This window comes from Equus caballus, chromosome 21 (genome assembly GCF_041296265.1).
Source record: "Equus caballus isolate H_3958 breed thoroughbred chromosome 21, TB-T2T, whole genome shotgun sequence".
NCBI lineage: Eukaryota > Metazoa > Chordata > Mammalia > Perissodactyla > Equidae > Equus > Equus caballus.
Window position 1 is genome coordinate 65,564,174 of NC_091704.1, and position 72,089 is coordinate 65,636,262.

The window sequence follows — 72,089 nt, forward strand, 5'->3', positions numbered from 1 at the left end:
CTGAGTCTAATGTGACTCAGAGGGCTGATTGTGATCAAGTTATTAACTCAGATGAGGAAATCCACTGTCAGAGGAGTTTTCCTGACCTCATAATATTCAGAAAATATTGAGTCCAACCCTCTTTCCACCAACTGTGGAAGTCTGAATACATCCCCCAGATCTCTCCAAATTTTCAGCAGGGTCTCCATTTCCCCGTCTTTGTTGTCAATCTACTACCTCTATGAATTTAATAGTCTTTTGTCTGTTTTAAGATGGTCCTTATATCATTGCCCTGGTGTCATTCCAGAGCAGAGAAGTAATTCCTTATGCTTTATTCCCCCCAGCCACTCTTCATCTAAGGCAATTGCTAAATTTAGATAGAGGATTCTTTAATGGAGAGCTGGGAGGGCTCACCAGGCACATTGCATGAGATGGAACTTGTAATGACCTGTTTCTCCTTTCAGCCAGCCTGGCACTCACAGTCTCTCACTAACTCCTCTTTACCAATTTGAATCCCGGTTATTTATTTTATCTGCTCTTTTTTCTTCTTCCTACTCCTGTATTAACTCCTCACTCTCCTGGATGTTTCTCGGCTCTCACAATTCTTGTTTATGTCAAACATTTAACTCACTCCAGCTTTCACTGACAAACTAAGCTCTACGTCCACCTCAAAGTGTTTTATAGATCAATAAGAACTCTTCTGTTATAAGACTTTCTCTATAGAAAGGAGTAGTGGTTTTAAATAATTGATAAACTTATTAACAAAGTCCTCTTGGTTCCATAAGAGATATAGAAGAAGCAGAGTGTGTTTAGATATATATAATTAGATCAGGTTTTAGAAGTTTAAATTTCAATTACCTTAAGATATTTTCATGAAACTGTTCTATATGCAGTTTGGAAATGTGGATCCAAACTCAGAAAAAGGTCAAAGTGTTTAACTATATTTAAAAGTTGTCCACGGTAGCTAGTGACATGGAAATGGATAGTATCGACTGCAAATGACATGGAGACTGAGAAGAAATTAGACTTCATGTCAGACTTCTGAGTAACACCAGATAATGGGAGGGGGTGGAGGAGGACGGGCACATACAGATGACTGAGAGGCAAGCCGTGAGGAAGCGCTGTCAGTAGAAGATGTCAGGGAGAAGGTGATGATTGTGAAAGGCCGAAGAGCCCCCAAAACATATTCTAGCAGCCTACTTAGAAAATGTCTCTTGAATGAAAAAAAGTTTCATTGGATGTGGCAAATTATAGGCCACTGTTGACACTGGCAAATGCAATTTCCAGAAAATAGCAAAGAAACCAATTTGATTTCAAGGAAGTAACAGAGTCTGCAGCTTGGCCAGTGAACGGGAGGTAAGGAAGTCGATTCAGTGGCTCTGGATGGCTCTTTGTAGGAGTTTGGAAGTATGGGGAAGAGTAAGGATAAGTCAACTGCATGAGAGGGAGAAATGGTGAGATTCCTTAGGAAAGATTGTTTTAGAGTTGATGGTGATTGAACCTGCTTTATGCTGAGGGATGGAGGCAACCAGAGAGGAGAAAGGAGACACAAGATATAAAAGTCGTACTTAGTGTGCATGACAGGATGGGGTCACAGGCACTAGGAGAGGGATTGGCCTCCATTAGGAGGCAATAATATTCTCTTTGTCTACATGAACCACATGGAGAAATGAATGGAATGCAAGTTGTTTAAAACCTCTGCTAGTTGACTGCCTCCCAATCATGCAAAGATCTGAAGGAGACCAGCAGGGAAGATTAAACAAATATTTAATTTATTGCTTTTTTCTTTGATCCAGGAACATGGGAGCCTTGTACCTGGTGGAGCAGACTGAACTGGATGTTAGTTGTGCAGACTTGGTTCTGAACTGGACAGGAGGGCAAAGCACCCTGAATGAAAACCGCTTGTCCTTAGGCACTTTCACACACCTAGGCATGCCCCTCCTTTTGGTTCTAAATAGTTTTCTCACTTCAGTGGGGAAAAGAATGAGGTAATGGTCCTTATGGGAATGCCATGCTTACTGTCTCAAGTCTTAAACAGCTGGTCAAAGCCTTACATTTTTTCCCTCTGGATTCTGCCCTGTCCCTTCTAGAGTTCCAGATGTTGGTTTTGTGCAGATGTAGACAGTTTTGGCTGAGAATTGAATATATAAAAGACAAAAGAATGTTGAAGTTGGCCAGGTCAAAAGGAGAGGGATGAGTGTGACATGCGGAAGGAAGGAGAACAAAAACAGAATCCAAAAGAAGAGAAATCAGAGAGGAAGAAACCCCAAGAGAAAAGATTCTCAAAGGAACTTACCAAGTGGATTCTACCAGTTTTAATTTTTACCCGAAGAACTCTACTGATTGTACCATTGTGTCATAACAGTGATCTTGACTTTATATCTTATACTGGCCATTCCAGATAAGGAAATAAGTGTGCCACTAATAAAAGTTGAGGTTGTGGAATGTAAAGGATTATGTGGAATGTAATAGCTGATCCATGGGATGAGAAAGACAGTTATTGGACAACGGAATATTGACTACGAACAGAGCAGAGTCACTGAAGTAAAGTCATATGCTATCGTCCCATTCATTCATTCATTTATTCATTCCTGAGTCAGTTGGAGAAACATTTATTCATGACACAATATATGCCTACCCTTGAGTCTGGCAGTGAGAATACTCATACAATAATTTGCTATATGTTCTGGAGGAGTGTCCAGTATAGTGGGAAGGGAAGCTAAAAATTAAGTTATAACATAGTGTGAAATATGAGATTCTGGCTTGAATATAAGTGGTTATTCCAGACTTGGGAGGTCAAGGAAGGCTTTCCTGAGAAAGTCATGTATAATCTGAGGACTGATGCTACCCCCTTAGGTGAAAAACCTGTGAAAGCCTACCAGGTCAGAAGAGGAGGGAAGGGTGTTGGTGAGAGAATGCGAAGGTCCAGAGAGTGGGTGCACTGGGGAAACGGACCCAGCCTAAAGGCAAAGATGGTTGCAGCCCAGGATACTAGGAGGTCACTGTGTTTGACGAAGTTGCAGAGTGAAGCAGAGACTAGATTTTGTCTTGAGGTAAAGGGAAGTCCTTGAATTGATTTGCGTTTTTAGAAGAATCTCTCTCAACTAGCTGGGGTAGAAATTGAAGGAAGCAGATCAGTGACCAGAAGCCTATTTAGGAGAACAGATGAGAGGTGCCTGCACCAAGGCTATATCTGGAGAAGTGGAGAAAAGTAAACTAATTAGAGCTGTATTCAGAAGGTAAATTGGCAGAGGGATTTTCGTTTTAAGAAAATCTGGTGTCTTAGTCCATTCAGGCTGCAATAACAAAAATACCATGTCCGGGGTGGCTTATAAATAACAGAAATTTATTTGTAACAGTTTGAAGCCCAGGAAGTCCAAGATCAAGACACTAGCAGATTCTGTGTCTGGTAAGGCTGCTTCCTGGTGCAGAGATGGTCTTCTCACTGTGTCCTCACATGGTGGAAAGGGGGAGGGAGTTCTCTGGGGTCTCTTTTATAAGGGCACTAATCTCATTCAAGAGTACTCCACTCCCATGACCTGATGCCTCCCAAAGGCCTCCCCTCTCAATATCATCACATTGGGGATTTCAACATATGAATTTGGGGAGATAGAAACACTCAGTCTATAGCATATGGCTATAACTTAGTCTCACTTGCACACATTTGATTGAAAATATACCATTATCCTTGTCCAGGGTGTTTTGATTTCTATTAGAATAAAAAGAGACAGATGAAAAGGAGTTGTGCTTGAGCGGGAACTCTGGAAAGAATGAGCGGAAGGGCCCAGCTCCACTCTGTCTCCTGTCCTCTTGGGAGGCACCTGCCTGCTCAAGCATGACTCCCTGCAGATGAGGCATCTGCTCATTTAGTCCTCTGACACAGAGCCCCACGTGGGGAAATGGGTGGATGGTACTGGGGCCCCTCTGAGACCCAACACCTTGGTCTCCCCATCACCTACTACCTTTCCCAGTGAGACTGAACAATCTGTGCCATGACCACATGCAGGTTTGTCTGTCCTCATCCCTGGGAGCGAAGCTGGAGTGAAAGACCCACCCCAACCCTGCCCTGGGTGATGTCACTCGCTGTGGCTGCAGCTCACTGACATCATACACTTGGGTGACCACAGAGGAGGACCCGCAGCCTAGCAGAGACGCAAGTCCGAGGCCGTACTGCCAATTCTGGTACCAGAGCCAAGGGCTATAGCTTCCACTGGTGGATGTCCCTCTCCGCTCTACCTGAATCTATTGAATTCCTTTCAAAATATTAAAGGCAATTTGTAGAACATTTTTACAAATGATATTGGAAATGCTGTAAAATCAAGACATCAACGTATGGTATTTGCTCAGGGCAGGTTTGCACACATTTAATATTTCCTCTCTGTCATTTTCTTTTCATGGTTCCTTTTCATGTAAACTTGAATGCTGTAATTTTCTTTTTGCAAAAATCTTTGCCTTTGCTAAGCAATACATTGGAAGAAATTGAATTCAATTTATTTTGCTCTGAATTTATCTTACACTAGAAAATTTCCATGGCAAATGAGTAAAAATCAGTATTTTATTTTGAACAGAAATTGCTCGTTGTTGTTTAAGAAAGAATTTACTTTTTAAAAAAGAAGAAAAGAACATAATTAGTAATTTATTGGTAATGTGGTGACCTGAATTTCACTACCTTGTTTAGAGACTAAGACTGACATGAGCAAAGTTTTCTCGCCTCTGATGTCAAATGTGACAAATTATTAGAGCAATGAAAATCACTCAGGCTTTTCAGTGTTTTTGTATATTTTCTCTGTGGCCTGAGAAAAGCCACAGGCTCCCTGTGAGGTGCAGGTGTGTAGGCTGCTCTCTCTCTTTCAGTCACTGATTTGGGAGGAAGATTTCTGAAGCCTCGGGGATTGGTGTCTGACTCTGGTTCTGCAACCATCTATCCTCTGTGGGACCATATTGCAATAAGTTTCTTAGAAATCAACTCAGTTTACGATTTAAAATTTAAATAATTGATCCTAGTAAATATGAACACAAAAGGCTTATGCCCTTAAAAATAATGTGGATCACTACAAAGATAAATAAAATGCAAACTGTGATCATTTTAGTTTTCTCCTATTAATTTAAATTCCCCCTATTACAGGTGAAAATAAGTAGAAGAGAGACAGATTTGATCATATTTATCAAACAGTTATTTTTCCCCACAGTGAAACTGCCTTTAAAAGTTTTAGTAATGACTTTGATAATAAATGATAATCATTAAAACAAAGAAAACGAGGGCAACAAAACAACAAACAGTAAAAAGAGCAGTAAAAAGAAGAAAGCAGTGAATCACCACAAGTGAAATAATTAGTTCAGATATGGGACATTCAGTGACCATTATTTCATACCTTTAATGTGCATACATTGGTCTACACATATGCTATATATATATATAGTATTTGTGTATAATACAAACACAGAAATTATGTGCATTTTTAGAGTAAGGGCCATTAGTAAATAGAGCCAATATGAGAGATATATCTGTACCAAAGTATGTAAACAATATAATTCAGCATTAACTAACTCCAAATAATTTAAACTCAAAACTCTTATATTTTATTCCAAAATGGCAGATACTTATATTCGGACAATTGTTAAACCTTCTGTGCTATTTGAAAACAGTACCTGAGTTAAGAAGAAAGCCCCACAAGGATGTCCATGCCCTAGTCTCTGAAACCTGTGAATTTGGTCCCTTACATCTTGCTCAGATGGCTCAGGATTGCAGTTTTTGCTTACCTTGTGCTCTTAGGTTCTATACTTTTATAATTATGTAACAAGAATAGTGTTGCACAACAATCTATCAGATAGAGCTATACGCATGGAAAATTTTGATCAGTTTTTGAAGAAATGTGTCCTATTTGTAAAGGCACAATAAAGTTGTCTTAGAGACTATAGGCAATAAAGCTAAAAATAAACCTTATATAATACAAATAATATTCCATTTTTTTGTTCATTTGATTTTTGAAAAAGTGTAGCATATCTAATAGTGCCAAGGATTTCAATTTCACTTAAAAAAATTCTGATGTATTTAATTAATAAACTTAAGACTGATATAACAGTTTTGGGAAACTGTAAGAAATGCTTTGTTAATGTGTCTATTCCTATGTAGACCACATAGCTTCTCCTGTATGTATTTTTAAAAATTAAAGGTAAATTTTTTTAAAAAAAGGGATTTACCGGATGTAATTGAATGTTTGGACCTTGAGATGGGGTGATTATCCTGGATTATTCCCATGGGCCCAATCAGATCGCAGGAGCCCTTAAAAGCAGAGAACTTTCTCCAGCTGAGGCCGACCAGAATGTCAGAGGGAATAGAAGCCTGAGAGGGGTTTGACCTTAGCTTTGAAGGGGGGGGGCAGTCAGGAGCCAGGGAATTCAGGTGACCTCTAGAAGCTAAGAATGACCTTGGGCCAAAAGCTCGTGAGAAAACGGGGACCTCAATGCTTCATCCACCTGGAACCGAATCCTGCCAACAGCCAGCATGAATCTTGACGTGGATGCTCCATAGCCGTCATTCAGCCAGGAACGAGGCACTGCTGACATCTTGATTCAGACTTGTGAGACCAGGAACAGAGAAATGAGCCAAGACACCTGGATCTCTGACCTACAGAATTGTAAGATAATAAATGTGTTGTTTTAAGCCTCTAAATTTGTGGTAATTTGTCATGGCGGCAAGAGTAAAGTGAATACAGCACCTATATTTATTTTATTCTTCATTTCTTCCAAAGCAATTGGAATATCTAAGCAGTGTGGTTCACCTTCCACTAAGCAATCTCACATTCATCACCAAAAGAGGCAGCTGCAAGAAAGTGTGTGCAGGAGTAGCAAATTTGCCTGGGTGGCAATGGTTTTTCTGAGTGTAGGCAAGGATGCACTGTGCTCCCACAAGCTTCAGATTCAGTTACTTGTTTCAGAATATTAGAGCCAATATCAAGTTGTCCAAAAGAATATGAAGGCAGTGACTACAAAGCTAAAATGGTTGTGGTACATTTAGAGCAATACAAGAAGTATTCTTATTTTATTTTTTATTTTAGTTCTATTATTTTATTTTATTTTATTAGTACTTATTTTTAGTTCTACTTAAAAAAAAGTATCTCTGTTTAGATGGGGTTTGATTTATAATTCATTGATTGGTAATTAGATTGCTTTGTTTTCCCTCAGTGTGTCTCCACTCTTAAAGACTAAATTAGTAAATCTCAGTGTAATCTTTCCTCTTTTCTTCACTTTTCTAGGCCTTCTATTGGCAGGGTAACACAATAGTGTGCTTATATTTTTCCATACATTCCAAAAACGAAATCTTTTCAACTATGTCAAGATGTGCATTTTTAAATTTGGCCCTGGCATTCTTCACTTTCTCTAAATTCCAAGGCTCCTGAATATACTGTTGTGGACATCTGACATTTTAAAAATCTAAATCTCACATTGATTGATTAGTTCCAACATTTTCTCAAAACCAACAACCTGGTTTCTCTTCAGTGAGTAATAAATCAAAGGAGCTTAGAGGGAAAGGCTCTTTGTCAGCTTCCCCTGGGGAGAGGCATTTCTCACCGGATACGAAGCGTGGGCATCATAGAGCAATATAGGAATTTTCATCATCTGAATGTATCAGCCTCATAATGAAAAATACTCCAGTGCTCAGTGTGGAATCTTGGTTTTATCTTCCTTGTTTCTCTCTCAATTCTCTCTTGCACATGCCTAACAGTGGAGAACATTGGGTGCCTTTCCCAGGCTGGAGGAAACCAGCACACGTCCCTGGGTGTTGGTGCAGAAAGATTCGGGCATCTCTCTACAGGTGACCCAGATAATTTTCCGGAGGTGTTATTACTATGTGGAACTGCTCTCTTCCCCGACATTCTCCAATCAAGAGGTTTTAAAAATCCTTCCGGGTCTCTATTTTTAAGTCAGTAAGAAAAACTCAAGGCAGGAGTCCCTGCTGCCGGTGCTGTTCTCGGAAATGAAATTATCTTGACTTCCGAAAATGTTAGAAATGACAGTAAATGCCTCTCACAGTATTACCAGGTCTTTTCTTTTTGCCTCTGGGTTTAATCTTAGAACCATGGAGGTGACAAAAATGAAAATCCATAAAGAAATAAATCACGGGGACTATTCTTCCAGCAGTCTCAACATATACCGACGTGAATAGATAAAGGACAGGCATTGTTTGCATTTTACAGAAAAGAGAAAGCAGCCAATACCGAGTCATAGAGGGTAGGGTCACAATCTCCGGGAGCAATGAGACCCTGACTCAGCTCTGTCTCTTCCACTGTAGGTCGTCTCCCAACACCATGGCAGTAGTGGCCACTGTATGGAGTTGCAGAATGGACCGAAGACAGTGGCCAGGGGCAAAGGTTGAAATGATCTCCACCTCTGTTTGCTGGGGCGTATAGCTCAGCATCATTGTCACAGGAACTCCCCACCAAGAAGTGCTACCACTGAGGGCTCTTAGTGTTGGTCTCAAAAGTTCATATAAACAAACTTTCTAATGTGAGCTCTGATGCCTGCAAGACAAGGCAAATTTTCTCAAGATAATTATTAAATGTGTCTATATGGGATGTCGCTATTGTAAACTTGGAATCCCATTTCAAGATGAAAACCTGGAGAGACAGACTTGACCTTGACCCCTTGCCCAGGTCCTCATGCGTGGAATGTTGCAGCAGTCTGCCTTCTTTCCTTCTACGGCACTTTTGCTTCTCTCCAGGCAAATGCATTTCCCTGTTTTGTGAGAAGTCTTGGATTGAAAGAAGCTGTTTTGGGGGACGTGAGCTGACATCACTTGTTTTGTCAGAGAGATTCGGTGGAAGAGGTGGCTGTGATGACTGTCTCCCTCTGCTCCACGACAGCTCTTCAAAGTCCCCCATGAAAGGATGACCTTCCCCAGTGGAGGAGAAATGTTCTCCCTGGAATGGAAAATCACGCAGCCATGCTCCCTGGTTAGGACTTTCAAACAAGCTCTCAGTGCCTAATTATGGGGATTCCTTTAGGGCAAAACAGAAAGGGCAAATTCAGAAATCCTTCTGTACTTTTCTGCTGATTTTGTTACTTCAGTTGCTTTAACAGGTGAAAGGAAGCAGAATCTAAAATTAGCAAATCGCTTTCCAAATCATTTCTCTTTGAAAGTTATTGACTTGAAGTGATCAGCATCACGTGGCCTGAAGTATAAAGAGACTGAAAGGACAGGCAGTAAACAGAAGGCAGAAGGAGAATAGATGTGACTTTCTTTCCACTGATAAGGCAAACCCAGGCAATGGATTGCGCACCACTGCCAAGATAAAGGCCCTGGAGGGCAAGGATAAGAATAAACAATGGGAGTGCTGTATTTACAAGGGACCTTATTTTTCATTTTGAAGTGTGGCCTCATCCTTTTTCCAGGCTCTTGGGGCACTGTGAAGTTTCAGCAAGACACGCATGCACAGATTAGGGGAGATGCCAGTGTTCATACGTTCCTCGGAAACTGCCTAAGACTCTCTCCATATCTCTTCTTACCACATTTCCCCAATCCTATAGAACACACAAACACACACACCCTTTACACACTCTCACATCCGCACACTCACACTCACTCTCAGACACACAAATACATTCTCACCCTCTCATACACACTTACACCAACCCCTCTAATCACAATTATACTCTCACATTTTCATAAAGTCACTCACATCCACACACCCACTCACAAAACACACTCATACACTCTTGCACTCATACACACCCACCCACACTCATCATTAACTGATCAACACCCACACTCACAATCACATTTTCACTTTCATACACATCCACTCACACATGCACACTCACAAACACTTTTTCAAACACACACTATAAACACACACACTCTTGCAGGCATTCTTACACTCTCTCTCTCCCACACATGTGCGCTCACACACTTGCCCTACTCTGCTGATTCACCAGCCTCAGGGCTTAGCCCCAGCCAGTGCGGGACCTGTCCTGTTATATGCTCTTGAACGCAGAGGGAAGCTGAGACCCCGCTGTTTGCTCCCTCACGGTAGTTAGTGCATTCGGCATCCTTCATTAGGACAGGGGCAGTAATGGTTGGAGAGAATGTGCATCACTATCGGTGCCAGCTTCTCACATCAAGCACTTGAGTTGTGGGTTCATCGGGACACTTGGGAATGACATGACTTGTGCAGTTTAGTCTCTTGTCAGTTTCAGCTTTAAGTTTCAAGGGATCTTGCCCTTGCAAGAAATATGCAATGCAACTTGGAGAAAGGCTTTTCTTCAAGGACTTTTGAAAAGCCACACAAGTACCATTTTTGGATAAATATTGTCATTCCAACCAATAGAGGGAAAAGCCAGGCACAGGGTCCCAGCAAGGTCACTGGGTTCTCAGCTGGGAATTAGGAGCCATGGCCTCAGGACAAAGCACTGCCCCCACCAGCTGGGTGGTCGTGGCTCATCCCCAGCCTTTCGCATAGCCTAGCTTCTCCCCTCATGTGGAGTTGAGAGTGAAGCAGAGAAAACCATGTACTCCTCCCTGTTTATTTCGAGTCTGTGATTCTCAAGCATGACCTGCCAGGAGCACTTGTGATTGCCCTTGACATTTGAGTCCTCTCCCTGATGATCTGATAACAGCTTCGAATGCTGATCTCTGTGAAGTGGAGTCTCTCCCTAGACCTTTGCCCATGGAAGTGAATGACAGTCACCCTGAGTTCACTCTCTGCAAGGAGCTGATGGCAGAATTAGTGGGAAAAAAACCACCTGGCATAGAACAGCTTAATATCTAGAGGTCAAGCAAAGGTAACACAAGGTAAAAGCTATGAGGATTAAGACACCGTGAATATAAATGCGAACGTGGCCGCCTTGAGGGAGCAGGCTAAAGTTTATCCCAAGAAGCTGTTCTGTTGTGCCTCACCATCAGTGGGGCTTATGATACATCCCTCGATATAGTGTGCAGCTGTGTAAAATCATTAACTGATTAAAGGCCATGTTGGGGTTGGCATCCTTTGTTTCCAAAACAGATCAGGCTTTTAGCCTGAAAGACCAGAGTATGAAATTCTTGGACATCATTTACCAGCTGAGAAAATTTGTGAAGATTAAACTCTCAGAACCTCAATTTCTCTCATTTGTGTACCTCACACATTTATGAGATGATCAAATGCAATATTGCAGATGACAGTGATTGGGGGTATGTTACGTGTCATGTAGTGTATTTGTCATGCTTTTATTAAATTCTCAGGTTTGGGGATATAATTTAGACCTCTTAATTTCTGAGTTGGATCCAATGATTGTCTCAGGGTTTAATAACTTGTCAAAAGTGTGACGGAGAAGGTAGTAGGACATTAAGCTAGCCTGCTGAGCTGACACACTATTTCATTGAACCCCCGGGAACTGGATTAAGAGATGCCTGGTCATATTCCTTCCACCATCACAAGTACTTCATGGGTGTGGGTTCTTTTACAGCCATGGAATGAAATAATGCCAAATTGTAAAGGGTCAGGTCAGAAGCCATTCTTTTTCCTAAAAAAAGTCAAACCTTAATTACCTTTAATATATCATTTAACATAAACAAAGGTAATTGGGCATTTGTTTCTTCATTTTGGTGGGGGCTGCTTGAGGAACAAGGCTCCAGCATATCATCTCTGACATCCCAGCTTTCTGGCATATATCAGGCTTTAATGACATACATGGAATAAGTGAGTGATGAATGAATGAAATCAACAATATTATGATTATGCTTTATGATCAATCACAACACAGAAGGTTAGAGAGCTTCTAATCAAAACCTGTGTTTTGTTTTGAGGAGGATGAAATCCAAATGGATGGAGTTAATAGCCAAGGCTTTAAAATTATCAAGTGTCGGGAAACCAAGTGGTGAATCCCCCATGCAATGCTCTGTATTCCACCTCACCCCACACTTTATTCTTCTGTTAATCCTGGGAATCTTGGAAAATTTACCTGAAGTGAAATAACAAGAAAAAGGACCTGGATTCTAAAACAATCAGAAATAGTGATAACTGTGTTCACTAGTAGCCTTGCATGGGTGCTGCGAATAATCCTGTGTGTACATAGTGAATTTGGAGTCAAACTTAGATTTGTTCCCTGAGACTGCAATATCCTGTGAGGTTTGATTTTGCCTAAATGTGTTGTCTCACTAACATTCTTGTTGCCCCTGGTTGAGGAATGAGGTTGACCGGGCCCTGAAGGCATGTCAGGACCCCAGCACATCATTCCGTGGGAGGTGACACAAAGTGTCCCTTTCACTCAACACAAAGAAGACTTTTGTGAAAAATGATATGAGCCCAACTCTCCGCCCTACCTTTGGCACCTCACCTTGTCTTTCAGGTGGAGATGTGTTGACTTGCCTCAAACATCCATTCTTATTTGTTAAACTACTCCAAGATACTTAGAGTCGGTTGGAAACAATTTACAAATATGACTTACTTCCATCTTCCAGAACTAGCCAAAAAAAAAATCTTAAATAAGTGGCATGTGGGTGATATATTGATTTTATTTATTTCTTCTGTATTTACAAATCTGCATTGAGTCTTACCTCTGAAAACACATCTATAAATTAGTGCATACTCAGCTGATTTTACCTTCTGTGCATATTTGTAACATTCCTCTTGTCCTTGTGCTTATCAGTGCACATTCCTAGCTCTTTAGTGGCCCAGCGAGTGGCAAAGTACATCCCCTCCACAGCCACAGACCCCCCACTGGCCAGGGCCTGGGTGCAGGGTGGGCCTTGCCATGACCGAGATCCCACACTGAGCGTCTGCTTTTCCTCATTGAAACTTCTCCAGAGTTTACAATTGTTTCTGTTGCCCACAGAGGTTCTCCTTCCTGTGATGCCAGCTGGATGGGACACTTTTCTAGCTTAAACTCTCACATAAGGGTGCTTTGTATTAGTCACAGCTGCCACTCTTCCCTGAAAAGGTAGCTTCAGTTCTACTGGAGACTAACCAATTTGTCTGGCAGCCAAGTTAATCAAGGAGGTATCTTTAGGCCATTTTTGGAATGGTTCTTTTCCTCTTGACATTCAGCTTTGTAATCATGAGAATTTAGTTACCCTTGGGTTTAACACAAGGCCATGGGGCTTTTGAGGATTCTGGAGCAATTCCTGTGTCCAATTACAACCAACGAATGAGGTCAAAGGGGAGAAACAAATCTGTTCATTGTGGATAGTTTACACCAGCTGGCACACTTTACAGTATCTCAAATAGACACCTTCCTTATCTGTGAAAGAGGCAAAATGACATTTCTGGTTTCCAAATAAATCAGTCAATAGTTTCCTTGATTGCAAGGACAATTCAAGTCTGATAGATTCTAAGCACTGGTCTGCCCCCTCATCTCCTGGAAATAAATAACATTTCCTGAAATTTCTATGTAGTAAATTTAACCTGATGACTCCAAGAGACATTTCAGTTATTTAATCCTTTTCTGGGAGCAAGAAATAACAATGCTCAGTGCCCATCTTAGTCCCTGCTTCCTCCCCCAATATTAACAAATATTCAATAATAAAAAATGAATTTCCTTTTTAATTAAGGTAGTTTCCTGTGCAGTGTCTGCTCAATGAAATATCACAGCACTACTGTGTTATATACATCCCTCTTATTCACAGGAATTGGACTTAAAGCCCTATGCTCCCTTAATTGTCACACCTTCTCTTCTCTACCACCCTCCAGTACATGGATGTAACCTCCTGGTAACTAGTCTACCAAATGGTCCCAATGAAACATGCCTCCTGGTATTCATACTGTTGGGTAGTCCTGTCCCACACTGACTCGGGCTGACTCTGTGTAGACAGGAGAATGTGGTGGTAGTGATGCTGTGTGACTTGTGAGACCAAGTAATAAGAAGCCTAAATGACAACATGGAACTTCTGCCTCGATTTCTCAGGCCACTTGCTCTGGGGAAATCCAGGTGCCAGGTAAGAAGTCTGGCTACTGTGAGACTGCTTTGCTGCAAGGATTCCAAGATCCTTTGCCATATGGACAGAGGTGCTTGGTCCACCCTCAGTTTTTTCGGCTCATCTTAGGTCCAGGTCTCAAGCTAGGCATGTACATGAAGAGGGCTTCAGGTGTCTCCAACCTCAGCCTTGACCTACTTCTACTGAAGGGGACCCTGAGAAGGAGATGCTCAGAAGAACCATCAGCTGCCAGAACTGTGAGAGATAAAAATAGTTTGTTTTAATCCACTTAGTTTTGAGATGCTTTGTTACACAAGAATAGATAACCAGAACACCACTTGATAATTGATCGAATGGAGGAAACATGCATCAGAGGATTAACAAAGTTGCTTTGAGTTTGGTCCAATGAAAGTGCTAACTTTGTTCATCCACACAACACCCATCCTTTCAGTAAATGACCTTTATTTAAATTCTCAGTTTTGGCAAATGACCTATATATATATAGGTCACAGAGTTCCTGGGTCATAGAGTTCCTAAAGTGACTTACAACACAATATGATTTTTGCAATTGTCACATAGATTCTTTTGAAAGCTCACCATCCTGAAAAGCATTAAAATAGAATACAGGTGCCCTGTTGGATGCAGAATCCAACTGTGACTTTGTTGTTAGTCTCTTAGAATTTCTGATGTCTTACAAATTCAGAGCTGTTCTTTGCATTTTTGTAAAACTTAATATCAGTTCTTGAAGGATTTTCACAGAATGTAACTTTTGGTCAACTTCATTTGACTCATATACCAGGAAAAAGGCTGTTTTGAGACTCTTGTCTTAGATTCATGACATTTAATGCCAAAGAGAAACATGGAAATAGTTCAATACAACAACACATGAGTTCTTTATCCTCTAATCCATTTTCTCCACTCTATGGGGAGTGGAATTTTAGATTTAGAAGCACACTTAATCAAGTCTTTCCCCTAATATTAACTTCCAATGATTTTTTTCACTGTGTGGGGGACTGGAATTGGCCACCCCAAGATACATCTCTTTGGCATGAGGATTATTTGGGGCTGGTTACTTTTAATAAACTGTTGACAGGAAAGCAACTGAAAAGTAGAATTTACTTACCCTTTGTTAAGAAACATTTGCAATGTAAAGGAAATCTCCATCTGTAAAGGTGTCTCCCTCTCTGTACCAGGAAGAAGTGGTGAGATGATCTTATCTCTAGAAACTCTTATCAATGCAGAAGGCAAGGACTTAAATCTGCATAAAAACCTTAGTCCTGTTTATTGTGCTTGTCTGGTAACCTCCTGTAACTGACTCCCCCCACTGCCAACATCCTCCTTTGTCTTTAACTGAGGAGGATACTTAAGGTGGGGGGCTTCAGCCATTTTGGCGAGTTGCTCACTTTGCCTGAGCCTCTCCCATGTATACATGTTATAAAGCTTTGTTTAATTTTCTCCTGTTATTCTGTCTCATGTTAATTTAATTCCTTCTCCAGCCAAAAAAACCCACATTGGCTAGAGGAAATGTCTTCCTCTCCTACAACTGTTTGTTGGATAAAAAGAACAAAGTCCTTAATACATGTACAAAATCTCTGCATGGCCTCATAATATATCTGTTATTCAGTAAACATATTGGGCCAATTCCATATTCCAATAGAAAAAATATATACCTAACAGCATATAAAAATAATTACGCATGAATTCAAAATCCAAATATTATGAGATTCTCTCACCTCTCTCTTTTTCTCTCTCATGTTTACTTCTTGTTTTTATGTAGTAATTGCAGAGTGAAAATATGCACATTTGTTGATGGACTCTATCTTCTCGAGAGCCCTTGCCTTCTTTGTTATATCCTAAACGTGTTTAATTGGAGGCCTTTTATGTGATGTTCTATGATTTTACACAAGACTGAGAAATAAATGTATAACTCAATAGCCTTCCCATCAGCTATCCATGAGGCAGTAGCTCGCAGCCATGGAAAGCTGGTCACTGGTCTAAACTGAATCTTTGCTCACAAGGGCTTGGATGCAGGGGGGTCCATGGAGATCATCGTTGTAGAACAGGAAATTTTTATGATTCAAATCACCCATAAACAAATGAAAGTGAGACCGTGATATCTCAGAACATACTGCAACCATGAGTTACTTGATTTCTCTCCTGTGAGTCTCATTAAGCCTTAAGATGTAGACATGCGTTGCTCAGAGACTTTAGTGAGAGAGCAGGAGTGTAACCATACAGGTAAATCTGTGCCCTGGTTGTCATATTTGACATGTTTAATCATCCTTCACACCTTATCAATCTCCATTTTCATGCAAACCTCTGTTTCCAACACCCCAGAGGCTCCCAGCAGAGATGTCTCTCAGGTGGACTCTCTGGACTGAGACAGCTCACTCTTTCTCACCATCACTGGATGGTACTCAGTGCAGAGATATGCCTGCACTCAAGTGCAATGTTGGGCCTGGACTAGAGCTCTAAGCTCTATGGCCCCTGCCCACAGTCTCACAGAAGGTAACGAGCAAATGCACCATGATAGAGTTGAGCATAAAATACTTGGGTTTTGCAAGACTGAACTCCTATGGGAGATGCCGTCAGCATGACCTCCATGAAAAAGTAGGTGTTTAAAAAGTCTATTACAACACGTAGCATCTTGTTTTTAAAAACATCATCTCTCTTTGCCAGATTCTGCATCTTCCTTTTTCTGAGGGGGGCCAGTGTCTCCTTTGCACACACCTGAATGACAGGAGACAAATTTGCACAGGGTGGATCCCTCCACACATGTGTTTATTAGCTCCACTTAGCAACACACATAAAAATTTTCATAAAGACCTAACATTCCTTTTCAGCTTAAATTTCGTCTTGTAAAATGTCTCTTGATGTTAATTCCTCAAATGATTTTACTCAGCTTCTATTGTAGTTCTGGGAACTAGGACTGCAGTCTGGGTTTATAGTAGGAGTAAACAGTCACTTTTTTTTAATCTTGGGCAGGAAAACAGGGTCGACTGGGCTCCCAAACAAACTTTGCATGTTTAGTGGGAGCTGTAAGTCCTTCTTAAATTTACTGTACCTTACCGCTGTATGTTTAGTACTTAGCATCCCTGGGTGGGGAGGGGAGTCTGTATACATGTGCTATAGGCAGATGCTCTTGCATTACTGTTAAGCATTTAACTTGGGTTTCTTGAGAGTTGCTTCTCTCACCCCTTCTAGCTACTTCTATGTTCAACCTGGGTAATGTCGGGAAGCATCTGGTGTCAATGATACAGGTATAGATGTTATAATTCACGTGAGCCAAGGTTATTTTTGTGTCTTCATATGTTTGGGGGACATATCTATTCCATAGAACTTTCTCCTGATCCATGAGCACTGGTTAGTCAACTCCACATTGGTAAAACACCTATAAATTGTAGTATGACATAAGGTGTTTTACAAGCCGTTTGTTACTGCTTAGAATGGCTCAATAATATCCCTTTGTTTATTATGCATCACAGTAGGTTGAGTGTTATCCTTAGATCATGAGGCTCCCTCACTAGCATTCTAATATTCTTTCATGAATGGACAACAAAGGGTTGATGTGGAAGCCAACACATGCCCTGATGGTGTCAGAGAGCAGAAAGGGCTGACGTTTAATTACTTGATTAAAGGCTTCTCCAAACATGCATTGAAGATGCATCATGCCTGAGGAGCTGTGTTGTGTGCCACGGAGACAGAGTTGGAAGACTCAGACAATGTGCTCTAGGAGGTCACTGCTGAGACGGACAGACAGACATGACAACGAAAACACAGCGTGATAATCACCATGATGGTGGAGCGAGCAGGGTGTCCTCTCCAGTGAGGATCAGCAGAAGTGTCTTGGAGGAAACAAAACCTGAACTCAATGTTGGGAAACAAATAAGAATGAGCCAAGCAAATCGAACAAAAATGAATGAGCCAAATTGAACAGGGGAGAGAGGAACAGACCCATGAGACAGTGTGTGCATATACACAAATGACACCTTATCAATGGCCTGGGAAGCAAAAAGTTACTGTACTCTGGGAATGGTGACATTTAAAACATTTGGAATTTGCGGGCCAGCCCCATGGCTGAGTGGTTAAGTTTATGTGCTCTGCTTCGGTGGCCCAGGTTTTTGCAGTTCAGATCCTGGGTGTGGACATGGCACCGCTCATCAGGCCATGCTGAGGTGACATCCCACATAGCACAACCAGAAGGACGTACAACTAGAATATACAACTATGTACTGGGGGGCTTTGGGGAGAAGAGGAAGGAAAAAAAAATAAAAGATTGGCAACAGATGTTAGCTCAGGTGCCAATCTTTAAAAAAGAAAATTTGTGTTTTGTGTATCTATGATAAGAGATACATTTTCATTCAACCCCAAGCTTATCTCAGTAATACAAACTCGGGGAGGCCAGCCCTACACATATTCATTCCTTCCACCAGTCCTCTGCTTCTAGGGACCTGTGCAATGACATTTTACTTCCTTAGAGACAAAAAGGACTCTCTGACTTTTAAAGGGCAATTCTGATGCATCTTTCAATCCTCATCATATAAATACTTGCCCATTTTATTTAGAGCACTCTTGGTAAGTAACCAGAATGAGAACTAGACCATGTAATACCAACTGTTTCCTTGGCGTAATTTTCTTTGTGTGTGTCCTGGAGTTTGAGAGATTTTTAAAAAGACTTTTTTATCTGACGAGTTCAAGGACCTGTTGAACCCATAAGACAATAACAGAATCTCTGTCTTGTGACATTTATAGACTTGTCATAACTTGGTGTGCTGCAGAGGATACCGACTTTGATGATAAATAACTTAAATCGTCTTTCTTTAGGCTGAGATTTAGAAGATGCTTATAGACAATTTAGTGTCTCTTTACAATGTGGAGCAGTTGATAATAAGTAATTCTTCCTGCTTTCCACCGTAGGCAGAAAACTAGAAATAAAAAATGAGTTATAGGAGAGAAAAATAAGAAGAAATATCCCGTCAGAATGTACACACTGTCAGCCCGGTTTATTCTCCTGACTTTCCTTGGTGGTTTTCGAATAAATTCTCCACTGGGGTTCTGTAGGAAGTTCTACAGAGAGAGGTCACAGGGCTATAGAAAGCACATTTCTAGGACTCGATTTCATTTTCGATTCCAGCCAGGTCCCGCTCCTAACTCACTGAGGGCATTTAGTACAAAACAAATACTATCCTTCCTTGTTTCCGAAAATAAGGAGTTTGGATCAGACAGTGTGTAGGGTTCTTTCTGTCCTAAAATTGTGTGCATCTAAGTCAATGCGTTTGGATTGACAACTTATGTTTTTTCTCCAAATTTTCCCCCTTTTGGATAAATGTCAAGAGCTGTAATTACCATGGGAAAAAAATAATAATAGCAACAATGGTTTGTTGGTCCTAACTATATGACCACTATTGTCCTAAATGATTAAACATATTAACTAATTTAGTTCTCATGGTAAAGAGAGAAGGTAGATACCACTTATTATGCCCCTCTTAGAGATGACAAAGCTAAGGTCACATCCAGAGGCAATGAACAGAGATTTCAACCACAGTGTAGCTCCAAAGCCCGCGTGGAATCCTCTGCATTTCCAGCTTCTGGAGCATGGGTACGGGGCAGGGGGTGGGGGGATAGGCAGGATCATAGAGAGGAAAGTGGCCAGGCTGACTTATCAGGTTAGGAGGATTGCTAGTTACATTGCCTCCTCCTGGCAGCTTTGGACTTCTGACAATGCTCCCATACTTGCCGGGATCCTAAGGGGCCACGAGGTCATTGATAACAGACGGGCTCTTGACTATTTAGTAGTGAGGGAAGGAGGGGTTTGTGCATTCAAGATGCCTCCTACTGTGTGGACATTCATAACTCTGAGCAGGTTCAGGCCAAGCTACCAGGAACAGGCCAAGAGATAAAGGTCTTTCACAATGTAACTAAATCTTCAAACAGATTCCTTAATCCAGAAGAGCCTGACCTGTTCTTTTGGCTTCCTCCCACAGAGTGCAAAGTGGCTTCCTAACCCTCATCCTGTGCCTAACGGGACCCTTCCTAGTTGTCACCTTTACCAAAGTTTGCCTTCAGAGTTTAAGTCAAGCCGTCCCAGTCACCGCAACCCCTCCACAGTCCAGGGACCAGCATTATCCATTCCAAATAGTATTGTCGATGTTGAGGCACTGCAAGGGCGATTGCATTGTAAATTTGAAAACTTCACATTTTCCTGTTGCCTCAACAAGTAGGCTGTGAGCATCCCTCCCAGGTGAACAGTGCACCAGTGTGGTAAGGTTGGTCCCTGCCACAAGTTCCCTTCCTGCCCTTCCCTGACCGTGACCTAGTGACATTCACAGGCTCCAATGAAACCCCCTAGTGCCTTTTGTTTGTGTACTTCACCCTGGCCCCAATAAAGGCACTCGTTCAGGGGTCCTCACTCTCTCTCAGCTCCAGCTCCCCACCTGCTGGGTTGAGCCAGTTCCTTGGTGTTCCCTCCAGGTGGCCCCTCGTGGCGGTCAGTGAGTCTGTCTCTCTAGGACCTGTGAGTCCAGTAAACGTCATTTCCTGAGGCTCTCCTGTGGCCGTATCTGACTGACCACCTCGTGAAATAATACAAACACCCTTCCTCCATCTTCAAAGCCAGCAGCATTGTATCTCTCTGACCGGTCTTCTGTGGTCACATACTCCTCTGAGGACAGCCTGGAAAGGGTCTCTGCTTTCAGGGACTCGTGGGATTAGATTGGGCCCACTCAGGAAATCCAGGATCATCTCCCCATCTCAGGGTCCTTAACGTAATCTGCAAGGTGCCTGGTTTGCCATGCGAGGTGACATTCTCAGGATCCAGGGATTAGGATGTGGGCATCTTTGAGGGGCATTATTCTTCCTACAACACAGATTCACAGTAGAAATAAAACCACTCTCCCCAGTGGTGGGGGTAAGTATATATTACACCTAAAATTTGAGGATGAGGTTGTCATAACGGCAAAACTGAGGACTCTGGGATTCCCCTGTGACCAGAAGCGCTGGTGGCCAATCCTCAGTTAACAATGATGCAGATCCATCAGCACGGTACTATCCCTGGAATGGCCACAGGCCATGTGCTGATTTGTTTTCTGGCACTGGAAGGGGCAGTGCTCTTTGTGACTGCCTCTTTTCACAGCTCAGCGTGTTGGACCCCTGTGTCATTGACTTAGGGGGAGGTTGGGGTGAAGTCTTTGTTAGCACATGGTACGTCTCCTGTATTAGATGAGTGCACGCATGGGGTTGTCTGGACATCGAATTTGAAAGAATTTAAAAAGTAGAATGGGTCTTGGGTCGAATTATTCCAGAATAGAGAGAAATGGCAGGTTAGAGCATGAATGGAGGTGAGGAGAAGTGCATTGTAAAAGAGAAAGCAGAGAAAAGGGAAGGGAAACAGGCTGTTAATATTTACTCACTCCTGCTGCGCTATATTCCAGGCTGAACAGCCACAGTGAGAAAACAGACCAGAGGCTGTGAGCCCCGAATCATAGAGTCCGATGCCACTTTTAATTCCTAAACCCTTCCTCTCTCACCTCTGGATTCCTTCTCTGTTGGGGGCTTCCCAGTTCAGCCCAGAGCCCAGCCTCTAAGGGACTTGTGAGGCTCACTCTGCACGACAGTCCACGCTTCTCATATTCTCCTTCTCGGAGCTACATATGGCCATTACAACACACAGCACGGTTTCTAAGTATTTCCCTGTTTAGTTATTTACTTACTTACTTAGACAGTCTACTGCGGTGGACCTAGAGTTTCATGACATCTAGATCAGGTTAGGCCCTGTTGGATTTTGTGTCTCTGGGATCTAGCAAATTTCTAGCTCATCCTGAGCACCTGGTGAATAATCGGTTGACTGGTGGTCTGAGTGAATGAAGGAATAGAATAGAACTCAGGGAAAGCATAGAGGTCTAATGAGTTTTCACTCATCCTATCAATTTGGGGAAAGAGAAGGGTGACACACTGGTTTGTTAAGATGGACAATTTTTATCTTTTGAAAATTTTCATTTTGCCTCTCTTTTTTAAAAATTTTTTTTTTTTTTTTGAGGAGGATTAGCTCTGAACTCACATCTGCTACCAATTCTCCTCTTTTTGCTGAGGAAGACTGGCCCTGAGCTAATATCCATGCCCATCTTCCTCTACTTTATATGTGGGACACCTACCACAACATGGCTTGATAAGCAGTGTGTGGGTCCGCACCCGGGATCCAAATGGGTGAACCCTGGGCTGCTGAAGCAGAACATGTAAACTTAACTGCTGTGCCACTGGGCTGGCCCCCATTTTGCCTCACTTTCGAGAAGTGGAATAAAACTACACATTTATGGAGAAAATAAGTTTTCAAAAGTAATGGAAACTTTTATAAAAATAAATTTTGAATATAGTTTTATTGATTATAATTTTAGATGCTACCAAGTAGAGCAGATCAAGAGGTTATGTGTAGCCATAAATTGCCTTTTGGTTAGGCCCTTGTGAGTCACTTCTGTGAGGGAGTGAATGTAGCGGTGGCCTGGCCTGAGGCTGTGGGCTTTCTCCTTCACTGCTGATGGTGCTTATGGCCAGTTATCTTCGATGGCCGTCGAGTGCTGGTCCCATGGTAGAGTGTTTAAGCTTTTCAGTCAGCATTTTCCAAGCTCCCACAATAGTACTATCACAAATGCCATTTCTTTTTCTTTATTTTTTTTTTAAAGATTTTATTTTTCCTTTTTCTCTCGAAAGCTCCCCAGTACACAGCTGTATATTTTTAGTTGTGGGTCCTTCTAGTTGTGGCATGTGGGACACCACCTCAGCATGGACTGATGAGTGGTGCCATGTCTGTGCTGAGGATCTGACCCAGAGAAAGCCTGGGCCCCCGAAGCCAAGCACGGGAATTTAACCACTTGGCAACCGGGCCGGCCCCTACACATGCCATTTCTTATTTCTTCTGTGTGTACATAGATTGGGAAGACATCATCTCCACTTTAAAAAGCAAAGTAAAAGAGGAATCACATAAGAATGGTCAGGGGGTCTCATGTCATATAAAATATATCTGCCAGACACAAAATTGCCCAAATTGCAGACCCAGGAAAACAAACTCTAGAACATTCGGCACCGTGTGGGTAGATAAGATTAGATTCCTTTTGATGGGTTCATTGTTTTCCTCAAAGAATTAGGGTGTTGGACTAACACTATGTGACATATTGAGAAACACATGACAGGGACACAGAAGTGAAAGAGTAGCCCTCTCTCCAGATCCAGTTGAGTTGCACTCATATTTCATCTTACTTCATTGTGTGTGTTGATGTGAACTTTCTTAAAACCTTTCTGGACGTAGACGTTGTATGAATCAATCAATGGATCCATCATTCAATAAGTAAACTACAAATAATAGTTGGTAAATATAAAAATAGTAAACTAGAAGCAATAAACACTGAGCTGCTCTGTGTGTCCTGTCTGATTCTGAATTTTTTGTCATGCAAACTATTTAAATTAATGACTAAAGTGTAAATATTGTTAAGCTACCCTCAGGAAAAAAAAATAAGTTGGCTATATTCCAATCACATCGGCATTTAGCTCTGTAATTAATCAGCGGGGGAAAAAAATCATCAGGAGGAACTTTCTGGAATTGTTCCCCTGTTATAAATGATAACTTATGAGGAAGTCATACCATGAGCCTAAAGAAATATTTGGTATGATATATCATTTTCTGCAAAAACTTATATTCTAACAACTGTTACTTTATGGTGTACTTTTTTAAAGTGGTGTTGTTACTAAGACTTTACAGCTTAAAAAATAATTAAATGCAAATAATGATCTGAGATAAAAATGTTGATATATGTGAGTGAGCTTATCTATTTTTTGTTTGTATATTAAATTGTATTAATATATTTTGTAGTCTATTCATCATAGAGCAGCATAAACATAACGATGATCTTTTATATGTTTATTGAAACAATATTTTTGTGGTATAAAATTTTGCAATTTTAATAATAAAGGAATTTCAGCCTGAACTTTCTATGTTTTGCCTGTAGGATGATAAAATAACTAATTTTTACTCCCAGTCTTAATTCTAGATGAAATTTCAACTCAGTTTATTTTTGGATTTCTCAACATTTTTGTATTTAAAAAATGAATCTTTGCTTTTTTGGATAATGAAGCATAAACATTCTAAAAGTATGATTTCATATTTATTCACCATATGAAAGACCAAATTGAGAACTTTGAGTAGAAATCAATGCATTGCATTTATTTTATATAGCTGATTACATAGTAACACAATATAACTAAATCATTATTAAATAAATTTAATTTAATTTAACACAACATAAGGAACACATAACACAATGCTAGAAAATAATTTGCATTTTTATCCAAATAACTCAGTGATCACCATATAAACCTTCTATAACACTTATGAACAATTAATATAAAAATAAATTTTTACTATTGAATTTAGAATTTCTGGTTGGTGTGTGTATACATGTGTGTGACAGAGAGAGAGGAAATCAAGAAAAGAGAGAGCAGTGGGGGGTGGTCGAAGGTTGAGGACATATATTTGCATCGTGTCTTTTAAGTGCAGATGTTTTGGGGTAAGTCAATAATGATGGGCCCACATTTGACCATTACTTTGAAAAGACTCTAAGTAAATCATTAGGTCCATTTCTTTATGTATTATATCAAAAGTTAAAAAAATTTTTTTTAACATTTTCTTCTTCAATACATTACTTCAAGTTAGGCTGTGGTTAAATATGACAGGAACTTTTAAGGAGGTGGTACGATTGGGAACCACCTTTTCAGGGAAGTTCCTTTGACCTGCATTAAATCCACAGTGAAGAGTGGCTTAGGGGGTGAAATTCTCCTTTTTTCCTGAACACTGGGCTCTACAGCATGAAGATAGAATGTGTCCCTAATATAAGTGTCTCCCTTCCTAAAGGTCATCTTAAAATTAAAACAGCACTATCCATTAATATATCTGATTATTAGTTTGATGCCTGATTTGAAGGAAAAAACACCTCCTAAAGGAATCAAATTTCACCAGGATTCCAGATTTTATACCCTCCATTTCTGCAAAAGGGGGATGCTAAGTGTGTAAAGACTCCAAAACTATAAAATCCATATTTCACAGATATTTAATAATATGATGCTGGATATAGTCCTATAAGTTACTCTTCAATGTTGGCTATAAGCCTGATATAGTGTTCAATGGAGTATATATTCAATACTAGGACTAATAAACACTAAATTGAACAGCTGTTTGTTTGTTTTTTCTTTAAAACCATATACATTACACCAGAAAGATAAAATAAAATGAAATTAATCAAGAAACCCATACATCCATCTCATGGCTCTTTAATGACAATATTTAAAAGCATAGTGAGTCCATATTTTAAATTTCATTCCTTTACTTACTTGTATAAAGGTTAATCTATGAAGTAGCACAAAAATCAAAACCGAGTCAGAGTCCCCTGGTTTCTGGTCTGGCATGTAAGGAGTTTAGAAGTAGCCACTACTTCCTAACAACACATGGAAAGCTGAACAATTTTTGTAGAAAAATCAACTCTTCTTAGATCCTTCAGAGAAGTGAAGTGAAAGGGCACACTGTTGCCCCCAGAGTTGAAGAGACAGACAGACAGATACAGAGAATCACAACTTACTGAAACACAAACCTCCGAGGGAATCAGCACCAGAGTTGGGAAACATTAACAGTACTTGACAGATTTGGGGGCAGTCAATGGACAAGGGGCGGAGTCTATGTTTCTATGAGCTGTATTGCCTGGATCTCTACCAGTTTCTCACAGTGAAGATCTGAGAAAGATCCTCTTGGCCTTCCAGCAAGGGGAGAGGAAAAGTAAATGTCTTGAAATACATCAGAGCATACTTTTCTCCTTAGCAAGGTCTGCCCTCGGGAGAAATTCTTCTACCAGAGCCTAACTTACTGGGGTTTTATTAGAGCCTAACAGAATTGTGGGAAGGGAAATGCCCCACCCTATCTCCCACTAGCCTTTAACAAAGGAAAAGGAAAATATCCAAATCCAGCCCCCTGTAGCCATCCTGTCCCACCTAAGAGGGGGATAGTAACTGAGAAGCACAGGTGAAGTTCATGGCCCGGAGCCCAGGCTCACCAAGAGACCGAGAAGTACTCATAGGATTATAGAGTGTTTCCCCTCTCCTACACCTCACCACCACATCACTAAAGACCTGTTTACTGCAATTCCTTTCACCAAGTACATCATATCCACCTTTACAAGACAAATGGAAAGTCAAAAAACACAATTTGATGAGTCAGAGCAAGCATCAGACCCAGACCCAAATATGGCAGGGATGTCAGGATTGTCAGACCGTGAATTTAAAACATCTGTGATTTCTATGGTAAAGACTCTAATGGAAAGAGCATAAAACATACAAGAACAGATGAATAATGTAAGCAGAGAGATGGGAAATCTAAGAAAAAATCAAATAAAATTCTAGAGAACAAAAACAAAGTAACAGAAGTGAGAATGCCTCCGATGGACTCATTAATGGACTGGATGCGGCTGAGGAAAGAACTCTGAGGTTGAGGATATGTCACTAAAAACTTCCAAAATGGAAATGCAAAGAGAAAAAAAGACAAAAATAATGGAACAGAATGTCCAAGAACTATGAGACAACTGCAAAAGGTATAACATATGAAAAATTAAAATACCAGATGAAGAAGAAAGAGATAAAAGAATGGAAGAAATAGTTGAAACAATAATGACTGAGAATTTTTCCAACTTAATGTCAGACCATAAACCATATATCCAGGAAGCTCAGAGAACACAAGCAGGATAAATACTAAAAAGCTACACCCATGAATGTAATATTCAAACTTCAGAAAATCAAAGATACGGAAATCTTGAATAGAGCCAGAGGAAAAAATACCTTACTTATACAGGAGGAAAGGTATGAATTATGTATGACAGCTCCTCAGAATCCATGCAAGCAAGGCGAGAATGGAGAGAAATATTTAAAGCATTGAGAGAAAAAAAAAACCCACCAATCTATAACTCTATACCCTGCAAAATTGTCCTTTAGAAGTGAAGGAGACAAAGATTCCCTCAGACAAAAAGTGAAAGAATTCATTGCCAGTTGACCTTCCTTGCGAGAAATATTAAAAGAAGTTCTTCAGGGAGAAGGAAAATGATACAGGTGAGAAAGTAGGATCTACACAGAGGGAGAAACAGCATGGAAGAAGGAATAAGGGAAAGTAAAATAAAAACTTTCATTTTTCTTATTTATTTATTTATTTACTGTGAGGAATATTGGCCCTGAGCTAACATCTGTTGCCAATGTTTCTCTATTTCATGTGAGATGATGCTACTGCATGGCTTGACTAGTGGTGCTAGGTCCACGCCTAGGATCCGAACCTACAAACAGCAGGCTGCCAAAGTGGAGAGTGCAAATTAACCACTATGCTACTTGGCCAGCCCTCATTTTTCTTATTTTTAATTAATCTAACAGATAGTTTATTTAAAATAATAACAGCAAAAATGGATCTGATTATGTATGCAAATATATATAAAAATGTATATCCTTATGTATAAGTGAAACGAATGACAACAATGATATAAGGGATGGGAGGGATGAATTAGGAATATTTTGCTTTTATAAAGTAGTTGCACTACCTATGAAGTGCCACAGTGTTATCTGAAAGTGGACTTGGATTAGTTGTAAATGGATATTGCAAACTCGAGAGCAACCACTAAAATGGTAAAAACAAAAAAAAGAAATTTGACTGCTATGCTAAGAAAAGAGAGAAAATGAAGTCATATAGCATGCTCAGTTAAAACCACAAAAGGGAGAAAAAGCGTGGAAGACAAAAATAGATACAAAGCACAAGGGCAACAAATAGAAAACAGTAAGCTTTGTGGAAGGCAGCAAAAGGTACAGACTTCCAGTTAGAAGATAAATAAGTCTAGGGAATGTCCTATACAGCATGTACAGCATGGTGACTCTAGTCAACAACGTTGTATCATATATTTGAAAGTTGCTAAACAGTGGATCTTAAAAGTTCTTATCACAAGAAAAAAATTTGTAACTGTGAAGTGATGGATGTTAACTAAACTTATTGCGATAATCATTTTGCCATATGTACAAATATCAAATAATTATGTTGTACACCCAGAACTAATACAATGTTATACATCAATTATATCTCAACAAAAAATAGGGGAAAAATGGAAACAGTAACAAATACGGCAGATATTAATCCAACTACATCAATAATCACTTCAAACATCAGTGTTCTGAACATACCAATTAAAAGACAGAGATTGTCAGTGTGACCATAAAACAAGACCTAACTATGCTTCCTCCATGAAATCAATTTTAAATATAAAGACATGTATAATTTAAAAGTAAAAGAATGAAGAAATATATACAAAGCTAATACTATCAAAAGAAAGCAGGAGTAGCAATCCAAATTTCAGACAGAGCTGATTTCAGAATAAGGAAAAGTTATCAGGGATAAAGAGGAGCATTATACAGCGACAAAAGGCCAACTTTCCAAGAGGATATAACAATCGTTAACATGCATGCATCTAAAAACAAGGCATCAAAATACCTGAGGCAAAAACGGATAGAACTGCAAGGAGAAATAAATGAATCTACTATTATAGGTGGATAAACACCCTTCTGTCAGAGATGGACGCATCCAGCCAGCAGGCAGAAAATCTGTAAGGACATAGGTGAACTCAATGGCACTGGATATAATCGACATCTATTGTCTACTTGATCCAATAACAGCAGAAGATCAAGCTGGCAAGAGTCCGCAGGACAGAGTATCAGACAGGCAAGGGAACTGTACAGAGAAAGAAATCTGGAGATCTTCAGAAGCTGTAGAGATATCCACAGGGCCTATTCCACAGAGTACTGAGGAGCACATATGGGTAAGTAAACTACTCAAAACTGAGGAAGAAAATATCCAAAGAATTACACAGAAGAGTGCCTAGGGTCAGGAAGAGCACCTGCTCCCATGACCCAGACTGGAATATCTCATAATTCACAGAGATTGAATAAAATGCTCAAAGCGTCTTGCCTTCATAATGAGGAATACTTAGGCCTAGACTAAATGCTGCCCTGGTCCCGCCTACCGTATCCTAAAAGCCAGATTTACAATGGTCACTAGTTCTTCCCATGTCCAGAGAAGCTGGACTGATAGAGTTGACCCTGGGTAAGAATATGTAGAAGAAGCATGTTTGCATAAAAATCAGACATTTAGTATTGGATGTGCTCAATTTTCAATAGCTGGACATCCATGTGGAGCTGTCAAGAAGGCAATCTGATACCTCGTGGAAGGGGTTCAATGGAGAGGTGTGAACTTTGGTTTTTATCTCAAGTGTTAACTTTGCAGAAGGCCTTCTCAGTCATCTCAGGCAAAGCTCGCCTTCATCCCCATGAAACCTTGGCACAATTTCCATTTCATTTCCATTATGCTCACTGGTTCATCTGTCAGTTACACTTTGTATTTGTCTGTTGGTGTTCTTTCTTTCCCAACTGGGATGTGAGCCCCCTGAGGTAGGATCAGTGCTTGACGATCTTACACTCATGGCCTGGAATAGTGACAGTCACAGAGTAGATGCATGATCAATACTGTGGAATAAATGACTGAAAAGACAATTGTAAAACTGAGCAGAGGCATGTGAGCTAGAGTTAATGATTTTGGAATGATCAACATACAGATGATAATTTAAGATTTTGAAAGGATGAGATCCTTCTGGAATTGAGATGAGAATAGGGTCCATGCAGCATCCTGAGAATACCATCCTCTAACTAATGGGCAGAGGAAGAAGAGATTCCTTAGGAAGTGGACAGAGAGTAACAAGGAACCTAAGAGGAAAACCGGGAGGTGCTCCATCATCATCTCGGTTTGAGTTCCCCCAACAGATGACTCTGAATAAGGAATTTGGTGCATGTAATTTATCTGAAGGTGATCCCAGGAACACAAAGAGTGAAGAGGGAAAGGAGACAGGGAAGGGGGAAAAGCCATAGGGGTGAATTAATGAGTGGGTGACAACTTGGGCTACAGGGCAGAGGGGTCTTACTGGGCGATCTCTGAAAATGTGTATAAAACACAACTCAGAATTATCCCATTGAGGAACAAGGAAGCAGAGGTTCCTCAAGTCTCATTACTGCGTGGCAGAGGATTGCTTTCTAGAACATTAACTCTCTGTCACATCCCGCTTGGCTCTTGTGCACGTCTAGACACTCCTGCACCCAGGAGTTAGGCAGAAGAATGTGGGTTTACGAGCCATGGCATCATGGGTGTACTTGGAAACTCCCCTTGAAGCTGCAGGTAAATTCTCAGTGGGCTGAAGGGATATGGGCAGGGACCTGGACCATCTGTCACATTCATGTAGGCCAATAGTAGAAAGTGTTTTAAGGGGCTATTGGTGAATTGTGTGGAAATGGTAAATAAAAAATGTGAGGGGTCATGACTCCAGAGGCACTGTCCTTGGAAAAAAGAATAAAACCTTTCTTCTTGGTTACCTCAAGAGAGTAATAGAAAATAACTCAGGAGTGATGAGGCTCAGAGAAGGGAGACATCTTGGGATGGGCTGTTTCAGGAAGAATTATTTTTCACTAGAAATTACTGTTATAAAAGCAGAAAACTACAGGTATATGTGTCCAGGCAGGGACCCCAAAGCCAGACTGTCTGGGTTCATTCTCAGCTCCTGCATGTCCTGTGGCCTTGGGTGAGTTACTTGGCTATTGGTGCCTCAGTTTCCTCATCTGTAAAATGGCAGCGTTGATGTGACTGACTTCATCTTGCTGTTGGAAGGATTCAAAGAGATGTTATCTATTCTCTTGTATGTTTGTATCTTCAGGCATTATAGTTTTAGTCTATTATTCCTATTAAGTCTTGAATTTTGAATGTTATTTTATTATGTATTCCATCAAACAAACAAGTTTCAACTACAAATTTGTCCAGGATGAGTTGAAATTAAATTTCTGATTGATATTGCTGTATGTTATATGAAGATTATCAGAAAAACAACTTAATAATCAAGATGTAATAAGCATCTTTATTTGATGAACTTTGTCAGTAATTATCAAACTTGTCTGTATATTATCACCAGGGAAAAATTTTAAAAATACTGACTTCTGGGGGCCTGGCCCATGGTGTAATCGTTAAGTTCACACACCCCACTTTGGCAGCCCAGAGTTCATAAGTTCAGATCCCAGGCATGGACCTAGCACCACTTGTCAAGCCACACTGTGGCAGCATCCCACATAAAATAGAGGAAGGTTGGCACAGATGTTAGCTCAGTGACAATCTTCCTCAAGCAAAAAGAGGAAGATTGGCAACAGATGTTAGCTCAGGGCCAATCCTCTACACACAGACAAAAAATATATTGAGGTCTGATTTTCAGAAGATCTTATTTAATTGTGACCCTGGGGGAACTGGCAGGTTGAGAAGCATTGATTTACCTAAGAATCAAGATTTTGCAGGGCCTTCAAAACCTCACTGTGAATACCGCATGTCATGATCTATCCCCTGATTTTTTGTTAAAGAAACAGAATTTTAAAGAAATAGAAATTTACTACAATATGTCATATATTATTATTTCTCTGAGATAAAATGTATCCATTAACTATGTTGTTATATTTTTGAAAGGCAAAAAATTTGTCATCCTCCTAAAAGAAATGGTAATTTTTCTGCCCTCTAATCTAAGATATTTCCAAGCATTAATTGAATGGGGGGAATTTGGGAAGTTTCTATACTTAAACTCTATTGACTAAATTTAAAACTTATGTCACAGGAGAGAAGAAGAATTATTATTATACCAGGGTGGATACACTTCGACAATGTGCAAGCGTATTTCTAAGAACTGCTGAAGGAAGATTAGGAATAGTCTATGTAATTTCTGAATAGTTCAAAAATAAGAAACCCCTTTTATCTTATGCATGGTAATAATAGTTATAACCATGAGTCTTATTGTCATAAAGTGCTTTAGGAATCAGTGATGAACAAAATATTTAGGTACATTTCAAGCTTTTAATCATGTATTAAGTTAATTTTCTAAGTGACTTTATGCAAAATGAGAAATTCTAATGAGCAGGAATAAAGAAAATGGTTTCCTTTAATTCTTTATTCAATCTATACTTAACCTTCATTCCTAATAGGATGGCCAAAATCCAGAACACTGACCACGCCAAATGCTAGTCAGGATGTGGAGCAAGAAGAACTCTCCTTCCTTGCTAGCGGGAATGCAAAATGGTACAGCCACTTGGGAAACAGCAGATGGTTTCTTGCCAAACTAAACATCCTTTTACCATACAATCCAACAATTGCACTCCGTGGTATTTACCCAAAGAGTTGGAAACTTATGTCCACACAAAAATCTGCACGCAGATATTTATAGCAGATTTCTTCATGATTGCTCAAAATTGGGAGCAACCAAGCTGTCCTTCAGTAAGTGAATGGATAAATAAATGGTGGTACATCCAGACGGTGGAATATTATTCATCACTAATAAAAAAATGAGCTATCAAGCCAGGAAAAGACATGGTGGAAACTCAAAGCATTTAGTAGTAGAAGAAACCAACCTGAAATTGCTGTGTAGTTCATGATTTCATCCATATGAAATTCTGGAAAAATCAAGACTATGGAGACAGTAAGAAGATCAATGGTTGCTAAGGGTTGAGGGCTTGCTAAAGGTTGAGGATGAATAGACAGAGCATCGAGGACTTTTAGGGCAGTGAAAGTACTCTGTATGATACCATAATGATGGATACATGTCATTATGCATTTGTTCAAAGCCATAGAAGGCAACACACTAAGAGTAAATTGTAATGTAAAAGATGGACTCTGGGCGATGATGATATATCAACATATTGCCTTCTGTTGTAACAAATGTACCACTCTGGTGGGGGATGTTGCTAATGGGGGAGGCTATGTGTATGTGTCAGGGCAGGGTGTACCTGGGAAATCTCTGTACTGTCTCCTCAATTTTTCCTTGAGTGTTATGCTGCTTTAAAAAAAAATAAAGTCAATTAAAAAAGTATGTCATAATAGAATTGGGTCCAAACAAAGAAAATTTATGAATAATTTGAGAAATAGTGAAAATAAATTGGTAAGAAAGTTAAAAAACAAAGGAAATGGTAACTACGTGAGATGATGGTTGTGTTAATTAGCTTGATTGTGTTGATCATTTCACAGTATGTACATATATCAAAGCATCAAGTTGTATATATTAAATATATACAATTACTATGTGTGAATTACACCTCAGTAAAGCTGAAGAAAATACAACAAATATATCCTTTAAAGTTCTTTAATAAAGATTGACAGAGGGTGAATTTTTTCAGTTTTTGATAATCTGAAATATATTTCACCTTCATTAATGAAATGTAGTGTTTTGCTGCATAAACAGTGCCAGGATGAGCTTTATTTTCTCTCAGTACTTTGGTGACACAGTTCCCTGAATTTTGGGTTCTATTTTTGTGCCTGAGTACTCATTCTTTGTAGTATTCCATTAGGTGATCCATCTACCCTCTATTTATCCCAAGAATTTTATCCATCTTTTCTTTTATTTATGTCATTCATTACCATTTGCAAAAGGTATATTTTCTTTTTTTAAATCCTTATTGGCATAGATTGATTCCTATATTGGTAGATTCCTATATTCCATCTTTGTGAAAAATGCTCAGTTTCTCTTGAAATTGCTTCTCTGTCATTGTCTTCTCCCTTTCTGGGATTCTGATTATTCAGATGTTAGACTTTTTCAATCTCCGCCATAGATTTTAACCTCTTGTGACAGAGTGTTTTCTAAACATGGAGTAACATGCTCTTCTATAGTGTAAGCTTGACATTCATCCCGTCTAGCGGTGTATGCTCCCTGCCTTTGAAATTGGATGGATATTGGAGACTCGATTAATAGAGTATAGCAGATTCGATGCTAGCTGACTTCCAAGGATAGGTCATAACAATGACACACACTCTGGAAACACTTGCTCTTGGGTCCCAGCCTCCACAACATGAGGAACCCCAAATGTGTTCTCTCATGGGGTGCGCAGGTAAAATCCCATGTATGGAGGTCATATGCAGTTGTTCTAGTTGACAGCCTAATCTGGGTACAAGATGAGAACCAGTGTTACCCATCAGCCACGTGAGTGAAGGTGCCACAGATGATTTCTGCCATCGGTAAAGTCACCCCCAATTTTGAGTCTTCCCAGCTGAGGCCCCCAATATCATTGATCAGAGGCAAACCATCTATGCTCTGCCCTGTCAAACTACTGACTTTCAGAATCCATAAGTTTAAGAAAATAATCGTTTCGAACTGCGAAGGTTTTGGGTGGGCTGTTAATGCTGCAATAGAATTTGGAATATGTCTGTTACATCTGTCACTACTCTTTGCCTCACTATATTCTGCACAATTTCTTCAATTCTGTCCCCAAAGACACCAATTACGTCTTCACCCTATGCCTAATCAACATTAAACACAGCAATTGAGGTTTTATTACTAGTGATTACATTTTTCATCTCCATATGCCTTATTTAGTTATTTTCCAAATCTGCCTTGCCATTGCTGATAGTATATTGCTGCTTAACATTTGATTCCATATTTAATTTGTTTGATATTTTATACATAGCACTTTGCATTCCGTTTATAATTTTGATATCTGAAATCTTTAAAGAGAGTTTATTCACTTGATTGTTTCTGCTGACTACCACTCATTGGTGACTTGCTTCTGTTTGCGATTGGTGATATAAAGGTTTCCCTCTACTGATTTAACTTAATCACAGAACCGCTGACTGCCTACAATGTATCAATGTATCTTAAAGAAATGGTCTCATGTTTAGGCCTTGATCTTTCACAGGTACAAGGGCTGGTTTCCTAATACCAGATCTTGGGTTGGCATTCTTCCCAGGGCAAGCTCAGGTTTAATATTATAAGATACGTTTTCCCTGCAATTTTTAACTTTTGCTTTGTTCTTTGGATATTTGCCTTATACATAGGAGCCCCAGAATACATTTAAAGTGTATTTGTTTCAATTCATCCAAAGACTAATTGTGTTGTGTTAAATCTACCTTATTGCTGGAAATAGATGTCCAAAGAAATCATTAAATACAGTTGTAGCTGTGGACATCAATATAAGTATAGCTACGTGGAGATATATTACTACAAAACTTTTAAAAGTGAGTGTTGCTTAGTGTGGCTTACATCTTGACATCAACAAAGAACATGTAAAAGGATTTTCAAATGTGTTTAGCAATGATAAATTAGAGTTCAATAGTTTGCTCATGTGACTTAGTAAAGAATAAGAGTTTTAATCAATAAAAAGAGCAGAAGGCTAAAAGTTTGAAATTTGATATTAGCTTTACTCTTTAATGATTTCTTATTTCTTCCTCATAAATTTCTAATTTTACTTTTAGGAGAAGTTGAATTGGGTAATAAAAAATGGATTATAAAACTCCAAATGTTCCCTTCGTTCATGGTTTAAAACAAATACCTTAGACCCGGGAAGTTATCAATAATTATTCTTTTCACACAGAGGCATTAGATAATTCTCTTTTAACTTATTTGTATATTTTATGGGTTTGCTTTTAACTGCATCTGAATATAAAGAGATTAAATTTAATTTAACATTTCAATAACACAGAAATTTACAGGCATTAGTACTGTTGATTTGGGATATGTTCAGTTTGTTATTATATAATTGTTCTGCCCATTAAATGTAGTTCTGGAGAGTTCAGGTTGTTTTCTGCCTAAAATAATCAGGAATAAATTGTGGCAGTCCTGGTTAGATTTTCTTTGCCCATTTCAGCCTTCCAAAACCACTTACAAAGGAGAATTAGTTTACACTCATGCTAAAGATTATACACATATAAGTTGGAAGATGGAATTCAAGATACAAGAATTAAGTCCGCTCCCTCCAGCAATCACCACCAGAACCAGTTTTAAAAAGACACAAAACACAAGAGAGGCAACAACAGCAATGGGGTTTTGGAAGCTGGAAAAAGGTGCCAATAATGGACTGGGACGCCTGAGGCTTCCAGATTGCACTGTGATTTGAGGGAGAACGTATACGCCCTAAGATGATGGTGAGAGAAGCTGGAAGTCTCAGTATACTCAGTTCACATGGCAGATTCTTCAAATGTCTTCGAAACTGGCACCACCAAGTATCTCAGAACATGGGATCAAGGGGTCTGAAATAAGGAAGGTTAAAGGAAAGCTTTTAATAAATAGTTAGTATCCTATAAAAATAGACTCATGCTGGGGAACATCATTTGAAGAGGAAAAATAAATACTACTGGAGTCAAAGAATAGGTATGAGAAAGAGCAAGACAACATAACGTAAAAATATAAGAACTGCCATGTTGATCTGCTGGTGTAATTAAAAACAAACAAACTAATGTGTTTACATGAGGAAAGACTTATACTACGGTCTGGATCCATGAAGAGACGTTCCTCTGCTTGGTTCCCCACGGAAACTGACGTTTACGCAGAGCGGCCACAAAGGCAACAGTGCTTCAGTTGGTGCCACGCACTTCTCAAGTACAGGAAGGTACAAATAGAGAAAGCTTCTTTCTTCTTTTTTAATTCAGATTGCAACCATGCCAACTTGGGGGCAATTCAATGGAAAACTTTTCACGTTACTCATAAAAAAAAAGTCTTTAAATGTTATTTTTTTCTCTTAGTGCATTAAGAATCACATTGGATTAAATATTAATAACTGAAAGGAGCTAAGGTTTTTTTTGCCCTTAACCTTTTCAAGTAAAATTCACTGTTGGCTTAAAAACAGCTAGAGAAACTTCAGGCCAAAGGCTATTTTTTTAAAAGCAGTTTATAAGTGGCTAAGAACAAGAGGTTAGCATGAAAGTAACTTCTTAAACATAACTAATTGTATCTATGGACCTTTCACGCACTTTAGCAGCGTAATGCAGACAGAAGAGAAAATGGGCCATTTTTATTATAAGACGAAACTTTTCTCATTCTAATCTAAGAGTTAAGATTTGTTTGCTGATACATCTAAACTCATATCTACCTCTATGTTCCAGAAATGACATATGCATTTTTCTGATCATAAATAATAAAATCCCAGTCAACACAGAGAAAGTGAGAGTCTCTCGTAAGCAACGTTTGCAGGTTCCCAGGCTCCTGGCTTCTTCGTGCTCTTTAATACCCCGATTTTTCTCTTAGCACTGTTACCTATGGATCTAGCAGGGGCCTAGTGTTATACTTCATTGCATAAATGGACAAGACATTTTTTAATCAGTCTCTTAGGGAAAGACGTTCACGTTGTTCCCAATTTTTGCTGTGATGGAACATGTGGCAGGTAATCATTTTGGAGCACCTTTGAGGACTTTCCTATTAGGGGACTAGAAGTGTAATTTTTGAGTCAAGGGGAAAGTGCATTTTTATTTTGGATTAATATTCATCTTGGAGTTTCCTTCCCACCGGCTATCTCAACCTAACCAAAACCCCCTGGACACCCGCCATTGTAGTGTTCTCAGTGGGGGTCAGATGACAGGATGAAAAGGGAATCTAGTGAGAAGCCCAAAAGTCTGTCTCTAAAGAAAGTGTAATATATTTAGATAACTAAGGTGATTTCAGTATGGGAGAAGCCCGGGGGAGCAGAAGAGAGAGCAAGGGAAGCTGGGGTAGGGGGTAAGGCTGGAAAAGATAACAGGGATGATCAAATTACAGATTCTTTCATGCTGCATCAGAATATTGGACTCTACTCTGAAGTCTAAGGGAAGACTTTGAAGGATTCTGTAATGGGAGGGATGTGATCAAATGTGAGCTTTGGAAATATTACCATGGCAACAGTGTGGAACAGGATTTGGGTGGGGTAAGATGACAGGCAGCAAGATGGAGGAGTCTGTGACCACGAGAATTTGTGAGGGATGGAAGTCGCCTAGAAGAGATGGGGACTGAGGGGGGCAGTCCTGAGAAATTTCAGGTGGAACACCTACCAGCACCAGATTACATCAGTGAGAGAAGAGCTATCTGTGAACCCACAGAACATATGACTGAATATAAGTTGAGGTAGTTTTAAGGCTCTAAGCTTTGGTGTTTTACTGCACAGAAGTGACATTTGACCTAGGCGCTATGGCATTCCTGGGTGATGGGCTACACTGGCTCACTTTTCCCCTCCTCTTGTCACGGAGAGCAGAGCATTCATGTTAACAGTCCCACCAGCAACCATGGAAGGGGAAGAAATAAGTTCCCCAAGGGGAGGTAATCAAAGATGGAGGAAAGAGATGCTGGGTGCACAGAACAAACGTTATCCATCACCAAGTAGAGAGTGGAAATCAAGGAGGCCTGAGGATCAAGTGTCACACCACACCAGTGTTTAGGTGTCAGAGACAGAGAAAACACTAGAAGAAAATACAGAACGTACAATGGATGAGTTCAGAGAACACAAATCCTGAAAAAGAAGAGAGCATCAGTTCCTTAAATTGTGTATAGCAGTACATCCTCATCAGGACAGAGTCTGTGACTCATGTCATTGTTTATCTCTTACTCCATCCTGAGAACATACTAAAGTGAGAAGTGAGAAGGAGATGGTGCATACATGAAGACTGCAACCATTCTGCACGTACTTTCAGGAGCTTGGTAGACTGAGTTGAATCCAAACGTGCTCTCTAAAGACAGGTGTGACCATAAAGTCTGGAGACATAGATTAATATACCAACCATCATCTCATCTTTGACATGAAAAAAATTGCCTATATTTCTAGACTTTATGGACACTCTGACATGCGCTAAATAAACTAACAAAAATAACCTTAATAAATGCTTAGCTCAAAAGCAAGGAAACAGTGTGGTCAAGAAGAGCTGGGGAACTCAAACCGAATCCCCAGTAGTGCAAAGTGGTATAAGATCTGGATACAGGCACAACGGGGATAAGATTCTAAATCCCATGGAAAGGCAGATTTTGTGGCCTTGAGTTGACCCAAGAATGGGAAAATAAAGCTGATTCCCTGGCATAGAACCTGGATCCTTTCAACGCTGCGAGTCTAAGCTGCCACCGCCCAGATGTGGCCAAAGAGCTTTCTTGCTCTCTTCCTGTGCCCCAGAATAAGAGACTCACTGCCCTCTGAAAATGCAGGCTTCGTGAAGACAGGGTTTCTGACTCTTTGGTTCACTGCTGTACCTAGCATTAGAGCAGTGCCTCACACAGTACGTCACAGGGCTCAGTAGATATTTGTTGAATTACAGAAAACTATATATTGAGTCCTGTGACACAGGGGTGGGAGTCTGAGTTTGCATTACCTGCATGAATCAGGAATCCCAAATTGAGACAATACCATAAAAAGTCAACCTGGATTGGCAAAATCAGCAACTCTAACAGTATCAAAGATAAAATCCCTTTGACTTGCTAACTTCCATGGAGCACACCTTGGTAAAAATTACCACCATTAAAACCACATAAAGAAATGATGATAATGAAGGAGGTATGATTTGGGAGAGAAGGCCTAAACCATAGGGTTTTCCTTTGGGGAAAATTGCTGGATTTTGTATCGTACAAACTGTTTGAAAGGCCAATAAGTAGGAATCAATGGACAGTGGAAGGTAAAGATACAGTAGAGTTGGGGTTCGATGAGGAAATGTAGTCCTTAAAAGTAAGGTGGGCAGGAAATTTATGTTATATGGGGGTAGGGATGGTCTGCAGCAGAAGAGAAGGGAGAGAAAATGACAGTTACTTACTGGTGGTGCAGGAAATTGAGGAAGCCCTGCTTCACAGCTCCTATTTTTTCTGTTACTGAGAAGGAAGGTCATCTTCTTCAAGAATTGGTGGAAAAGGGGGCTCTGGTAATACGTATTATGCTTATTACTATTTATATATCTATTATATATACTATTTATATATTACTATTTATATATCACCCTGAGTATAACTGGCACTTTCCATTTATTGTTTCTAATGCTTGTGACAATACTTCAGGATATATGCTATCGTCTCCGTTTAACAAATGAGAAATCTCAAGCTCTTAGAAGCTTTAGCATTCGCCCAGGCCAAATAAATAGTGGAGACAGGATTCAAATGCTTGCTCTTGTCAATGAACTCTTCTGTCTTCTTAGCATTCACTTTGGAGAGGAGCAATGGGTAGAAATAGTCATCGTAGGGGGAGAAGAGTTACATTATGTGTGAGGAACTCTGTGCTGGGTTGTTAGTGCCATTGCAATCTGGGCTATTCTCTGCAGTCGGAAGACATAGGGGCATTAACTTCCTATCATGACCTCTTTGAAAGGATTTGGCATGTCCCTGGCTGGTTTCTTTGGGAGAAGTCCCAACACTGGAGCATGCAGCATCTGCCTCTTCGTTCCTGTTGGGGACAAGGCTGGCCTGATGACGCCCTCTGCCCCATCAGCTTGATGAGATTAAGCCCAGTGCAACGCTCACGCCCTCTATACACAGGTTGCGTTTCTAAGAATTCTGATTCCAATCAGGATGCGAAAGTTGTCCTTCTTTTTAAATGTGGAATTTTAAAAGCTCTCAAAGGATTCCTTTTTTTGATTGTTATCTTTTGATGACTTTCAGTGACCGGAAGTGGTAGTTTGTAGTCTGATTATTTGGATGTTTTTAATAGGTTTTCATCACATGTAATTTATTTTTCATGCTGGTGTGAAACCTCTGCTTATTAAACCTCTGCAAATTAGCCTAGATCAGTCCCATAAAAGAAAAATCATGGACTTCAGTATTAGTCACAACTACTGCTTAACTCCCCATCAATGCTCTCAACAGAAGTTGTGAAATTACGAGTCTTCAGAGACTCAGACGGCGGTTAGGGTTTGTGGCATTATCGCTTCGTATTTTTTCTCTCTCTTTCCTAGTTGCCGGGCTAATGGTAGCTCCAGCAGCACCTGCTAAGAAGGGAAAACACGCAGGGCTTCATCTGGGCCGGTCTAGATGCGGGCCTGCCGCTTTCCCGCTGGGGGAGCTCTGGGGGGCATGTTGGGACCCACAGGCTCCGGAACAGATGTTCAGTGTCAGAGGATGATCGAAGTGAAAATCAGTGATGAATTAGGGAGGAACTCATGCTTCACAGCCTCTGATTTTAGCATCCTGTACAGAACCACTGCAGCATGCAGCATTTCCAAATTAAACAGAAGAAACCCACCCGCCTCAACCCCCCGTATACACAAACAAATGGGACACATTTGCTGGAGTGGCATCTGTTCTCCAGTTTCTGAGCATGGTCCACAAGCCATGCAAACATAACTTTCCAGATGCAGGAAAATATCTGACTGCCATGGTCACAGGCTTTCCCTTCCAACTAAACTTTGATTTTAATAAACTGAATAGACTGGGAGACTTTATTATTCTTTGTTCTCAAGTGAGCATGCCTCCTTCTTGTTGCTTACCAAACCAGACCATTACAGCAGGAAGAAAAGTCAGCAATGGGAAATAACGAAGCTTTGTATTTAATATTTCCCAAGCACTAGTAACATAGACAAAAATTTTATACGGAAAATAGAATATGATTGTGGGAAAGGGATCTATAGAAAATCCAGGAAAAGGACTTTTGGGACCTCCCTAAAGCAATAGCATGAAAATGATTTAGTGGCAAGACAGACTAAATTCCCAAGGTCAATACTTTCCTTACCCGTCATTGTGCAGGATCACTACCTGGAAAGCTCACAGGCAAGGAAAGAGTTCCTTCCTCCATTGAATCACTAAACAACGGGACTTCTTTGCTTATAGATCAGGAAAATCATGAAGTTCACAACCCATTCACAGCAGCCTTTTCCAGAAATAATTTACTCAAATCTGTTCAAGATAACTTAATATGACGGATACAGACGAAAAGTAACTTCTGATTTAATTTAATGTGCAGAAGCAAAACTGAGGCTGAACCCTGTGGCAGCCTAATGTGTCACCTCCTGCTGCCCCCAATCCTCATATTGCCCCTCCAGGAAAAGCAATGGGCAGCCACCAAGTGGATGACGGCATCAGGAACGTGTGAACTTCAGGGAACTGAGCATGAGAACTGGAATTCTTCATGGTCTTCCTGCTGCTCAAATTCCTCCTGATCCCAGATCTACAGCCTGGTGATATCCACAAGCACGTCTCCCTTTAGGAGAATCACAGAAAGATGAGACCTCATATGGTAGACGCATCAGCTGAGAACATTCACAATCCCAAATAGTGCTTTGTTTTCTTATTTCAAATGGGAAACTACAATGGTAAATTTTAATTTTCATTTAAGTGATAGAAAGTGGTATTTCTGTACCCCATTGATAGGAGTTTGTGTTTAACAGAGGGGTAAATTCTTATTGCTTTCCGACAGGGTTATGAAGTTTATGTGCTCCCGAGTGAGCTTCAGAATCAATTTAAGCAGAGCTCAGAGAAGCTGAGATGCGTGAGCCACTGCGTTGTCGAGAACGTGAGCTCCTGAGATGCCCACACTTGGGTTTAAATCTCAGTCCTGCTTATTAATCAGTTAAACAATCATGCACAGAATAAATTAATTGGATTCTTCTGTAAAGAGATGAAAATAACATACAGCACTGAGCTCTCAAGTTTGTTGTAAGATTAAGTGTAACAATCCACGTGAGATATTTTGCACAGTGCCTGGTAAATACCAAGACTTGTTCATGCCAATATCTTTATAATTCCTTCTATAGTGATTCTTGGAAGTAAAGAACAATACTAGGTGTGTTACTCTGGACCAAATGAATGCATTGCAGTTCTACAAACTCTCAGGGAAGGTATTTCAATTCAGTAAGTGACCCCATTCCATAGAAAGCCAATTTCATGACTACTGGGAATTTGAAACTCTTTTCAGTCAGCCCAAGGTGAATTCGGTATAGACCTCTCTCCATATGAATAAGATCTCCTGAGTAAGTCAAGATCCTACAAAGGCAAGCCATCAAAGACACTCCTGTTAAAATGTTAGAAAGAATCTCTGGGGAGTGAAAACCTTCCTTTAAATAAAGACTGTTAGAACTGGAAGAAATTTAGAAGTCAGCTTTAAAAAATACTATGTTTTAATTAATATATAGTAAAATTTACTCTTTTTTGGGGGGGGTGAGGAAGATTGGCCCTGAGCCAACATCTGTTGCCAATCTTCCTCTTTTGACTTGCGGAAGATTGTCCCTGAGCTAACATCAGTGCCTGTCTTCCTCTATTTTGTATGTGGGATGTCATCACAGCATGGCTTGATGAGCAGTGTGTAGGTCTGTGCCTGGTATCTGAACCCGTGAACCCCAGGTCACCAAAGTGGAGTGTGCAAACTTAACTGCTACGCCACTGGGCCAGCCCCTGAAATTTATTCTTTTTTGGTACATTTGTGAGTTTTGACAAATGCAAAGAGTTGTGTAACCACCACCAAAATTTGTACTGGATAATCTTGAAAGGTGGATCCAGATAAATGGCATATAACACTTCTCAATATAAACACATTTTCTATTCTTTATCCAGAAGAAAAGGAAACAGAGATGCTCAGTGATGATTTTGTGAAAGGTGATATGATAGGAAAATAGGCACATTACTAGCATCCTGGGAACCACAAATCCTTGTAATACTTTCACTAGCTGCAAGTGCTTTCATATGGAATTTGCAGAGCACATGGGTCTTGACTGCCCAATCTCTAGTCCCCAAATTCCCAATAGCCTGGGCCTCCGGCCACAGAGAAAAGGACTATATCAAGACCATGTGGAGCTCATTTAGCCACAGATCCCATCCCTTCACATAGGCGTGCCCCTGCTTGAAGAGCTGGAGACACACTTCCTTGAGAAGTAGTCAATTCAATGCCAGTCAACTCAAAATTTCCAAAAGCTGTGACCTTCCTACATTCCGTCCTGTTGTTCCCAGGTCTATCTTTGGAATCACAGCACACAGACGTATTAACATTTGACTGACTTAGTTCCACAGGCATATATCCCTGTTGAATATTGCAGTTCCTTTTCTTTTCATGTTAAATGAGCTCAAACATATGTTTTTCACTTGAAACAGGAAAATGCGAGGACAGCTAGATGATGTCTACATACATAGTGGATTGCATTAAAGGACAGGAATCCTGAACTTAGGGAACCTGAGTCTTTTAAAACAGGCAGTAAGCTTGCCTCCTCTTTGCTTGGAGGAAGACACTGTCTTTATTTTCCTAGGCAGTGAGTAAGGCTCCCATCTATCACTATCTTCCAAAGCTGTTTGCTAGATAAACCTCCCTGGAAAGATATTCCAGAATAAAGTCAACTGTTGTCTCTGTTCACAAGACTTGCAGAAACTCAGGAAATGTAGGGAGAATTGTCTCCCAACACTTTGGTTGAATTCTAAATGGATTCCCAGCTGATCAACAGACATGCGTTTCTTCACTCACCCTCCAAATAGCTTTATTCTGCTTCAGTCATATTCTTTTTCTCCATTCACGCCTATGAATACTGAGAGTGAAAATCTGAAATGTTATTGTTCTTTGCATTAAGGCATAAAGGTTGGTACTTTCTCAATACAAGTTAAATGTCATTGTTCAATTTTGGAATTAGTATTTTATTGTTCAATTTTAGTGTTAACAAGTATGATTCTAGTATTCAGGGGAATGGGCAAAACAGACAGTTATGTTGGACTCCCAGAAATGGGCAAGTTGCTTAGTATTCTTGAGTCAAGCCAAAGTTCTGGGAACAAGGAACAACACAGAGGTATGTAGAGCAGAATTTCCCAAACAGGAGTAATGTTTCCTTTAAAGTTAAAATAAAATAGCAAGGACATGCAATCTCACTTTGCAAGAGACTGACTGAAGCATTGAAGGGCTTATTCTGTGGAAAGATCCTTCAACACAGATTATCAACTTAAAAAGAAAGGCTTTCCTTAATATGCGGAAAAAAATTAAGACTCTCAATGAGATAAAAATAAAACATGATAAAGATTTTATAGAATTCTTGTACCTGAGAAGATGCCTTGCCTCCACAGAAATATAGAAGCCACTGTGATATTGTGATTTATAATAAGAAATATATTTGGTCTTCATCTCTCTTCCTGGCACAGAGCTCCTAAAACCCTTGGAATTTATATTCATAACAAACCCTTTTCAACCACACTTGAGTTTACATCAAAGAGGTGACTTTTGGAAAGCACTTAAGGATGGGGACTGGTTACCAGGGGAACCAACCACGCGACTGGAGGGTTGGAACTTTCAGTCCCATCTCCCTGACCTCTGGGGAGGCAAGAGGAGCTGGAGGTAGATTCAATCCCCAATAGCCAATGATTTAATCAATCATGCCTATGTCATTAAGCCTCCATGAAACTCAAAAGGATGTGGTTCGCAGAGGTTCCAGGTTGGTGAACACGTGGAGATTCAGGGAGAATGGCGCATTCAGAGAGCATGGAAGCTCCCATGCCCTTTCCCCATACCTTGCCGGATGCATCTCTTCCACCTGGCTGTTCCTGAGTTATGTTCTCTTATAATAAACCAGTGATCTGGTAAGTAAAATGTTTCCCTGAGTCCTGTGAGCTGCTCTAGCAAATTAATCAAACCCAAGGACAGGGTCATGGACGCCTCCAAACTAAAGCTGGTCAGTCAGAAGTCCAGGTGACAATCTGGAATTGCGATTGGTGACTGAAATGGGGGAGGGGGGCAGTCATATGGGACTGAGCCCTTAACCTTGGGATTTGACGCTATCTGCAGGTAGAGATTATCAGAATTAAGCACACCCAGCTCGTGTCAGACAATTGCCTCTGTGGGGGAAAAATCGCACATCAGAACTGAGTGCCGAATTGTAGCTACGGCTTGATAAGGTCTAGAGAAAAGAAGTTCAAAAGGTTTTGTTTTTCGGGATGGACTGTGAAGTAATCCTAACTATACCTAAAACAAGTTTATGTAACCTTTAACAGATTGCCAGTTTAGTGCAGAGAATACTGTGATAGAAGGAAGATTGCAAATAGCAGGGTAAATTTTCAAATCTCCAGGTCTTACGTGGTGCATTCTGGTTCCGGCCCACGTGTGTTTACATAAGTCCAAATCTGAGACTTTTTTTTATTTTTTAAAAATAAAAGCCGCTTAAAAATAAGAACCAAAAAAGTAGTGAAAGTGAAACTCTCAGTCTCCTGCCACACAGTTCCCATTGTTTCTGAAATCACAGGATGTGTGAGTGATTAAAACTTTTAGAATTTCAAAAAATACCATTCCATAATAGCAAATAGCTCACCTTCTATGCAAAATATGAGTTATATGAAGTTATTTTACTTGAAAATATCTCCACTCATTCCTTTAATGTTTGATCCCCTGTGGCAGTTGGCTAAGATTCTGGTCAGTGCTGTTTAACACATGGTGAAGACGTACTGTGGCCAAGTTTCCCACAGCAAGGGCAGGAGCACACACTGCTTGAATTAGGTCTCCAAGAGGCCCACCCATGACTGTGGACCTGCCTGATGGTCTCCAGAAGTCTGGACATTCTCAGGAGTGTTGCGCGTGGAGGTAGTGAAATGACATCCATTTACACCTCTTAGACTCCGTATTCTGAGTTCCCAAGGGGAACACGTTGTGCTCCATTTACCCCGGGAAAGGACTGTGACTCCCACTTGGAGATTGGTTGTCATGGTACCCACAGCTCATGGAAGCATCCAGATTTGCAATATTCTGCTCTGTTGTCCCCAACTCCTTTACTTGGGACAAAGTAATAGCTTATTTCCTGACTGACACCTGAAAACCTATTTGTGATTTATTCTCCCACAACTCATCTTCCGAAAGAGCTCGCCATTATTGACAGGGTGGTATTTGCCTTGCATTCTTCAAATAACTCATTCCAGCCGCATTCTCCTCTGGGGCCCATGGGGCCCAGGTTATTACATGCCATTTTTCTTTGAGGGCCTTTTAACCCACACTATATTGGAAATGTAAATAACCCTCCCGAGGACACTGACATCTCCTTTGAGAGCTTGCTCATACCTCAGGAATCATAGTGTGGAGGAATCATCCACCAAGAGGAAAATATTACCTGGGGAATCTGATTTCCAGTCCAGTGTCTCAGTCTACAAGTTCTGCCAATTATTCAGCATTTATTGAGCTTCCACCATATGAATAAAAATAATAGGACGGTCTGTATTCCTTCAGAATCTTTCCTGCATCATTAAGTGCTGGATATCTTACATTTGTATGAGGTTTACTGGCATGTTACTCAAGCTGAAGATATAAAGAAATATTTATTTTGGATCATTCTGGGAAGAGAATATTATAACATATTTTACCTATTTTAAACAAAAAACTTATTTTACTTGATTCGTTTTATCTTTAAGAGTCATATCTAAAAGGAAATTCAACTATTGCAATAAAGATTTTTCCATAAATAACTGGTAGCACAAATTAACCCCTGAATGGCTGAATGAGTGGCTGCGTTGGTCCCAAGACCAGTGAGGCCGACGCCCTCCCCCCACGTGCCAGACCACTTCTCTACATCTTCCCTCACTTACACTTCGGCCATTATTTAGTCCACAGTGAAACAGTACAAGATCCTAAAAAACCTCCTTGAGTACAAATTAGGAGGCAGCCTTTCTCAGGGGAGTGTAAAAGTCCAATTCACTCCATAGATTATGGCAACTCTTAACTCTTAACATCCTAAAGGGCATTTAGAGGATTCCAACCCAGGCTCTTGTTTGGATAAAAAATTGCTGGGCTTACATGGTGAGCTATTCTCCACAACTGTGGCACTGATTCTGCCACCTGCAGTTCAAGCCATCCCTCGTCCTGTCCTCCGTAGGCAGGAGACAATAACTTTGTAAAGACAATGGCCTGGCATTATCAATGACCCGGGTTCAGTCACAATCACAAATGGACAGAGAGGTGATTTTCAGAATATTTGACACAGCCAGCTTCAAGATCATTGAGTTTTATGAAGGAGAGTGTTACAATTTTGAATTTGTGGAAGTAATCTCTGACATTATTCATATTATGAAAAACTTTCTGAGAGAGAGAGGATAGAGACAGAAGACTTACCTTAAAATAATGAGCCCCGGCGCAATTCAAACACACTCATTGTGGTTACAACCAACTCCGTATGTGTATATATGTTGATTTTACATGTTTCTATTTCTTGTTCTTAAAAGTCTGTTCTTCAGGGGCCGGCCCATGCCCGAGTGGTTAAGTTCATGCGTTATGATTTGGAGGCCCAGGGTTTCGCTGGTTTGGATCCTTAGTGCTGACATGGCACCGCTCATCAGGCCATGCTGAGGTGGCGTCCTACACAGCACAACCAGAAGGACCTACAACTAGAATATACAACTATGTACTGGGGGAGATTTGGGGAGGAGGAGAAGAAGAAGAAAAAAAGTCTGTTCTTTAATATACGACTCCTTTTTTACAAACGAAGATCCTCACTTTTCAGCTGATAGCCGGACACCTAAACACTCAAGTGTTGGTGAGCAAGTGAATTGTTATGGCTGATTTCTTCTCATTTACAGGAGCATCCTGCATCCTGCTTTCTTTACTAATTTATCAATCCACTTGTCGTGTGGTAAGTGCCTTTTGGGTGGACCAGTCCTTGGTCTTCTAGCTCTGAGGTGCACCACCACTGGTCAGATTTAAGGACTTTGAAAGACAGAACACAGAATGAAAATATGTGAGTCAATAAAATATACCAAAGACAATGACAAGATGTCAGCTGTGCCAGCTCTCAATTTATTACTGGTCCTCTCCAAAAATGCCCTCATTGTCTTGGTCTGTGATAAGAGAACTGGCCTCCCTCGGTGAGTGTTTCTCCTTTTCCAGCTGAAGGGATGTTCAATTGTGTCAGGAGAGGGTGCTGGAGGGACACTGCCTGAAAAAAGCCTTTTTTTTTTTTTTTGTACCAGTGCTTTCCTATCTGCTTGCTCAATGGCTGCCGAAGATATGCCTGCAAGACAAACAATGGTGCTCACCGTCCAGCAAGTTTGTTGCCAGTGCTGGTCTGCAGAATCCTGACCGCCAGTGTTGGCCACTCAACTGAGGACCAGCTCTGACCAGGGGCTACTCAACCCCTTTTATGGCATCTAGTGGGCCGAGGCCACACTTGCTGCAACTGCTCCAACAGAGTTCCAAACACACAGCCCAGGGCAGAGGGAGGGAGAGAGAGAGACAGCGCAAGAGAGAGAGAGGGAGAACCTGGGAGGTGTTTAGGTAGAAATTGATAGTCAACAGGAGGTTGGTCTGGGGACTCATTTGGTCGGGAACTTGTGAGTTGGATTTGTTGAGTTAATGTGACGTAAGAGCTCCCAGAGTTTTGGCTGTTGTGAATAATGCTGCATTAAACATGTGAGTGCAGGTATCTCTTTGGGATGCTGATTTCAGTTCTTTTAGATATTTACCTAGAAGTGGGATTGCTGGATCAGACGGTGGTTCTATTGTAGTTTATTGAGGAACCTTCATACTGTTTTCCAAAGCAGCTGCACCATTTTACTTTCTCACTAACAGTGTTCAGAAGATTTCAGTTTCTACACGTCTTAGTTAATACATGCTATCTTTTAAAAAAAATATAATAGCCTTTCTAACAGGTGTGGGGTGATATCTCATTGTGGCTTAGATTCGCATTTCTGTGGTGAATACTTATGTTAAGGATCTTTTCATGTACCTGTTGACCATCTGTATGCCTTCTCTGGAGAAATGTCAATTTAATTCCTTTGCCTATTTTTTAATTGGTTTTATTTTTTTTTGCTATTGCGTTATATGAATCCCTTATATATTTTGAATATTAACCTAGTATCATATATGTGGTTTGCAGATATTTACTCTCATTCCATAGGTTACGTTTTCATTTTGTTGATAGTTTCTTTTGCTGTGCAGGAACTTTTTAGTTTGATGCAGTCCCACTTGTCTACTTTTGCTTTTGTTGCCTATGCCTTTGGTGTCATATCAAAGAAATCAATCTAAATGTCTATCAACAGATGAATGAATAAAGAAACTGTATATGATTCAATTGAATATTATTCAAACTTTTAAAAAAAAAGAAATCCTGTCATATGTGACAACAGGGATGAATGTGGAGGGCATTATGCTAAGTGAAATAAACCAGTCACAGAAAGACAAATACTGTATGATTCTAATTATATGAGGTATCTAAAATAGTCAAACTCACAGAAGCAGCGTGGAATGGTGGTTGCCAAGGGCTGAGCGAAGGGGAAAAGAGGAAGTTGCTATTCACAGGTATAAAGTTTCTGTTACACAGAAGGAATAAGTTCTAGTGATCTGATATACAATGCTGCGCTTATAATACTGTCTCATGCACTTAAAATTTTGTTAAAAGGTTAGATCTCATGTTAAGGGTTCTTATTACAATTAAAAATAACTTGAAAATAAGACAGAAAGAAATACAAAAGAGCAGGACGAAAGTTTTGGAGGTGACGGGTATGTTTATTGTCTTGACTGTGGTTGGTTTTTCAGGTGAATATGTGTGTCAGGGCTAGTAGGGTTGTATACTCTCAATATGTGCAGTTTCTTGTGTATCAATCATACCTCAATAATGCTATTTATGGAAAAGAGACCTCCCACAGTCAATTCCTCAGTTCCAGTTCAAAACACAAAATATGGAAATCTTTTAACTTTCTCAGGTCACATACAAGGTATAAACTAAAGTGTCTATTTCCTTCACTTTACAACGCTGAGAACTTCCACCACCATCAACTGAGAAATATAGTTCTCTGACATGAATCTCACTTTTTCAGGACCACAGGACCTCAAGTATGGGTAGAGGTATGGTACTAGTTGGGTAAAAAAAAATCTAAATTGCATACTTTCTTAAAAATTTAGGAGAAGAATCATGTAAAACACGAGCCCTCAGATCCACAGCCATGCTGGGACACTTCCTGCAGCCTCTGATGACCCCAAGTGTCCCCACTGCCTGCAGTAGGGGGTTTCCTTTCCATCTTTCTTTAGAACAAAGAGTTTACTCCAAACTCTGATGCCACCACCTGCTAGACCTGGGGTGCCACCTACCACCGGAAGAAATGGGCAATCACATATGCACAGCACACTTCTTCCACAAAAGATTGACCTCTGATTTATGGTTTAACATCACTGAATTTAAGTTCAAAATTCCATGGAACATTTTAAATAGGTATACTTACAATAAAGAGTCATATTTTAACAAATAAAATTTAATTCTATTAGCCTGGAAATCTTTTAATCCAAAGCAGCGTTTTGAAATATACAGTCAAGATCTAACCTGAGCAATCTCTAATAATAAATAGCTTATGGCATTTTCTAAGTGATTTTTTATACATTTTCTCAAGTATTTCTATACGATATCTAGGAAGATGGACAAATTATCATGTTAGCAGTTCAGATCGGTAGTTTAGTAAGTGTGATTTCTCTTTTATTTCCACAAATTGTTGAATATGTTAAACAAATTATCAGAGTGACTCAGTTAATCCAGTCTTCCGTCAGGACTCAGGAAACCCTAGGTCACCAACTGAGGATGGAGTGGAGCCGAAACTGAAGGGGGGCTGATAATTAGACAAAATCAATTAGACATTAGCTGATAATTAGTCTCGCTCTCTTTTTCACACATGCACGCACACGTACACACACACGCACAGACACATTCTGGGAATCTGCATCGTCTGAGGTTTGGAAGGTAGCTCCATGGCTGGTCTGTCAGTGGGCACAAGGCAAGTTGCCCTTGAGGGGCCCACCAGAGGGCACACACATTCCCATGGCACCAGACCTCCTTGGAAAGGGGGACCTTAATGTTATACTTCCTGTCCACTTCTGCCAGGTCACCAACATCAGCTAGAGGAAATCATCTTAGTGTTTTGACACAGTTAATGAATGAATCATTCACAGCTCTGTAGTCTGGAGATGGCTGTCAATCTTTGTCATACATTTCCAGAACTTTGATCAAGGTCACACATTAATATATACAAAGAAATAGACCGAAACACATCTGGTTTGCAACTGGTAGGAACCAACAACAAAAAAATGAAAAAAAAAACACAAATGCAAGCACCCCAGCATCTACTCTCTTCTGAAAACATCTCCACAAATGTAAATTTCCCATCTTTTGAAGTTCTGTTTTCATTTCTGTTATCCTGTCTCTCTCCCTAACCCCCTGACTTGCTGTCTTTTCAGTCATTTGGAGACTAATTGCTTCCCACATAAGCAATTAGCAACTTCATAGAGTTTTGTGAATTAAACCTGAATATCCACCGTAGGATTTTGCTTTCTTTCTGGTGTCTTTCAGAGAGCTCAAGAGGGAGCCTCCTTTTGAAGTCATTTAGGCAGCCAGCCCCACTAATTTCCTTTTCACCATCTGCAGTCAAGACCCTCATTTCAATTTAATCCAGCAACACAAGTAATACCCATTTATGAAACAGCTTCTCTCTTCGGCATATGGTGAGTTTCTCTTTGTTATCCAGGGATGCTCCCTAGTTCTTCTTAGCACAAACTTCTCTTCATGTTTTCTGTACAGATAAACTAAATAGCACTATAGTTCTCCCCGTAAGTAAACCCTGTGTCACCACAGTAATATTTCCAAATAGCATTAGGTGTTTTTCCCGATGTTTCTCATTTGCAATTAGTGTCTATAGATTCGACAACATCATTAAATATTCTCATCTCATATTGTGGTCTTGTCAGCAGTATGTTTTCCTAATCACTTCTCAGAGTTTTATCCTGGGACCCGATACACATGTGCCCATGTATACCCACACCTACCACATACTCATCATCACAAGTGCCCCACAGGTGAGAGGCCTCCTACAGGGCTCCCAACTCTTCTGGGTACAAATCCCTGTGACTCTGGCCCTTCTTTACAGGTACTCTGGTAGAAACCCTGGGCGAAACAGAGGAAGCAGCAACAGCTAGAAAATACACGTGCATGCTCACATCCTGTATGGTTATGTTAGATAGAACATTATTTCACAGAGTGAATACTTAACAACTTAATGAGAAAATACCAATGAGAGGTCAAGACAAGCACAGGTTACGTCAATCTGGTCAGTTATTCCAATATTAAAGTCAACTATGTAGCGGGCATAGTGGCTTTAGAAGAGCAGTTCTCCGTAGAAGCACTGAGTCAGATGCAAGACTTGCCCTGGCTTTGCCTGGACTTTAATTTTTCAGTGATAGAAGCCTCCCAGCTGCACCATCGACTCCTCTGTGCTCTCGTAGGCAGACATCACCAGTTTCATGCCCCTCTCGCCCACCCCTGCTCCGTGCTTGTTATATTCTAGACTCTTCAGACTCTCTCAGGACTAGTTATGAACTGTCACCGAGTCTGTTTTCTCATTTTTAAAATGAGAACAATACCAACTTAAAGGGGATCCTGTGAGAATTTAATAAGACAATATATTGAAAATATGTACGTCATGTCAATCATAAACCCAGTAATTTTTAGTTCCCATTTCCTTTTCTTTGACTTCTTCCTCTGTCCTCTTATTCTCTTCTCACTCATTGAAACTGAGCTTTCACTCCTTCAAGCCCCATTCTGGCCCCCTCCCAGCCTGAAACCTTCTCTCCCTCCATGCTTCTCTCCATCCTTATGACTCTGCACTACCAGCCATGTCAAACTTGCATATGGCTAAGAGTAATTTGCTGCTAAATTTGAATTTCTTGACTGCAAATCCCGAGATCATCATTCTAACATCTGGAGTAGAAACCAGGAAGCTGCATGTTTAACAAGCATCTCTAGAGATACTGGTATAATTGGTCAGCTCAGCATTTGAAGGGAGGAAACCCTGCCAACAGCTGCAATATAAAACACTTCAGAAGGGCTTCCCAATGTTGGCTGTGCAACACTGAGGAGTGTTTAAAAATGCTGTTGCTCAGGCACACACCAGAGCAAATAAATTAGCATCTGTCTGTGAGGGCTCCAGGTCTGGGAGTTTTACAGGGAAAGCCAATATACAGCAGGATTCCAAACTATTTACAGGAAGATTCTAAACTGTTTGTAAGATTTCCACAAAGACTTTAGTGATTCTTGAGCAGGTTAGAGTTCGGGAACCACTGATTTAAAATGACAGATTATGACACCTCCCATAAATAACAAACGGATTTAACACGCTCAGATACTATGAAATAAGCTGTTGCTTTTTTATAATAAGATGTTTATTTTAGGATAGTTTTAGACTAAAAGAAAAGTTACGAAGACAGTATAGAGGGTTCCTGTATATCCCAAGTCAGTTTGCGTCTTGCTAACATTGCTTATGTTAGTACGATACGTTCATCACAACTAATGAACCGCCATTAAGAAATTACTCTTAAAGTTATCTCATGCAGTTGTTTCAATTTTTTTTATTTTCTTGATTTTCCTAGTTTCTATCTAACATCTTTTTCTGTTCCGGGATCCCCTCAAGCACACCACGTTACATTTAGCCATCAGGTCTCCTTAGGCTTCTCTTGGCTATGACAGTTTCTCAGAATCTGCTTTTTGATGACCTTGACAGTTTTGAGGAGCACTGGTTGGGTAGTTTGTAGAATACCCCTCAGTATAGGTTTGTCTGACATTTTTCTCACGTTTAGACAGGGGTTATGGATTATTGGGGCAAAGACCACAGAGGTAAAGTACCATTCTCATCTAATGATATCAAGAGTATATAATATTAGTGTGATTTATGACTGTGTGTTGACCTTATTCAACTGGCCGATAAAGAATGTGCCAGATTTTTCTGCTGTAAAGTTACTCTTTTATCTCCTCTTTCCATACTGTACTCTTTGAAAGGTAGTCACTATGCAAAGCTCACATCTAAGGAGAGGGAAGTTTTGCTCCACCTCAATGATGGAGGAGTATCAACATAATTTATTCAGAATTCTTCTGCGTGACAGACTTGTCTCTTTTCCCTCATTTATTTGTTTATTCAATCACTTATTTATAATGCTGTGTACTCACGGATATTTATTTTACACTTTGGGTTATAATCCATTATGTCTTTATTTGTTTTCTTGCTCAAATTATTCCAGCTTTTGCCATTGGAAGCTCTCTCAGTCGGCTCCTGTGCCCATTTGATAATGTGTTTTCTTCTCTTCTTTTTTCTTCCCAGCGCTTCTTTAGTTTCTGGCAGTACAAGATACTCCTCTTCTACTAGACTTTCTCTCACTTACTTTCTTCCTGTACTTTAAGTTTGCTCATGCAGCTTCCCAGAACAGAGTAGATACCATATATCATTGAAAAGATATCGCAATGGATGTACATGCTTGACATCAAGAAATGTCAGTGGAGGGCAGAAGAAGAATAAACCATAAGGAACAAATGTAATAATTCAGGAGCATCACAGTACAGGATGCTTTAGCTTAGAACCAACAGCTCCTGAGATCGTTTTTGCATCATAGAACCATTCAATATTTGATGTCTGTCTTGACAACCCTGAACCTTCAAATGTTAAAACATCTGATCAACTCTACTAAAAAATACATTCATATATGCATGCATTCATTTACAAAAAAAAAAGAAAGCTATTATGATTTTTTGAAAGGTGTCCATTAAAATTTGTAAAGGGAAAAATAATTTTGTTTTTTGGGGGGGATAATACTTCTTATACTGAACAGCCTATTCACTGTGAATGCCAGAGTTAAAAACTCTTACCAGATAATACGAAAATGCCCAAAGCCTGTGACATTCTACACATGATCTTTGTTGTTGGGTGGAAGTGTGGCACATGTTCCTGTGTCTACTTATATTGTATCTTAATATGTATTTTTCTAATGTAACCATTAACCGATGGCGAAATCAGAAAAGAGAAGAGAACTCAGTGTATTCCAGCCCAGCTCAGTGTTCTTAAATGGAAGACTGAGTGCCCTTCGCAGTTCTCACAGTCTCTCTGGATAAACTAAACACGATGCATAAAGCAAAACTCCTAGAATGCTGGGAGAAATGCAGTCTAGGAAACAGATGTGATGCATTTTATATATATATCACTCATGGCCCATGCTATGCATTCTGTAATCTATAAAAAATATCATATACTCATGCAAATTTGTCACATATCCTTAGATATTTCTTGTTTTCTTCTTCCGAAAATCTAAAATGTCATTCAACTTAAACCCACAAACGTGTAAGTTTATAAACTCACCACACATCGCTTTGTGCATATTATGCAAGACTTTCACACTACGAGCATCAAGGTTATTAGATGAATAATGTGATTAATGCATAATAGTCAAGAAAGCTTATGGCAAATAAACATTTTTGTATTAAAAAAGAAAATATTGCTTTTGATTCTTCTTGTTCCTGAATAAATTGACTCATTTTCTTTCCTTTACTTTGTAATCTCAGGAGAAGTTAAAAAGTCATGCTTTCTTTTCTAGAGATCTGGTTGCCTGAAGACAGGGTGAGGTGACTGCTTTTGGTTCCAATCTTGGTGTAGCCTTGTGTCTGGCATTCTGCCAGCATCTCCATAGGTTGGTGGGCAGGAGTTTCTTCTTTTCCTTGTTGAGTTACTTAACATGATCTCCTCTCTGCCCTGTCAGAGAATCTTCTTTCTTTTGTCCTTTGAGGTGGAAAGATTTATTTCCTTATTCCTAACACCAAAATATTTAATGTTCAACAACACAGTGTTAGAATTAGCTGGATGGAGAAGGCATTTGGAAGATCAGAATAAGCAGAGAAAGAAGGAGAGAAAGGAGTGGAGACACACACACACACACACACACGGAGACGGGGGAAATTAGATTTACACTAAATATATTTTTAATAATGAAGCAAAGGGATTAACGCACTAGTGAATAAAAAAGCACAGATTTCACAATGAAAAACACTAAAAGTTTTTACAAGAATTGCTCTCTCAAGATGTACAAAATACAAACTATGCCCTTAATAACAATCTCTATAGCTAGAAGTCAATGACATTACTCATTTCATTAATGAGACATTAGGTCTCTGTTATTAGTATCATAAGAGTATTTTGCTTTGCAAAACTGTGTTATCCAGGAGCAGAGACAAGATGTGCAGAAGAGTTAGTATTTCTGTGTATGTGGGCTTTCTCCCTGATCACTCTCACCCTGAGAAGACAAAGGGCAAAACACTCAAAAATAAGAATATAATTTGAGTCTTATTTCCAGGGGTGGAAAGATACACCATGTCCTTAGAAAGCAGGGCCCATGAGTCTGTGGATTGGATGAAATAGGCTGCAAATTGTGAGATAATGTGGTTGCAGAGTAGAAGCGACAGAGTTTGCAACACACACTCACCTTTGCGTAGAGTCTATAATATGGTAGAAATGAGCTGCTGAAGGGCCCTGGCGTTGTGCGGGGACAGTATTTGCCACTGAACTGAGCATAAGCAGTTACTAGAAAAATGAAAATTCGTTGAAATAGTTGATAGAAAAATTGAAAATAGCATATGCAAAATGATTGCAGATACCCATATGTGTGCGGAAATATCCTCTCGAGTTTGTGTAAATTTGCACATTAATGTACATGTGCACATCTATAATTATGCTGTTAGCAGGCAGAAAACACATCACAATTATAAAAGCGGCAAACTGATTTTTCTCATGGGGAGGGCACTGAACATGATGCTACTTTTTCCTTTGTGTTCTGTGTTTTTAAACTTCACATTGTATGCCTATGATATTTCTACAGTGGACAATTGAAGTAGACATTGTTTCCTATTATTTTGTTATTCATGTATAGTTTCAGGCACTATCAGGTGACAGCACCATCCAAATATGAGCTAGGAAATGTGGCTGGTTATTTAAGGTTAAAATTGAACTAAGAAATGAGGCATCGTTTCACATTGACGAGTCAGCAGGTCACCAAGGGTGATTAATTCTCTTTGATTATAAACCTTGTGGGTGAAGATGATCTATACTGTTTGACTTTACAATATTATAATCATTGCAAAACTAAAATTAAATTGGTTTGAAACCATAAGACATTCAATAAAATCTAAAGCATCTTATGGGATGAGCCCTGACTTTGAGAAGGTACGCTAGCAACATGTTGTGGACAACAAAGTGCTTTTAGAGGGGGCATCTTGAGCCAAATCCTCCACGCAAATGGACAGTCAATGGCATCTTTCGGGGACAATGTTACTTTTTCATCAGTTAATAGTTAAAGTAAAAGCATCCCACACACCTGGAGAGCCAAATTGTTTCTTCAATTTATGTAAAGTGACTTTTGGACCTGATCTTTTGTGATGAAATTACAGTAAACTTTTAAATAAAGACAACACTCTAAAAATTCAGACAATCGTGTGGCTCACTGCTGTAAACTAATTTAGCCTCCCACTTAGGTCTCACGTTAAAAAATAACCTGAAGAGAGTTTGGCTGTGAAATGACAGAAATATAACAGCAAAAATGAATTTTTTAGAGTGTCAAACTAGTATTAACCAAAATAACTTTTCGTATCTCTAAAATAGATAATAACTCGTAGGAAAAACATCATTCTAGGCGCTGAACAAGATAACCATCTGTGTCTGCTGAACATCTGGCTCTTCACAAGTTTATGTGAATAACTTCAAGAAGGGCCTTAAAGGGATTTCCCAGTTCTTCTAAGTATTATCAAGGTGCTCAAATCTAAATTACAGATAAGATGTATTAAGCACCACAAATGCGCACTGTCAGGGTAAACATAAACTGAGGGTGCAAGAGTTTTTTAAGCAATCTAATTTCATGTTTTCTGGAATTTCTGCACAGTGAATAGAATGAAGGGTTTGGATGAACTTAAATTTCCATTTTCACTCCAAACATGATCATGAGTGAGTTACTTATTTTCTGTAACCCTACGTTTCTTTATCTGCAAAATGGGTATAAAAAGAGTGTCCACACTGTGGGTAACCAATTCAGTTTGTGACACACTAAGAGAGCTCAATAAATAAATAGTGTCATTATTCTGAGGTAACCAGTTCGTGTGCCATGCTTTAACTATTTTAGGGAGTCTTTGTAAAAGTTCAAACACACCCAGAAAGTAGGGCTCTGTTTATTGTGGTATCTATTGTTCTAAAGTTGAGTGTTCCCAGTTATGCCAATTTTTAAAATTACATAAATTTAAATAAGAAAGGAAATAAACTAAAATACTATGAGTTGGAGGATCTAGGAAATAAAGAACAGCTTAGAGAAGAGAGGAGATAAAGAAGAAAATATCTTCCCATCAGTGTTCATCAAGGAGAGAAATAATAAAAATCAGAGCAGAAATAAATGCTATTGAGACAAAAAATGCAGTAGAAAGGATCGATGAAACAAAGAACTGGTTCTTTGAGAAGATAAATAAAATCAACAAACCCCTAGCCAGACTTACAAAGAAAAAAGAGAGAAAGCTCAAATAAACAAGATCAGAAATGAAAGAGGGGAAATAACAACAGACTCCACAGAAATACAATGGATTATAAGAGAATACTACAAAAAACTATATTCCAACAAAGTGTAAAACCTACAGGACATGGATAAATTCTTAGACTCTTAGAACTTCCCAAAGCTGAGTCAAGAAGAAACAGACAATTTGAACAGACCAATCACAAGGAAAGAGATTGAAACAGCAATCAAAAGCATCCCAAAGAATAAAACCCCAGGACCAGATGGCTTTCCTGGGGAACTCTACCAAACTTCCAGAGAAGATTAATACCTATCTTTTTCAAGCTGTTCCAAAAAATTAGGGAGGATGGAACACTTCCTAACACATTCTACTAGACCACTATCACTCTGATATCAAAGCCTGACAAAGGACAGCACAACAAAGGAGAGCTACAGGCCAATATCGCTGATGAGCATAGAGGCAAAAATTGTCAAAAATATTTTGGCAAGCTGAATTCAGCAATACATCAAAAAGTTCATACATCACAATCAAGTGGGATTCATACCAGGGACACAGGGATGGTTCAACATCTGCAAATCGATCAATGTGATACACCATATCAACAAATTGAGGAATAAAAACCACATGATCATCTCAATAGATGCAGAGAAAGCATTTGACAAGATCCAACAGCCATTTATGATAAAAACTCTTAACAAAATGGGGGTAGAAGGAAATTACCTCAACATAATAAAGGCCATATATGACAAACCCACAGTCAACATCATACTCAATAGGCAAAAACTGAGCGCCATCCCCCTGGGAACAGGAATGAGACAAGGATGCCCACTATCACCACTCTTATTCAACATAGTACTGGAGGTTTTGGCCAGAGCAATTAGGCAAGAGAAAGGAATAAAAGGAATCCAAATAGGGAAGGAAGAAGTGAAACTCTTGCTGTTTGCAGACGACGTGATCTTATATATAGAAAACCCCAAAGAATCCATTGGAAAACTAATAGAAATAATTAACAACTACAGTAAATTTGCAGCCTACAAAATCAACCTACAAAAATCAGTTGCTTTTCTGTACTCCAATAATGAATTTACAGAAAGAGAACTCAAGAATATAATTCCATTTGCAATCGCAACTGAAAAAATAAAGAACCTAGGCATGAACTTAACCAAGGAGGTGAAGGACTTATACAATGAAAACTATAAGACATTACTGAGAGAAACTGATAATGACTTTTAAGTTGGATAGAGATTCCTTGTTCATGGATTGGAAGAATAAACATAGTTCAAATGTCCATACTACCCAAAGCAATCTACAGATTCCATGCAATCCCTATCAGAATACCAATGACATTCTTCAAGGAAATAGAGCAAAGAATACTAAAATTCATATGGGACACTCAAAGACCCCGAATTGCTAAGGCAATCCTGAGAAAAAAAAGCAAAGCTGAATGCATCACAATCCCTCACTTCAAAATGTACTACAAAGCCATAGTGACCAAAACAGCGTGGTACTGGTACAAAAACAGGCACACAGATCCATGGAACAGAACTGAAAGCCTAGAAATAAAACCACACATCTACGGTCAGCTAATCTTCGACAAAGTTACCCAGAACATACAATGGAGAAAAGATAGTCTCTTCAATAAATGATGTTGGGAAAACTGGACAGCCACATGCAAAAGAATCAAGGTAGACCTCTATCTCACACTGTACACAAAAATAAACTCAAAATGGATGAAAGATATGCCCTGAAACTATAAAACTCCTGGACGATAATATTGGTAGTACACTCTTTGGCATTGAACTAAAAAGGATCTTTTCAAATACCATGCCCTCTCAGACGAGGGAAACAATAGGAAAAATAAGTGGGAATTCATCAGACTAAAGAGCTTCTGCAATGCAAAAGAACCTAGGATCAAAACAAACAGACAACCCACCAATTGGGAGAAAACATTTGCAAATCATTTATCTGACAAAGCGTTAATCTCTATAATATATAAGGAACTCACACAAATGAACAATAAAAAAGCAAATAACCCGATGAAAAAGTGGGCAGAGGAGAGGAGCAGACATTTTCCCAAAGAAGATATACAGATGGCCAATAAATACAGGAAAAGATGTTCAACATCACTAATCATCAGGGAAACGTAAATCAAAACTACACTAAGATACCACCTTACACCTGTTAAAATGGCTAAAATCACTAAGACTAAAAATAACAAACGTTGGAGAGGGTGTGGAGAGAAGGGAACCCTCACACAATGCTGGTGGGAATACAAATTGGTGCAACCACTATGGAAAACAATATGGAGATTCCTCAAAATACTAAAAAGAGACCTACCATATGACCCAGCTATCCCGCTACCGGGTATCTACCCAGACAATTTGAAATCAACAATCCAAAATAACATATGCACCCCTATGTTCACTGCTGCACTTTTCACAATAGGCAAGACATGGAAGCAACCCAAGTTCCCATCAACCGATGATTGGATAAAGAAGATGTGGTATATATATACAATGGAATACTACTAAGCCAGAAAAAAGACAAATTCATCCCATTTGAAGTAACATGGAAGGACCTAGAGGGAATTATGCTAAGTGAAATAAGCCAGTCTGAGAAAGACAAACACCAGATGATTTCACTCATATGTGGAATATAAACAAGTACTGGGACAAAGAAAACAGTTCAGTGGTTACCAGGGCAAGGGGGGTGAGGGGGCACTGGGGATGAAGGGAGCACTCATTTGGTGACAGTCAAGAAATAACGTACAACTCAAATCTCACATTGATGTAAACTATTATGAACTCAATAAAAAAAATGCATTCCTGTTTTGATCAGCTTTTACTTAGCAACAAATGTATTAATCATGTGAACTTTATTGGAAATTAATTCATTATAATATCTTCTCTATTAGCTGGAACCAACAGGTGTTTTTCTGAAGTTGTGGCTTACTAAACCTCTTTGGAGGGTATGACTGCGTTTTTCTACCTCTTTTCTCTCAGCTCATCCCTTTTCCTTTCCTATAATACATATGATGACATAAAAGTGACAAATTAATGTAATTTCATTAGCCCTCCAAAACCAAACCAAAATAAATATTTTAGAGAAAAGTTTAGAAGATATTTGAGTGTAAATCTTGATATAAAAGTGAATGCGCATTTCTCTGGGAAATTTATAGATGGCATAAACATCTCAAATTGAGCCTTCAAATTTTCCCCAAGCACTTGGATGCAGCAGTGGCCTAAAAGAACACAAAGTGCTAACTCTCTTTTGAATGCGTGCACTAGCCACCGTGAAGTCTGTAAAATATTCATGTGATATATACGCATACACATCTCCTGCCCAGTCCCCACTATCAGAAACACAACAGGTGACCGAGGAGCTGCAAGCCTGGGAACACCAGGCTTCGGCTGTGCTGAAGAAGAGGAAGTTAGACTTGGTTAGTGGGATGCTGACCCACAAAAATTTAGAGCACTGACATTACACAAAGGAACATGCTGGGCAGCGACAGCCTGATTATAAGATTTCTCTTCAGTCCGGTGCATGAACCGCCGTGACTCGCCTGGTGAACTGGACGTCATGGATGGCCCAGCGTTGGTGGCTGTACTGCGAAGGAATCTAGCTTTATTGCTTGTTATTGTCAGTGAAAGACAAATCTGCGGCTCCTCCTCTCCCCTCAGGATGTCCGTGCAGCTGTCCAGCCTTCTCTGCAGGCATGTTAGCACAGCGAGGACTATCCCCCTCTGCTTACAAGACCCAAGACATTTTACGTTAGGAGTAAACGAAGGTTGTACATAAACCTGGGAGTTTCAGGCAATGATATATTTATAGCTCAGATTTTGAAGTGATGACTATATGCATACATTCATTTACTGTATTTGAGTAAAAAATTTAAGTTTTTATTGGAAGTGTAAATGGAGTAGGACTGATGCATACATCAATATTTTAATATCTATAACTGATATTTTTATGCTACTGACAACCATATGTAGTGATGCTCCAAATGCCACAGAAAAACATATTATTAATATTTTATTTTAAAAATAGTTAATATTGTCTCAAATATGATGGATAATTTTTATGGAAAACAAGTAATATAAGGAAATCAGCATTTGTTAGGAAAAGTTTCCACCTGACTTCAATGAATCACCATTGAGACAGAGTTAAGTTCATCTTAATGGGGATGTCTGAAAATACGTGTATTACTAAACAGAGATTTCCTAAAGTAGCAATTCTGCAACCTTTAATAATGGAAGAGCAGCCTTTTTAACTCTATCTTCAAAATATTTTATTGTCCTATTTGTTTTAATATAAGTGACTTGGTTATAATGTTACACTAAAAATATAAGAAGAAAATCCAGAAACCCCTCAATCCTGACTTTCAGTTCTTTGCTGTTTTGCTGTAAATGTCATTCTCTCTAAATATGGAAATTTTCCAAGAAAATATACCTTTAAAAGTACTTTGTCTTTTTCATTTTCTAAACAAGTTTACTAATAGGGAACTGGATATAACTAGTGTATTAAAAATATATATATTTTGGTTGTTGGTTTTTTAAATTTATTATTTTACTTTTTTCTGAGGAAGATTAGCCTTGAGCTAACATCTGCCACCAGTCCTCCTCTTTTTGCTGAGGAAAACTGGCCCTGAGCTAACATCCGTGCCCATCGTCCTCTACTTTATATGTAGGATGCTTGCCATAGCATGGTTTGACATGCAGTGCATGTGTCCACACCTGGGATCCGAACTGGCAAACCCTGGACTGCCAAAGCAGAATGTGCTAACTCAACCACTGTGACATGGGACTGGCCCCAACAAACATACATTTTTGACATGTAATTTTCAGCTGATGACTTAGAGTCAACAAAGGAAATTAGAGGAAGATTTAGGAAATATCTAGATTTAAAAAAAAACTTGTGTAGACCAATATATCCACTGACAGTGTCATATACCTGATTACCTTATTTTGTTTGTGTTTACTGCAATGTTTTATAACTTTTTAACTGGAAGAGTTAAATGATTGTTTACCAGTTTAAGCAAAGAAAAAACTTTGCATTTAGAAGCATTTAAGAATATATCATGTCAGTGGAGAAAATATGGAAAAAGACCAGGGACCATGTGAAAATTTAATGTAAGAGAAAACTTTTCAGGTTTCAAAAGTGGCCCACAAGATTCCTCAAAAAATCCTAAAAATAGGGGCCAGTCCAGGGGCATAGTGATTAAGTTTGCATGCTCCACTTCAGCAGACCTGTGTTTGAGGGTTCAGATCCTAGGCATGGACCTATACACTGCTCCTCAAGCCATGCTGTGGCGGTGTCCCACATACAAAATAATAGAGGAAGCTTGGCACAGATTTTAGCAGAGTGACAATATTCCTCAAGCAAAAAGAGGAAGATTGGCAACAGATGTTAGCCCAGGGCAAATCCTCTTCACCAAAATAATAATAATAATAAATAGAATTACTATATGATCTAGCAATCTCATTTCTGGATACATATTTGAAGGGAAAGAAATCACTATGAAATCACTACCTTGGAAAGATATCTGTACTCCCATGTTAATTAAAGGATTATTCACAAAGCCAAGACATGGAAACAACCTAAGAGTCAATGGATAGAAAAATGAATAAAGAAAATACGGTATATATATATAACGTAATATAATTCAGCCATAAAAAAGAAAGAAATCCTGCCATTTACGACAAGATGGATGGACCTTGAGGACATTATGCTAAGTGAAATAAGCCACACAGAGAAAGACAAATACTGTATAATCTCACTTGTATGTAGGATCTAAAAAAGTAAAACTTGTAGAAATAGAGACTAAAATGGTGGTTGCCAGGTGCTGGAGAATGGGGGAAATGGGGAGATGTTGGTCAAAGAGAACAAATTTCAGTTGTAAGGTGATTAAGTTCTGGAGATTTAATGTATGGCAGGGTGACTATAGTCAACAATACTGTATTGTATACATGAAATTGCTAAGAGAGTAGATCTTAAATGTTCTCACCACATGCAGAAAATGGTAATTATGTGAGTGATAGAGGTGTTAATTAAACATACTGTGGCAATAATTTTGCAAAAACAACGTGTATCAAATCATCATCTTGTACACTTTAAAATTACACAATGTTACATATCAATTTTATCTCAATTAACCTGGAAAAAAGGCATGGTTCACATTTTTCCAGCTACTGAGTCAAATATTTGAAAGAGGAACTTGAAAAATCTTTCCCCCTCTTAGTGTTTGGCATTGTTTATTTTATCTATCAACTGCTTTAAAAAACACAAACATCCACAAAAAGTGAAACGACATCAGAAAGGAGCAAAATAGAAGAAAATCGTCAGTGAAAAAAAATCCTATCTTGTATCTCACGCAATCATTACTGAAAGGTCTTTTAAATGTCAACGCTCACACAGATAAAGTCATGACATAGATTCATAATATCAGAGTTGAAACTCTGTTTTTGCTCAGGGCCCTTACCCCTCAGATACACTAGGAGACACGAGGCACTTTGATCTTTGCGTGACATCATTAAGAAGATAAAGCAGTGATGCAGAACAACATCATAAAGCCAAAGAACACATCATTCACATATGGATTTTCATGTCTATTTTCATAACCAACAATGCAGTTACATTAATACACAAAACTTCCTTTTTGTTTTCTTTTTTCTGTTTGATTTTTTTTAAGCCACATCCTTTCCCAAAAAGACATAAGGAACCTGTGGTGCATTGCAAAATCAGTCACAATTCTTCACTTCTACCTGTATCCACGCACTTTGCAATGTAACTGTTCACATCTTTCTTTAAGGGTGGAGTATACTTCTCCACCTCTTAAATCTGCTCTGGTCTTACGGCATGCTTTGGTTGGTGGAATGTGGTAGAATGAAGGTGAGTCAGTTCCAAATCTAGGTCTCAAGAAGGGTCTTATACACTCTACTCACTCTCTTGGAAACTGTCACTTCCATGTAAACAACCTCTGTCTACGTAACTGGATGGTAAGAACACATGCCCCAGGCACCCCTTATTGCCCCAACCAACAGCCAATCAGCTATCAAGCATATGAATGAGATCATCTGGACCAGCCCGTGCCCAGTTGCCTCTCCAGCTGATCACAGATGTGTGCGTCAGTTCAGCGAAGATCAGCAGAACCACCAGATGAGCCAAGTCTTATTGCTCACTCACAGAATGATGAGCCAAATCGATGATTGTCCTTGTTTTAAGTGGTTCTTGTTTTAAGTGACCTGTTACACGCAGGTAGCCAACTGATTCATCAGTTCACAAAGATACATACAGTGCAATAAGATGAAATACTCTAAAAATAAGTAATACAAATGAGTGGTAAAGAAAATTAGCATACAGAATCCATATCATAAAATCTTTTCAATTAGAGCAATTACCAGAATTACTTAAAAATATGGGCCAACGTACACAACCAAGATTTCCTATCATGTGACTCACGTATAAACAAATTTTGCCTCTTATTATTCGGTTTGCTTTGTATTGTACAGGTACAGTGATTCTGAAATTATTTTGTGCATATTGTGGAACTGAGCAAATGAGTAAATGTGACGTTATAGAAACCAGGGTTCCCATTGTGGAAATTGCAAGGGAAAAATAGTAAGTATGGAGAGGAGAAAACAGATAAGATCTCATCCACATGGCTAAAATTGAGCTCACCAATGGGAGCACTGGCCATCTTCTTGTAGGCATATCATCACATTTAATCTGGCTGGTCATGCATAAACTGAATCAGGTCATGAGGACATATCAAACTCAAACTGAGGAAAATTTTATAAAATACCCAGCCTGTATTCTAAATATCAGTGAAGAGACAATGCCAATCTAACAAACCAAAGGAGACCACTGAGAAACAAGAAAAGCAATATATGACCCTGGACTAGATCTGTACCAGAGAAAAATAAAATGCTAAAAATGATTCTATTGGGGCAAATGAAGGAATTAGAATGTGGCATGCAGATTAAGTGAAATTATGATGTCAATATGAGGTTTTTTTTAAGTTGATAATTATACTGCAGTTATGTATGAGAACATTTTGTTCTTATAAAATACACACTTAAGTAGTCAGAGAGAAGGACATAATATTAAAAATACATTCTCAAATGGCTCAGAAAAGAAGTAAAATACACATACTAGTATAAATGAATAAAAGATGAAGCAAAATAAAAAATGAATGGAATATTCTTTATAGATCTGCTCTAATTATCCATTAGTACTGATGTAGTAAGGCTCTTCATACTAAAAATTAAATGAATAAACTTTATACACTAATGTGTATACATTGTACAAACTGAAATTAAAAAATATATGTACTCATACAAAATTAACAAATTTCAGTCATTTGGACAGGTATTCTCAGCTTTTCAGACAATACACGAAGGTAATATTCCTGGCAACATTGTTCCTTTATACACTGCAATATCCAAATTCCTTTCACTTTTGTTCTATACTTGCTATGGCTCACAGCTTTGCATTGAACAGGTTCAAATAATATTTTTGCCAGAGGTGCACTATGTTACTTTTTAACCTGTTGTGGTAAGATATTTTCCAATTATAGCTATATCTGTACTTGGCTTAGCAAAGGAGTAAATAGTGAGCTAACTACGGAGGCAGAAATAACCAACCCCCAATGTTGTTGAGTTAGTTATTTGCAAGAGATTTTCCCGTAAGGTCTGCCATTGTCTTATCTTAATTCTGCAGAATGCCTATATTTTATAAGACTCTTTATCCCTTAAGACATTAAGTTGTTGAGATTTCTGGGAATTTTTAATCTAATAGAAAAAAAGTGAAGTTGAGGTCCTTTAAGATCAAGACTGTCACAAGAATATTAAACACTGTAATTTAAAACGTTTAAGGAACGACATTTTGATTAATAGTTTCATCAATACTTTGGGCTCCATTGCCCTGTAAAATGTGTTCTTGGAGAGAACGTTTCCGAGGCCGTGCCTGAAGCTCTGCAGGCACACTTAGTCCGGCAGGGTGAACACGGCCCCGAGGCCTTTGTATGGTACACGAAGAGTCTCGACTGGGAGATGTAAGTGAAGCCAGCGTAAAGAATTCTTCAGACTTCCCTACTACACTGTAGTATGTGCACAATCTAAGCCTTCTTCTCTAGTTTGCATGAGCCAACATTTGTTCTCAGGCTCACACATGTCCACACTTTATAGACCCTGGGAGCCCTAGGGTATGAATCACGAAAGACTGCCAGTTTCTTTTTAAGTCTTGGTTGTAATATTGTAAAAATATCAATTCCTTCTTATTTGGATACTAGCAAGAAAAGATTCTGAAATTTAAAAATGTAAGAATGTATGGTTAACAACATAACTGAGATAATGAATTCTATGACTCTCTTTAATCAATATTGACCCACGTTGACTTGTTAAGGCCTCCCTGTCTGTGTCTTGGATGCATGGATAAAGTTTTTTGATCAACAGAGAGCAATCTATTATCCACTCATCAAAGATTTTTTAGAACAAGGCAATTCAGATGACACATTTTAGGTTAAAGATTTTGCTGATGCTGCTAAGTCCACATCCTTCAAGAAATATTCTTTCAACCTACTTTTATTAACCACCCGCAGTGCACCAGGAGCTGTTACATGTAATTGGAAGAGAATTGGTACAGTCTCAAACCTCAAATCATTTAGAATCTGTTAAAACACAAACTATTATTTATGCCTTGATTAAAAAAATATACACAAACTGATAAAGAATTATCTCTTCTCACAGTCAAATGATATGAGTAAAATTATAAACTCTCTTTAATGTTAGTCTTGGTATACTGTCTAATGCTGACTTTATAGTGAGCTCTACATGACGCTCGGAATTCATCAAGGAGGAGCCATTAGTTTATATTCTCTTATTAAGCTAAAAAGAATTCTCTGCCACTACACTTTCCTTCCTACTCATGGAAAATTTTTTCTTGTAGATAAAACCACTCTTTCAATTTTGTTCATCTTTACTTATTGATGCGAGAGACTATAGAAAATAATCACTTTATAAGTAAATATACTTTACGCCATATACTTTGGTAAGAAAGTGAATTGATTCAATCTTTGTGGAAGACAAATTAGCAACATCTGTTAAAAGTTTTATTAATGTTCAGACTTTGTACCCAATGACTGCACTTACAGGATTTTATGCCAAAGGTGTAACCGGAACCAAAATGGTAGACAATTCGTGTTCGAGAGGCCAAAATCCCAAAGAAAAGAGAAGTGCTGAGCTGTGAGCCTGCACTTTGCTGTGTACTCCTCTAAGCAGTTGGAAAATTTTTGAACTGCACAGGTGAAGTGCATGAGGAAGTAAGCAGACACAGGCTGAATATTAGAGCATAGTTTCCAGGACATTTCCAATGTAGAGGAGATAGAAATTGAAGCTGAGCATGTAAGACGTATTTGGAACTCTGGCAACAGCACCGCCTCAAAGTTTGTCATTTGGAGAGCTATGCCGTAGCAGCAGGAGTGAATCAGAGGTAGTGCGAGGTTTCAAAGTTTCAATCTAGTTTTGAGTCAGTTCAGACCTATACTGGCATAAAATGATTTGCTCCACTCCAGCTGTCTACCACAGGATATGGTGAACCGTCTCTGGAATAAAATAACAGCTGGAGCTTCAACATGGGGGGCATAATCAAAAGGTCTGATTTACATATATCTAGAACCAGAAGAAAAGGAGAGAGAGACTGAGACAAAAATATGATAAATTCCCCAAACCAACAAAGAAATCACTCCACAGACTCAAGAAGTTTAGTGACTGCAAACAGCTTAAAAACAGAATGAGCACACCCAGACAAGTCATAGCAAAAATGCTGAAAAGTATGAAAGACAAAGGGGAAATCTGAAAAGCTGCCAGAAATAATAATACAATAACTTTCAAAGGTGCGGGGATAAGACTGACAACTGGTATTGTCAGGAGACACAATGGAAGTCAGAAGACAATAAAAATGACTTCACAAAAGGCTGAAAGAAAATAATTTCCAATCTAGAATTCCACATGAAGTAAAAATCTCCTACAAATATGCAGGTGAAATACAAAAGAATTAAACAAAACCAGAATTATTACCAGCAGATATTCACTAAAAGAAATATTAAAAGTAGTTTTCCCACAAAATTAAAATAATCAAAGAAGGGAATATGAAATTAAGATAGAATCAAGAACAAGAGAGAAAAAGTCTGTTGGTAAATATAAATGAATATTGACATTAGAAGACAATAATGATGTCATGTAGTATCTAAAATATTTGTAAATATAAAATAAGCAAGCACAATAACAAAATATTAAAATGGCATTAATGTAGATAAAGTTGAAGGACACTTAAAAGTACTAGTATTGTATAGGAAGATGTAGATAAAATAATTTGTTTGAGGGAAAAATAACTCATGGTGGTATGTTGTAATCTCTAAAGCAACTCCTGAATGTATGGTCAAAGAATGTACAAAAAGCAGATGATGATAATTAATGAGTTAATCCAAAAGAAACCAAAAGAGGAAACCAAAAAGCTACGTCATACTGGAAGGATCAAAAGAAAACAAATAGTAAAATGATAGATATAGATGTAATCCTTTCAACAAATGATGTTGGAACAATAGGATATCACTATATGTGGTGGGGGGTGGGAAGATGGAACTTCTCTCAGCCCATACATTTACTGTAACTGGATCAGGTATCTAAGTATAAAACCTGAAATTATAAGACTTCTGGAAGAAAATCTTGTGACCTTGGGACACAAAAATTTTCTTAGAATGAAAAAGTCACAAATGGCAAAAAAAAAAAGTAAATGAAAAATGTATATACTTCTGGGTGTGGCCCCATGGTGCAGTGGTTAAGCTTAGCACATTCTGCTTTGGTGGCCTGGGTCCACTGTTTCTGATCCTGGGCGTGGACCTTCACCACTTGTCAGCCATGCTGTGGTAGTGACCCACATATAAAGTAGAGGAAGATTGGCACAGATGTTAGCTCAGGGCTAATCTTCCTCAGCAAAAAGAAAAAAATATATATATACTTCTAAAGATAACATAAATAAAATGAAAAGACAAGCTGCAAACTAAACAAGGAGAAAATAGTTGTACTATTTGCTATATATATATAAATAAATATATCAAAAATATATATATTTATTATATATATCACAAATATAATAAAAAAACCTCTTACTCTGCAATAACAACAATAAAACTCAATAAAGATGAACAAAAGTTTTGAACAGATACATTACAAAGAAGATACAAGAATGGTCAACAAGGACATGAGAAAATACTGTATGTTATCAGTCCTTAAGGAGACATAAATCAAACCATTTGGGAAAAAAATATAATTCTAAATGCGTGTATTGAGAAAACAAACACTGAAATTAAATTCACTAATTACACAACTGGAGGACCTTGGCAGAAGCAATAAAAAATGCCAAAGAAAGCAGAAGAGAGTGGACTAGGAAATATAATAGATAGAAACTAAAAGCAATTAGGTCAAAGATGGAGGAATCTTTGACAAGTCTGACTAAGAGAAAAAGAGAGCAGGTGCAAACAGCACAGGAAAGGAGACAGCACCTATGTAACAGTGAGAGCTAGCTCTTAGAGAGCAATTGTTCTAGGTTTGCAACTGTTTTAAGTGCTTCACACATATTAACTGGCTTAATGCTTCAAACAATCCTACAAAGTCATACAATTATGATACACGTTTTACAACTGAGGAAACAGAGGAAACTCAGGAGTGGTGGAGGCAAAATCCATCCAGAAAAACCTAGATTCAGTGTCCAAGAATTTAACTACCCCAGAGGAGAGGAAGACAGTTGTGTGAGTATAGAAGGTCAAATTAAACTGAATAGTCACAGCAGGATACCCCACTGGGGGTCTGTCAAGGGTGACGGGAAACCATAGAGGTACACGAGTAACTTCCCCTCAAGGAGAATGTTAAAAATGGTTTGAACACAAGATATAATTTCATTTCTTCTATTTCTTTAGAATGAGAGATGTCTTTTGGCATCCTTGTACTGAAATGACAATTTTAACAATTTGCCAAAGGAACTAGAGCTTAAATTGACAGCACTAGAAAGGTGAGCTGATCTCATGGATTTTCTCCATACAATTTTAGTCTCTGAAGTGGTTGGCTTTTCCAACAA